The following is a 64,927-nucleotide window of genomic DNA, read 5'->3' as shown; positions in this document are numbered from 1 at the left end:
AAGTGGCAGACTTTCACAGACCAGGCTGATAGCCGTTAGATGATGTTAGATTATGTTAGACATTCGATGATGTTAGACGTTAGATGATATTAGATGATGTTAGAGGTTAGATGATGTTAGACGTTAGATGATGTTAGACATTAGATGTTAGACGTTAGATGATGTTAGACGTTAGATGATGTTAGACGTTAGATGATGTTAGACGTTAGATGATGATAGACGTTAGATGATGTTAGACGTTAAATGATGTTAGACGTTAGATGTTAGATGACCCAAACGATGCCCCAAATGTCTGACTGCATGATAATAGGGCAGTAGGCCTTTCCCCGACTAAGGGTTGTATAGTCGACTTTGATTGGCCAAAATTTGCCAGTCCGCATTAGCGGAGCTAATGATGCTAATGATGGAGCATCGCCGTCATTTGTGTGCTAGTAAAGGGCTAACCTTCTGTATTGTCACAGTGAAAGGGTTAATGTCTGATTTAAGTTAAGTTAAGTTAATTCAGACATTAAGCACCCCCCACAGCCCAAATGGAATGATTTCTTATTTATTTGTTTGCATTAGACTGAGAGATTGCCAGCCGACTACGGCTCCTTTCGATCGATTAGTCGACTATTCGACTAGTCGAGGTCAGCCCTACAGGGCAGAGTGTGATACGGTATCAAACTGAAACCACTTTTCGATTGATATCCTCAAACATTTCACAAAATATTCTTATGAGAAATCTGACTTTGCTTTTCAGCATCAATATAGACACAGCTGTGTGTCACGATTCATGACAATACAAATACAACAATACACATGTGATAAAACAGACAGTATACGGTAAATATAGATTATGTTGCCCAGCTCTACTATACATGCTTGGCTGCGCTAGTTAGGGGCATCTGACAAGCATAAAGATTTATTTTGAAAACATGTCTATAATTGGGTTTTAGTGGTGGATTTCCATGGCATAATAAAAACAGTAGAGTAGGAGGACTGCGCATTGGGAAACTGTTTGGCAGGAACCTGCCAGTAATACAAACCCATAAAAGTTTGCTTTCGCTGAATATCTTTTTTGCTTATTTCAGTCGTAAAAAAAATGTATAATAAAAAAAGGCCAGGGATATTGGGATATTTTATTTGGATGACTCTCTTTCCTTTGAATTGGTTTTATAAATGTATGATAACTTGGTGTATAGTGTTACATATACAGTAAGTATAGCATAGTAGAAACTAGTCAGTAGACAGTAGGTGCTCTCCGTTCCAACACTGGTTTAGACTTTCCTCCAATCACAGCTGTTGTTTTCAGCAACAGTTGTGATTGGAGGATCAAGAAAAGAGGGCGGGGGTTATGATAGGTAAAACATTTTAAAATAAATAATCTTCTCTGCTCAACAACAACAGTTTCCTGGGATTACCTGAGTCTCTCTCTCTTCCCACTCCCAGAGGCACTTTATATTTATTGTGCTTTAATTAATTTTTTATTGTCTGGATTTCCGCTCCAGTGATGTGTTCATTGCTGAGGAATGTTTTCTCACCAACTATCAACAACGATCAAGGATGTTTCCCTCCCTGTTTTTTATTTGCTTGGATCAGTGGATCAGTGCTGCACAGGCCACCAAAACCATCCACCACTTAGCTTTGTTCATCCACACACACACACACACACACACACACACACACACACACACACACACACACACACACACACACACACACACACACACACACACACACACACACACACACACACACACACACACACACACACACACACACACACACACACACACACACACACACACACACACACAACACACACACACACACACACACACACACACACACACACACCACAACAGAACACACGAGCCAGATGCACATTCTGGTGTGGTCTGCGTTAGACCCAGACAGGCTCATGTTGTTCCTGGCTGCTCCAGTACCTCAGACGTCTTCAGAGGAGCACTGTTTTCAAACTGTGTTATCTGAGGACGGTAAGTTGGAGTGCTGTGTTCATTCATAGTCAAAGACGATAGAGGTCTTGTGATGTGACCGCGGCGCATTCGTGCTCAAGCGACTTGAGTGATGTGATTGGAGGATGGAGGAAAGAGGGCGGGCTTGAGGACGTTATCGGGAGGACGTTCAGCACTGAGAGGCAACAACGTCATTTGTCGCCAAGTGGTGACGGGGAAGCCATTTTCAAACGTTTCCATGACGACACTGGACCCCTCCTCTTCTTATGATCCCAGGCTGCTCTCTGCCCTCTCTCTACTCCCTGGGTTGGTAAGTAATGGATTACACGCGGTTGGATTACAGTCATTCGGTCAGGACGCTCTTGTAAAAGAGATTTTTAATCTCAATGAGACTTTTTCCTGGTTAAATAAAGGTTAAATAAATAAATTCGATTTCCTTAACCCTTTCACTACCACACTGCAGGAGGTTAACCCTTTCACTACCACGCTATAGAAGGTTAACCTTCTGTAGTGTGGTAGTGAAAGGTTAACCTTCTGTAGTGTGGTAGTGAAAGGTTAACCGCATGTAGTGTGTAGTGAAGTTAACCGCATGTAGTGTGGTAGTGAAAGGTTAACCGCATGTAGTGTGGTAGTGAAAAGGTTAACCTTCTGTAGTGTGGTAGTGAAGGTTAACCTTATGTAGTGTGGTAGTGAAAAGTTAACCTTCTGTAGTGTGGTAGTGAAAGGTTAACCTTCTGTAGTGTGGTAGTGAAAGGTTAACCTTCTGTAGTGTTGTAGTGAAAGGTTAACCTTCTGTAGTGTGGTAGTGAAAGGTTAACCGCATGTAGTGTGGTAATGAAAGGGTTAAGGGGGACATTAATAACCCATTTAACATACCCTACCGCGTACATTATCATGTACCATGTTTGTGTATTCCAGGGGATTATGTAAGTAACTGATTAAAACCTTTGAGCAGGTAAACAGTATTCTGTAATGGATTACATTTCAAAAGTAACCATGGTAACGTCCTTGGTCCTGGCTCCAGGCAGTGTTTGGACCAGCAGCTCAACTCAGACAGACAAGATGACAAGGAGGTATGGAAGTCATCTTGCTTATTCAGTCTGAGGTCTGTTATTGGATCATAAACTTGAACACACATTTGCACACACACACACACACACACACGCACGCACGCACGCACGCACACACACACACACACACACACACACACACACACACACACACACACACACACACACACACACACACACACACACACACACACACACACACACACACACACACACACACACACACACACTTGTTTATGTGCAATCTGGGGACATTACATATACTTACATGTATTCTGTAACTAACCCTAACCTTAACCCCTAACCTTAACCCCTAACCCTAACCATAACCATAACCATAACCCCTAACTCTAACCTTAACACTACAATAGCTCCTGAAACTAAATCAGTCCTCATTTAGTAGCATGCCCAGAGTGTTTTAAAAAAAATGACATTCTTCACATAAACAAGGTACACACACACACACACACACACACACACACACACACACACTCATCCTCCCTATCTCTCTGTTTCTCTCCCCCCCCCCCCCCTCCTCTCTCTCTCTCTCTCTCTCTCTCTCTCTCTCTCTCTCTCTCTCTCTCTCTCTCTCACACACACACACACACACACACACACACACCACACAATCTCTTCTCTCACATACACACACACTCTCTCTCTCACTACACACACTCTCTTCCTCGCTCTCCTCTCTTTTTCTCTCTCTCACATACAGTACATTCTATCTCTCTCTTTATCTCACACATACACACTCTTTCTCACACACACTCTCTCTCACATATATTCTCTCTCTCTCTCTCTCTCTCTCTCTCTCTCTCTCTCTCTCTCTCTCTCTCTCTCTCTCTCTCTCTGTTCTCTCTCTCTCTCTCTGTGTTTCTCTCTCTCACATACACTATCTCCGTCTCTCTCTTTCTCTCTCTCTCCCTCTCTCCCTCTTTCTCTCTCTCTTTCTCTCTCTCTCACATACACTCTCTCTCTCTCTCTCTCTCTCTCTCTCTCTCTCTCTCTCTCTCTCTCTCTCTCTCTCTCTCTCTCTTCTCTCTTCTCTCTGTGTTTCTCTCTCTGTGTTTCTCTCACACACACATAATGATACACTATCTCCCGTCTCTCTCTCTCTCTCTCTCTCTCTCTCTCTCTCTCTCTCTCTCTCTCTCTCTCTCTCTCTCTCTCTCTCTCTCTCTCTCTCTCTCTCTCTCTCTCTCTCTCTCTCTCTCTCTCTCTCACACACACACACACACACACACACACACACACACACACACACACACACACACACACACACACACACACACACATGCATCCATATACACAAAATGCCCTTCATCCTGGACTCTGTGCTGTCAATTAAATGTTGTGGCTCTAAATTGTAACACTACGTGTGATGGGAGGTGCCTTTAAAGACAGCCCTTCCTGTGCACTGTTTACCAGCACCAATCATATCACTGCAATGTGGCAATAATTCATGCAATTTGCAACAAACAAGATTTATTGTTAATGATGTTTCCTGGTCGGCTTATTATTTGAAGCAAGAACATCGTATTGATACAGAATTTACATTGGATTTATAAATGCTGTGGTGATGAGGCTATTGTAGGTGTTTTACCGTCATTGATCAACAGAGATTTGCAGTATATTCCAAGTGGAGGTACTTCAACCAGAAGTTATTATTCAGATTCAAAAGTGTTTTATTGCCCATATTTATTGTAACATATAATATAACTAATAATAATATAACTAATATAACAGACCCTCATCTGCACCTTTGATTACACTGTTTACTTGCAATATGCAATATATTGTTATATTATATTGTTTACTGATTATATTTATCTTTACTATAAGTATATTGCCTATATGTATTCTACTATTACCCTGACCATACCCTGTACCCCCCCCCCCCCCATGCTGCTATGACACCTGGATTACCCCAAGGGGATCAATAAAGGAATATCTTATCTTATCTTATTTTAGAATGTAACAACGTTTGAATTTCAACATTGCCACCTCCATACTTTCATGGCTCTGACTGTAAAGACTACTGTGTCGCGCCTAACCAAGACGCAAAAACATGTCCTGCCTCAGTTCTTAGTTGTCTCTGTTCTCTGTTCCTACTCTGTTATCAGTAGGACTCTTTTATTCATAAACTGTTGACAATTATGTGTTTGGCCAACGTTACCATATCCATCAGGTTTATAAATTATGAATGAATAATTTAGGGGACACAATAATATGTAAGTACCTATAGGAACTAATGAGGAACTATAGGTTAACAAGTCATTTATCAACCAGTCAACTTAAAAGAACACGCCAACATTTTGGGAAATTAGCTTATCGTCCTGAATGCCCCCCAATCAGAGTTCCAATCAGAAATATACGGAATTTACCTTTTATACAACACTTGGTGATAAGAAGGACCACAGTCGGCCACTCTGTAGATGAGGAGTGGAGCAGCACTCGATACTACTACTACTTCTCTTATCAAGGAGAGAGAGAGCCTGGCCTTAGGGGTCACACTGACATCTGACTCCGTTTCTTTGGCAGCTCCTCTGACGCGATTAAGCGCTGCAATTTATTAACGTCATTAAAACACATACAGCGTACCGGCAGGTACTGAACGTAGCTGAATTCCAGTGGCATTGATGTGATTTCAGGCCTATTATAAGTTTTATTTTAGTTTTTTTGTACACAACTTGTGAACATTAAAGGAACACGCCAACATTTTGGGGAATTAGCTTACCGTCTTCTCCAGAGAGAGACAAGAGGATAGATACCAGTTTCCTCTCTGTGCGTTCAGTAGAAAGCTATCTGGCAGCACGTTAGCCTAGCTTAGCATAATGAATGGAAGCGGACATGACCGGTTTGCCTTCGGGAGAGGCGTTAGTTGGACAATGCCTAGGCTAACCGGTCATGTCCGCTTCCATTCATTGTGCTACGCTAGGCTAACGTGCAGCCAGATAGCTTTCTACTGAACGCACAGAGAGAAAACTGGTATCTATCTTCTTGTCTCTCTCTGGAGAAGACGGTAAGCTAATTTCCCAAAATGTTGGCGTGTTCCCTTTAAGTCTCAGTGTGGGGAAGTGCCTCCAGCATGGCTACCGGTACTTCACTTCCCAATGATGCTTTCAGTAAAGAACGATCAGTTTGACTCTCAAATCCACATTTCTTGCTGTACCTGCTCACCTCACATCCTAAAACCAGTTCAGTAATATAATAGTTCCTCGACACTTCATGCATATTCTTCTCCTTTTCCCTCTAAAGTGTTAAAGCAACGCAGGAACGACAAGGACTGTGACAAAGACGGCTTCTACGAATCCAAAGCGGTCCTCCGAGAGTCCGTCGATTTTTTAGCAATTTCCGCTACGGTTATTTATAGGGTCGGGTCCGGGGAAGGTTGATCCATAATCAATATTCAGGGTCAGCTTCATCCAGGAATCCCAGGAAATCTCTGCCTGTTGAGGCCCATGTCTGCCATTCTCTCAGGCTGGGCCCACATTCACCAGCCGGGTGTGACTTCATCACCAGACCCGTGAGCCTGTGGCACACGGGAGAGAGAGAGAGTGTGTGTGTGTGTATGTGTGTGTGTTTGTATGTATGTATGTATGTACAGTATGTGTGTGGGTGTGTGTGTGGGTGTGTGTGTGTGTGGGTGGGTGGATGTGTGCATGGGCATGATGAGTGCATGTATAATGTGCGTTTGCATGTATGTGCGCATGCATTTTTATACCACTATTTTGTGTGTGAGTGTGTGTATTTATGTGTGTGTTTGTGTGGTCCGTGTGCTTGTGTGTGTGTGTGTGTGCGTGCGTGCACGTGCATGTGCACGGGTGCCCAGAAGAAGGGGTCCGGACCCGCGGTGTCAGAGACGAGACAGACTTATTGTAAACCCATGGATGAACAGCCCACATTCCCAGGAGGAGTGGTGAGGAGTCGACACTATCAATCAGCAGATATAACGAGGCTTATGCAGACTACTCCAGTCAACAACACAGGTAAGGTGGATATCTCATTAGATGTATTACTGTACGTCAAATACTATTAGTACTGGAGTGCAATGATTAACGTCCACTATTCTATGGCTGGTATTAGTATTAGGTTAGGAGTATAAGCAGAACTGTATACCACCCAGTACTCCATTAATCACCTGTATATTGCTATTGCACTTTACTGTTACATTTGCACTCTGGTTGGATGCCAAACTTATTTTTGTTGTACTGTACTTGTGCTGTGTATAATGACAATACATTTTAATCGAATCTAATCTAATATATAAGTAGTATAAGTATTAGTGCTGGTATAAACTGTCCGGTATAATGTGGTATAAGCTGGCTGAATTCGGCAATGGGTCTTAGTTGAAAGAGTGCAGAGATGGCAGTCGACTGGCCTGGTGCCCAACATTCTTATGCTCCGCTTGTAAAGAAGTATGTACTATTTAATACCACTCTCCGAGGACACTGAATTCTTATTAATACAGAGTATATTTGTACAGTATCCCTCGTGAGAATGTGTTATCTAACCTGTTAGCATAGCCGGTTTCCTTCACGCCAAGGTTTAGGCAGTACTATGATTTGATATTGATACAGCTGGGAAATAATATCATATATATAAAACAAATATCTAGAAGATAAATTAAAACCCATGGAAATGTTTATCTCTGCCTATAATATGACAAAAGTATTTTCCAGAGATTGTAGATTAAAGTCGATAACTAGTTTTGTATATTGTGTGTACAATCTGCTTGCCAGAGTTGGGAGAGCTGACAGCAGCGCTGATGATCACATGATTAACGATTGGCATTCCAGCGGCAACTTCTCATTATAGCATGTCGCGTGTGTCTTCATTAATAACAGAGATTTATGTGGTGAGAGATCCTATTTACCGAGAACAAGTTCATTCTGGAATGAATTCTGGCTTTACAGCAGAGAGAAGAAGAGGACAATAGATGCACCTATTCCTCGGGGGAGGGGTTCCACATCTCACCCGCAGCAATGGCCTCTAAGGAGGTTTGTTCCACTGTTTCAATAGATGCTGTATCATAACTTAAAGGAACACGCCAACATTTTGGGAAATTGGCTTACCGTCTTCTCCAGAGAGAGAGACAATAAGATAGATAACTTACCAGTTTCCTCTCTGTGCGTTCAGTAAAAAGCTATCTGGCTGCATGTTAGCCTAGCTTAGCATAATGAATGGAAGTGGACATGTACGGGTAGCCTACGCATTGTCCAACTAACACCTCTCCCGAACGCTACCCATACATGTCCGCTTCATGTAAGCTAACATGCAGCCAGATAGCTTTCTACTGAACGCACAGAGAGGAAACTGATATCTATCTTCTTCTCTCTCTCTGGAGAAGACGATAAGCTAATTTCCCAAAATGTTGGCGTGTTCCTTTAAAGGGGCACTTGGCCCCAAAACAACAATGCTGATTTATTTTGCATATAATCTCACACACGTCCAAAACCCTCTAAACAGTTTTGCACACGTTCATTTAGTTTGACAGTTATCGAGAGTGAACACGTTTGAATATGGCCACCAGTGATGTCATGTCGGGGACAGTGAATCCTTGTGTTAATGAAATGATAAAGGCGGCAGACCCTATATAAGCGTTCACACCTATAGTTCTCTAGACCCGGTGTGATTCAGGGGTGAAGTTGCAACATTGTTGCACTTTTAATTTGGTTCAGTGAGCTTTCACAACGCACCAAACCTTCTAAGCAAAGCCCTGTGATCACGCACGTCAGCCTTTTTACTGGACATCGTTTTGAATCCAATACCTGCCAACATCATGCTGTGAAAAAGGGGCTTCAATCTTGCTCGTTTTCTCCTCGTTCCTTTTCATCGGAGGCCGACTCCGGGTTGACCCTGGGTCGCCAGGATGTGCAAGAATAATTAAACTAATCTGGCAACAAATATCCACCATACAAAGTCTGATTTCATTCATGGCACTATACAACTTAATTAAATGGTAAATAGCTGCATTTATATAGCGCTTTTGTCCAAAGGACTTTACAATTTTTGTTCCTCACATTTTACCCATTCACTCATTTTACACACCGACGGCGGAGGGAACTATGCAAGGTGCCGACCTGCTCATCGGGAGCAATTAGGGGTTAAGTGTCTCGCTCAAGGACACTTCGACGTGCTGCCCGGGAGGAGCGGGAATCGAACCGGAAACCTCTGGATAACCAGACGACTGCTCTACCGACCGAGCCGACTGGCGCATATATCGGTAAACGGGAGATTATAACCTGATGCGCCAGATCTCCTGATCTCCTGAATCCAGCTGCATCGCAATATGTTGACCAAAAAAAATCTCCACCTTGGCTTGTTGCACAAATGTTATGAAATACTACATGTTTTCCAATTCACTGTCTGTGATTAAATAATGTACCACTGTTTGTCTCTATAGGCTATACTACCCATCTGGAAATATATGGGAAAACGTCAACAAAAACTGCCCCATCGGCTTCATTAAATGCAAACATTTTCGGATCTTCTCCTGCTTTTGGTACGATTTTTGGTCAAACGAACCACAACCGCGGAGTTCACTTGCAAGTGAACCGAGACCCACCAACAACGCCCGAAGTGTGCTTGATTGGTCTGCGCCGCAGAGTTCGAATGCGCTTCCCCCCCCCCGCTGAAAACCAACTGGACTAATCCGAGTAAAGTGGACCAAAGAGCTCAAGTGTGAAAGCGACTAAATGAATGTGTGCAGAACCATGGACGAGTTTTTGGATATGTGTGAGATTACACAACATACCGACTCTCGGGACAAAACCTCATAACTCCAAAAACCCAACTTTTCAGCAGATGAAAAAAACGAACACAGATTTGAGGGTGAATAGAGTTAGGAGGTTTAGACAGATGATCGGTTTAATGCTTTCCCATTGTTTAAACTTTGTAAAACCCACACACACATATGGAGGATGATCTACGGAGTTGATTTATATAAAAAAAAATATATAAAAAAAATTGAGTTATGAGGTTTTGTCCCGACAGCAGCGATATGGTTCACGGCATGTCGTACATGTTGTGGTTGAGTGAGAGGATACAGTGACAGTGGTCATGAGGGTCGCTCACAAGATGAGGTCAGGGATCGCGTGGCATCTTGTTGTGCGCCTGATCCCAGAGTCGCCGTTGTGTGATTTGACCCCCCCCCCCCCCCCCTCTCCTCGTCTTCGTTGCAGAGCCAGATGACGGCCACGCTCCTGGGTTCCATCCTGGCAGCGGTGTTTGGCTCCCTGCAGATCGGCTACCACACCGGCAACATCAACGCTCCGGCCAAGGTGAGGGGCACAGAGAGGGAGGGGCCGGGGTGAGAGGGAGGGGCCGAGGTGAGGGGCACAGAGAGGGAGGGGCCGAGGTGAGAGGGAGGGGCCGAGGTGAGGGGCACAGAGAGGGAGGGGCCGAGGTGAGCGACACAGAGAGGGAGGGGCCGAGGTGAGCGACTCAGAGAGGGAGGGGCCGAGGTGAGCGACTCAGAGAGGGAGGGGCCGAGGTGAGCGACTCAGAGAGGGAGGGGCCGAGGTGAGCGACTCAGAGAGGGAGGGGCCGAGGTGAGCGACTCAGAGAGGGAGGGGCCGAGGTGAGCGACACAGAGAGGGAGGGGCCGAGGTGAGCGACACAGAGAGGGAGGGGCCGAGGTGAGCGGCACAGAGAGGGAGGGGCCGAGGTGAGAGGGAGGGGCCGAGGTGAGAGGGAGGGGCCGAGGTGAGAGGGAGGGGCCGAGGTGAGAGGGAGGGGCCGAGGTGAGCGACACAGAGAGGGAGGGGCCGAGGTGAGCGACACAGAGGGGGAGGGGCCGAGGTGAGCGACACAGAGGGGGAGGGGCCGAGGTGAGCGACACAGAGAGGGAGGGGCCGAGGTGAGCGACACAGAGGGGGAGGGGCCGAGGTGAGCGACACAGAGAGGGAGGGGCCGAGGTGAGCGACACAGAGAGGGAGGGGCCGAGGTGAGCGACACAGAGGGGGAGGGGCCGAGGTGAGCGACACAGAGAGGGAGGGGCCGAGGTGAGCGACTCAGAGAGGGAGGGGCCGAGGTGAGAGGGAGGGGCCGAGGTGAGCGACTCAGATTACAGACCATTTTAAAACTTTAATCAATAATAATGAAACACTAAAACTCAGCCATGTAATCTCACTTACTTTCTGGTTACTTTGTCTCCTAAATCTATATAGAACACCAGCATGCAATTGAACAATATATTCCAGTATACAGTCTGTAATTTGAGCGATGTTTAAAGTCAGAAGCCTATTTTTATCTGTGATCCATAATTTGATTACCGTGTTTTTTTTATTTGAATAGCTGTAAGGGATATTTTTTTCGCTGTAATCCTGTTACATGTACTGTAGTCCATTACTCCCCAAACCCTGGCTGCCACCATCTGCAAACAAACATTTCATACCTTCTATAAAACACTGAATAAACGTCACAGTAACATGCAAAACTTTCCAGCTCCAGACCAAGTCTGGTTCCCAGGCAGACAGGGGTTTTGTATTGTTCACGTTTTGCACACAAGTAGTTACCGTAATGGAAGCCAGTTGACTTATGTGTGTGCGTGTGTGTGCGTGTGTGTGTGTGTGTGTGCGTGTGTGTGTGTGTGTGTGTGTGTGTGTGTGTGTGTGTGTGTAGGTGTGTGTGTGTGTGTGTGTGTGTGTGTGTGTGTGTAGGTGTGTGCGTGTGTGTGTGTGTACGTGCCTACGTGCGTGTGTGTAGGTGTGTGCATGTGTGTGTGTGTACGTGCGTGTGTGTGTGTGTGGGCCTTTCCACGTTAGGCAGCTCTCTACATTTAGCCTTTAATGGTTTAATGAGGTTGGAGCCAGCTGTAAGTCATTTTAATCAGGATCTACTATACAACACTATCAAACACCCTGCTATATGTGTTACTGAACAGGTACTATACAACACTATCAAACACCCTGCTATATGTGTTACTGAACAGGTACTATACAACACTATCAAACACCCTGCTATGTGTTACTGAACAGGTACTATACAACACTATCAAACACCCTGCTATATGTGTTACTGAACAGGTACTATACAACACTATCAAACACCCTGCTATGTGTTACTGAACAGGTACTATACAACACTATCAAACACCCTGCTATGTGTTACTGAACAGGTACTATACAACACTATCAAACACCCTGCTATGTGTTACTGAACAGGTACTACACTATCAAACACCCTGCTATGTGTTACTGAACAGGTACTACACTATCAAACACCCTGCTATGTGTTACTGAACAGGTACTACACTATCAAACACCCTGCTATGTGTTACTGAACAGGTACTACACTATCAAACACCCTGCTATATGTGCAGCAGGGATTGGCAACGGGGCGGGCCAAGGTCCCCCTGAAGTGTGGCCCCCAGATCAGTTCTCCTATATTAGGTAGTTATTATTGTGTTTATTACACACTTAAAGGAACACGCCAACATTATGGGGGAATACGCTTTTTTTTTTTTATAAAAATGTTTTAACATTTATTTACCCATGGTAGCTTCGCTGAGCACAAATGCTCTTTTTCAGCTACGCCCTGCTTCACGTTCACACAGTTCCATTCACACCTGGGAGCTGCCCAGTACAACCACAGTCTGACACCGTTGGCCACCGAGCAACGCCACTGGGCACTTCAGCGGTTGGTGTTAAGGGTATGGGAGAGAGTTATTCATTCACTTCCCCAGCCCAGATTTTTCCTGCTTACCGTCTTCTACAGAGACAGACAAGAAGATAGATACCTATAACTGTAGAAAGCTATCCGGCTGCTTGCTAGCCTATAGCTTAGTACAAAAGATTCATGGAAGTGTATACAGACTACCAGGAGAGGTGTTTCTGGCCAGCAGCCAGGCTAGCTGGTCTGTGTCCACTTCCATTCATTTGTGCTACTGTAAGCTAGGCTGGCTTGCAGTCGGATAGCTTTCCACTGAGCGCACAGAGAGGAAATTGGTATCTATCCTCTTGTCTGTCTCTGTAGAAGACGGTAAGCAGGAAAAATCTTAGTCTTGAGTCTACACTGTCCTCACTTCAAATGATAAAAATAAATCACAGTGCTTTATTCATTTCATATCTGCATGTATGTTTCTTCTCCTTCGAGTTGTTTGTGCTCAGAGTCATATCCACCAGCCCTCTTAAGGTGACAACTGCGTCTTTCTGGGTCCAACCACCATCAAAGTTGCCCATCCCTGCAGAATATCCCCTGGGAGGTTCTTTCCGCATGTTGCCCCGAGAGAGTTGTACAGTACAGTACAACGCTGACAATGCGCTTTACCGGTCCCTTGTTTAGATCATTGAGCAGTTCTTCAATCATACCTGGAGGTCCAGACATAACCAGTCGATGCCAGACCACAGCCTGACCTTCCTGTGGTCTCTCTCGGTCAGCATCAAGGACTTCGGAGCTCTGCTGGGCTCCCTGGGCGTCAAGTACCTGGCAGACTCGCATGGCAGGTAGGAGCAGGATCACACTAGAAACCACAGCATGTGATTGGAGAGGAAAGGTCCTTTCCTACAGTACGTGGAGTATAACATGGTGATTTCCTTTGTACAACTAAGTTCTGTTCTGTTCTATTCTACTCTATTGTTCTATTCTATTCTATCCTGTTCTATTCTAATTTGTTCTGTTCTGCTCTATTCTGTTCTATTCTGTTCTGTTCTATTCTGTTCTGTTCTATTCTGTTCTATTCCGTTCTGTTCTATTATATTCTGTTCAATTCAATTCAATTCTGTTCTATTATGTTATATTCTGTTCTGTTCTGTTCTATTCTGTTCAGTTCTGTTCTATTCTATTATGTTATATTCTGTTCTGTTCTATTCTATTCTAATAATAATAATAATAATAATAATTAATTATTATTATTATTATTATTATTATTATTATTATTATTATTATTATTATTATTATTATTATTATTATTATTATTATTATTATTATTATTATTATTATTATTATTATTATTATTATATTCAGTTCAGTTCAGTTAAGTTCAGAGTTTTTATTTGCCACATGGAATCATACAATCAGAGTTTCTTCATTACACAATCATAAATATCATTCCATGGACAAAAGGAGCAGGATCAGGATTCTATTCTGTTCTGCACTGTTCTGTTCTGTTCTGTTCTGTTCTATTCTATTCTATTCTGTTCTAACGTGCTCCTACTTGCCCTGACAGGCGGAACTCCATCCTGATCGTCAACACTCTCTCTGTGGTGGGCGCCTGTCTAATGTTCATCTCCAAGGTCTGCGGCTCCTTTGAGATTCTGATCATGGGGCGCCTGGTGTTCGGCCTCTTCTGCGGCCTGGTCATGAGCCTCAACCCGCTCTACATCCAGGAGGTGTCTCCCACCAACCTGCGCGGGGCCTTCGCCACCCTCAACCAGGTCTCCTTCGCCACTGGCATCTTCGTGGGAATGGTGAGGACGCACAGTCCTTAGACATTCGATTGCGAAATCGAGAGCGCTCGTTTCCCTAGGCTTTTTCTTTTGTTGTTGTTGTTGTTGTTCTTAGCTCTATTCTATCTGAGTGGCGCAGTGGGCAAGGCGCTCGCCACTAACGCAGGAGATGCTGGTATCGAGCCCAGCTCTCGGCGTTGCTACCGGCTTGGCCGACCGTCATACTAACACAATTGGCAGTGTTAGAGGGTGGGAAAGCCGGTGGGTGGGGATCGGACGTTGTGGACAGCGACTCCTACAGGTCGGTTGGGTGATGCCTGTACAGCAGAAACAGGAAGTATCGGGGGCAGCGTGAGCCTCCCACGCGTTACTCCTCGCCACTGAGAGTTCGAGCTGCTGCGGTGAAAAGATGCGACAGGCTGCCTCCTCGTGTACCGGAGGGGACACGTGATGCAAGGATTCTATCCTCACTACAGCCGACCAGTGGGAGGCATAGTCTAGCAACGTTCAAGACAGGGGAGGGAAGAATTGGACATACAAAATTGGGATGGGAGAAAAAATAGAAAATGGGGAGAAAAAGTTAAAGAAAACAAAAAAAAAGAATATAACCCATAGTTTCTCTTTGATGTTTGAAAATAATAGAATCCGCACAACTTTTTAGAATGCTCCCATAACCATCGTTTAAGCCTTTGATCAAAGATGACCTCGGAATGTTGGTTTATCAAAACTATGATTATGGATGATTATGGAAGAGATCTAACTAGTTGTGTGGACTTCTTTTTTTAATGTGCACGATCTAAGAATAATTTTTTTGTTGTTGTCTATGATGTTTAAAGGATAGGCTGAATGCAGCTTTCTATGTCTTGCCTGCTGCAGGTGGCGGGCCTGGAGACTGTGCTGGGTACGGAACACTACTGGGCCATGATGATGTCGCTGTCTCTCATCCCAGCCCTGCTACAGTACCTGACCCTGCCCTTCTGCCCCGAGAGCCCCCGCTACCTGCTCATCAACAGGGGCAAAGAGGAAGAGGCCGAGGCAGGTGGGTGACTATGACATAATGCAATCCACAGTGGTGGGAAGTAACTAAGTATTTTTTACTTCATATTTACATATAAATATTGTACTTTTTACTCCACTACATTTATCTGAACCCATCAGTTACTAGTTACTTTGAAGATTTTGCATAGAAAACAAGGCAGACATGTATGAAGATTAAATACTTTCACATTTGAAGCCTGACAACTTCAAGATGACGTAATCAGAGCAGCATAACTGGAACACATACCACTTTAACATAACCTTTAATCAGAGCAGCATAACTGGACCACATACCACTTTAACATAACCTTTAATCGGAGCAGCATAACTGGAACACATACCACTTTAACATAACCTTTAATCAGAGCAGCATAACTGGACCACATACCACTTTAACATAACCTTTAATCAGAGCAACATAACTGGACCACAAACCACTTTAACATAACCTTTAATCAGAGCAGCATAACTGGACCACAAACCACTTTAACATAACCTTTAATCAGAGCAGCATAACTGGACCACAAACCACTTTAACTTAACCTTTAATCAGAGCAGCATAACTGGACCACATACCACTTTAACATAACCTTTAATCAGAGCAGCATAACTGGACCACACACCACTTTAACATAACCTTTAATCAGAGCAGCATAACTGGACCACACACCACTTTAACATAACCTTTAATCAGAGCAGCATAACTGGACCACATACCACTTTAACATATAACCTTTAATCAGAGCAGCATAACTGGACGACATACCACTTTAACATAACCTTTAATCAGAGCAGCATAACTGGACCACATACCACTTTAACATAACCTTTAATCAGAGCAGCATAACTGGACCACACACCACTTTAACATAACCTTTAATCAGAGCAGCATAACTGGACCACACACCACTTTAACATAACCTTTAATCAGAGCAGCATAACTGGACCACATACCACTTTAACATAACCTATAGAGGTTAATGGATTGACGATTGAACGCTCCCAAGCACTGGAACACACAAACGTCATTTAGAATGCATACGTTTACTTTAGATACTTAAGTACATTCAACAGCAAATACTTCTCAATAGATACAAATTCTCATTTATACCTACCTCCATTCGTGCCATCAATGGAGGAGGCAGGAGAGGGCGGCTTTGAGGTGGGTGGGTGGGGGGATGGTTGTGGTTGCTTGTTTGACTGTTGTCATGATCTGATCGTGCCGCCATGTACTGTACATGTCTGTCTGTGTTCTTCTTGTTATGTATGTTTGCTGTGTTTTTTTGGAGCTCCTATTTATCTGCTGTAACATGAATTGCCCCGTTTGGGACATACTAATAAACGTGACCTTGACTTTGACCGTGACCTTCTCTACTTTTACTTAAGTAGAATTTGAATGGGGGACTTTTACTTTGACCAAAGTACTCATTTATCTGGGTATTTCTACTTTTAGTTAAGTAAAGGAGCTGTGTACTTCTTCCACCACTGGCAATCCATAAAATCCATAAAAGTGCTCTAATATTAGGCTAATGGATGTATGACAGACTGCAGCATATCAAAAACATAAAGAAAAGAATACAAAATAAATAAAATCTTTGATGTACTCTTTGTGACCCTCAGCACTGCTGAGGCTGCGGGGCCCTTCTGAGAAGGTGTTCACGGAGCTGGAGGAGATGAAGGAGGAGGCGGCCCACAGCCAGAGCGGACTGACCGTCAACGAGTTCTTCAGGAAACGCAGCTATAGGAAGCCAATCATAATCGTCCTCATCATCAACCTGGGGAGCCAGATGTCGGGATTCAATGCGGTTAGTTGTTTGTGTTGTTTATCATTCTGTGAAGGCAGGACTCCAAGCCGTACTGTATGTACTGTATGTACGGCACATACATCCAGGGATCAAACGAAGGGTCCAAAATCAGATTCTTCAAAAGGAAATATGAAATACAAATACTTTACTTTTTTTTCTTTTTTTTTCTCCCATCCCAATTTCGTTGTTATGCCAATTCCCCCCTCCCCTTCCTGGTCGTTGCTTGCATGTGCCCCCCACTGGTCGGTCTAGGGAGTCCTGAAGTCTAACAGATGCTTCCTCCGTCACATAGGAGACAGCCAGCAACCTCTTTTCACCTGCCAGCGCGGACTCTCATTGGTGAAGTGTAACGCGTGGGAGGTCACACTACCTTCAACATATCCCTTCTTTGCTGTGCAGGCGCCCTGACTGACCTGTAGGAGTCGCTGTTTACAACCACCAGAATACCACCCCACCGGCTTCTCTCCCGCTGACTCTGCCAATTGAGCCAGTATGACGGCCGGCCAAGCCGGAGGCAACGCTGACAGCCGGATTCGATACCGGTGTCTCTTGCGTTGGTGACGAGCGCTTAGACCGCTGTGCCACCCAGCCGCCATATACTTGACTTGTTTTTGAATGTCGCCTAGCGCCCTGTCTGTCTCTACACACAATCTAGACACATCTACACTGGGATTGTAATGCCAGGCAGAGTCAACTATAAACCGAGCATTGTGCCTAGAGGTATATTTACACAGACCAGGAATGTATTCTCTGCATTAAACACATCCTATTTCTACCCTGGGTGTCCAACAACAACAAAAACAACAACAACAACAACAAAACAGTAAATGGATAATCAACAGATTTTCAAACGCTGTCTTTGGTTTGGATTTAAGAACCACTGGGCGGCAATAGACTCGAGTGTCAAATCAGTTCTCACTTAAGGTACAGTAAATGGTAAATAAATGGTAAATGGTGCATTTATATAGCAACTTTTATCCAAAGCGCTTCATAATTTTGTTCCTCACATTCACCCATTCACTCACACATTCACACACCGACGGTGGAGGCAACCATGCAAGATGCCACAACCTGCTCATTGTGAGCAATTAGGGGTTTAAGTGTCTTGCTCAAGGACACATTGACACGCTGCCTGGGAGGAGCGGGAATAGAACTGGGAACCTTCTGACTACCAGACGACCGCTCGACCTACTGACCCACAAACGCCCCAACAGGGTAACTCCGCCCCTGCCGTCAGGTATACACAGAGTCACCCCGCCCCTTCTGACAGGTATACACAGGGTAACTCCGCCCCTTCTGTCAGGTATACACAGGGTCACTCCGCCCCTTCTGACAGGTATACACAGGGTCACTCCGCCCCTTCTGACAGGTATACACAGGGTAACTCCGCCCCTTCTGTCAGGTATACACAGGGTCACTCCGCCCCTTCTGACAGGTATACACAGGGTCACTCCGCCCCTGCCGACAGGTATACACAGGGTCACTCCGCCCCTGCCGACAGGTATACACAGGGTCACTCCGCCCCCTGCCGACAGGTATACACAGGGTAACTCCGCCCCTTCTGACGGGTATACACAGGGTCACTCTGCCCGCTGCCGACAGGTATACACAGGGTCACTCCGCCCCTTCTGACAGGTATACGTATACAGGGTCACTCCGCCCCCAGCTGGCAGGTATACACAGAGTCACTCCGCCCCTGTCCGGTATACACAGGGTCACTCCGCCCCTTCTGACAGGTATACACAGGGTCACTCCGCCCCTGTCCGGTATACACAGGGTCACTCCGCCCCCTGCCGACAGGTATACACAGGGTAACTCCGCCCCTTCTGACAGGTATACACAGGGTAACTCCGCCCCTTCTGTCAGGTATACACAGGGTAACTCCACCCCTTCTGACAGGTATACACAGGGTCACTCCGCCCCCTGCCGACAGGTATACACAGGGTAACTCCGCCCCTTCTGACAGGTATACACAGGGTCACTCCGCCCCCTGCCGACAGGTATACACAGGACCCATGAAAATGTGTGGGGGAAAAAAACACAACAAACAACAAAAGGCTTGAGGTTCTGACTCGATATAAAAAGAAAACATGCAGCGTATTCCGTTCCTTTTTTGTGGAGATTTGTTTTCCAAAACGGGTCGGGTGAGTGGTAAGGTAATTCACTGTGACATATTTACAACCGTGATTCATATCCTCGTATCCTTCCTCACCCCACAGACTCTGTCTCTCTCTCTACTGATTTCCATTGCTTTTGTAAAAAAAATAAAAAACAAGACTCCCTCAAGGACATAAGAAATTCAGAAGTGGTCTGCGGTGCGTGCTGATGAATATTCGGCGGTGCTGTGGTATATTTATTCAATGAATTATTCAGACTCCGTGTTCCTGAAACCTCGGCTCTTCTCCAAGACTCGCCCTCCTCCTCCTCCTCCTCCTCCACCACCCCTGCAGGAGAGATATTCTGGGGCAGTGTGTCAGAATGGTGCCTGTGGTTCTTCTGAAAACAGAGCGGGACCGGTCCGGGGCTCGGTTAAACCCACCGGGCTTAAAATGAACCGATTTGCGTTTTTTCTTTCTTTCTTTCTTACAGATCATCAATTATTCCACTAGCATGTTCCAGGCCAGATTCGACGAGGCCAAATACCTGACGCTGGGTGTCGGGGCCGTCAACGTGACGTTCACTCTGGTGGCGGTGAGTAGGCCCTACTGCCGCTTCTACCGGCGACGGTGACCTCGTTCGCGCGATTGGCGTGTGATTTGAAAAAAAAATTTGATTCAAGATCGTGAGTTATTAAACAGACCGGAGCAGAACTGGGCATTTCTCTCGAATGTTTCATTTCTCTCGAGATCAAACTAAATCCAACTATTTTGGACATCAGAGACTCTCCCTCCCTCCCTCACTCTCCACCTTCAAATCCCCACTCAAAACCTACCTATTATCCCCAGCATTCAACCTTCCATACCCATAACCACCCTCCTCCAACCTACCACCCCCCTTTTCCCCTGCCCTACCTTCTCTCCTCTCCTGCCCCTCCCACCCCTCCCCCCCTCGGTTTCCCTTACTTACTTCCCGACTGTCTCCACTACTGGCTCCTGTATTTGTTGTCTGTTACTCGTGGGTTTATGTTTTTGTGTAATCATATTGTTCCCCTGTTTCCCTGTGGTTGTATGTTTCTCTGTTTTTTTTTTGTTTTTTTTGCCTATTGTCAACGACTTTGGGTCATTGAAAAGCGCTATACAAAATAAATGAATTATTATTATTATTATTATTATTATTATTATTATTATTATTATTATTATTATTATTATTATTATTATTATTATTATTATTATTATTATTATTATTAGTATTATTATTATTATCTAATGTTACTGTTAACAGTAAATATTCAGTCTGAGGCAGGTGAATAAGTAACAGGCCTCTCGGTAGAAATAGAATCTAAGGCGTTTACCTGCTGAAAGGGCGATTCGATGGTACAGACAGTATAGTGTAGTTTAAAAAACAGAACAGCACAGAATGCGATGTGTTATTATTATTCTTCCTCTCTCCAGTTCTTCCTGATGGAGAAGCTGGGGAGACGGAGGCTCCTGCTGACCGGCTTCATCTCCATCGCCGCGTGCAACCTACTGATGACCATCGTAGACTCTGTCCTGGTAAGATCGTTCACATGTTCACATAGCTGAATGATTGGTTCCCGTTATAAGAATAACACAGTTTGAGGTTTCAATACCCCCGGTGCCATAATCCCTCGAAAGCGTTTCTGCAGGCGGCGCCGGCGGAGTATGACGAAAAAACCCCTCTTTTAAAGGAACACGCCAACATTTTGGAACATTAGCTTACCGTCTTCTCCACAGAGAGACAAGAGGATAGATACCGGTTTCCTCTCTGTGCGTTCAGTAGAAAGCTATCTGGCTGCACGTTAGCCTAGCTTGGCACAATGAATGGAAGCGGACAGTGACGGGTAGCCTAGGCATTGTCCAACTAACACCTCTCCCGAAGGCTACCCCGTCACTGTCCGCTTCCATTCATTGTGCTAAGCTAGGCTAACGTGCAGCCAGATAGCTTTCTACTGAGAGGAAACCGGTATCTATCCTCTTGTCTCTCTCTGGAGAAGACGGTGAGCTAATGTTCCCAAAATGTTGGCGTTTTCCCTTTAAACCGACTTGATATATGGAGAACGTGTCCCGCTTGTGTCCTCTCTCCACCCCCGCAGCACCTGGTGCCAGAGCTGCGCGGCCTGCAGGTCTTTGTGGTGTTCGGGCTGATCTCCGCGTACGAGCTGGGCCCCGGTCCCATCTCCTGGTTCATCGCCGCTGAGCTGTTCGACCAGCCTGGCAGGCCCATCGCCATGGCCTTCACTAGCATGCTCAATTGGGGAGGGAAGTTTATCCTGGCACTGCTCTTCCCTCCATTACTGGTAGGTTCCCGCTGCTGCTGTGCTGCTGTGCTGCTGTGCTAGGCCCGCGGAATAGAACACATAATGTTATACGAGCGAGAACCGGAGCCACAATTAGGGGGGGGAACGTTAGGAGTGAATCTTGTTATTATTTATTCTCCGATTCCTCCCGCGCCTCGGAGACGCGGCCCGTTAAATACACATAAATCTTTTAGGTCCGTTATAAAAAGGATATGTCTATTATGACATGTATACTGTGTATATATAAATCTGTTCAATGTTAAGTATATATAAACGTGTTGCCAAATCTATAAAAAAAAAAAAATCCGACTGACTTAACCCTTTCACTACCACACTGCAGAAGGTTAACCTTTCACTACTAGTATAGTGTGGTAGTGAAAGGGTTAACCTTCTGTATTGTCGCAGTGAAAGGGTTAGCCCTTCGGTAGTGTGGTAGTGAAAGGGTTAATGGAAATTAAACCCACGTGGCTGCCTCTGCCGTCTCTCTCCCCCCCCCCCCATCCCCCCGGTGCAGAAAGTGTGCGGTGCCTACGTCTACCTCCTCTTCATGGCGGTCGCCCTGGTCGCCTTCACCCTCACCTGGAAACGGCTCCCGGAGACCAAGGGCCGCACCTTCGACGAGATCGCGGCAGAGTTCCGGGGGGCCGAGGGCATCCCCCTGCACAACAAGACCGGCTTCAACACTTTCACCTGAGACCACCACCCCCCCTCCTTCCGACCGCGAGGGGGCGCCTGGCCCTGGACCCTTTGTGTACTACAGGACCAGGGGACAGGACCAGGGGGGACAGGAAGGCCCTTCCGCGGGACGAAGTTCAGACAGTATGCGACTGTGTCTTGAAGGGGCCGCGAAGAGGCCCCCGTCTCAGTGATGATAACAAGAACTTTATTATGAATGAATGAACGAATGAACGAATGAATGAATGAATGAAGTTTATTTCGAGCCATTTAGCATGTATAAAAAAACAACAACACACAAATCAAATTACAAGTTGGCCCAAAAGGTTAGGGCTGAAGCGACAAGCTTGTAAATGCCCTAACCCAGTGCATCATCTTTTTATTTATCGTTGATCTTCGTTATCAACCAAAAAAGAAAACTAAAAATTATAATAATTAACAACAATCAGCAATCAAAGATTTGAATAATTGATCTAATCAATTTGATTCGAAACACATGGTTAACCATCCACGGCATACTTCTCAAAAATAATTATTCTTAATTATAAGAATTATTAGATAAGAACTGGTGTTATTCCTGAGGGGGAATTTGCACAATTGCGTGATGTTCTCATCAGCAGGATTGCTTGACGCTGCACCATAGGCGAGGAGGCTCTGTGACCCTTTTTGTTTTTATTAGAGACCGAAGCTCCCATATTTGATGAGTGTCAGTTGGATATCTTACCCCCCCCCCCATTTCCTGGTCCTCTGCCATCTGCAGACAAGTCGAAACTACATCTTTCCAAATGCTTATTGGTCTGTGAAATCTGACATATCTCTGACCTGTGTACATTCATGAGATGCATGTGAAAACCACGGACAGCCATGTGAATAAATACTTCATCCGAAATGTTCTGACAGGAATCGGGAGCATGGGAGGCGGGTCAGAATGAAGTTCACGAGGTGAAGTCATAGTTTTAAACCATAGATATATATAACTAGATGGTGCAAAGCGGAGTCTCCAGTGTAGTTCACCGGCGGCCATCTTGTCACAGGCAGCATGCGTAGCTATGATTCAGGATGCTTGGACATGTTGAAATAATTTTCATATGAAAGTCCATTATAAGTATGCAGTATGATAACTACATCTCTGACGTTTATAACAAACCAAACCGTTTGAAAATCGGTTGAAAATTTAGCAAGCTATGGTTATTTTAATAGTACATGCACCACAGACATTCATGTTATGAGTGGGCGGCTGCCTGTGGCAAGATGGCCGCCATGTGGCAACGTCGGTCTCCATTGGCCAGCAGCGCAGTGAGTCATCTTTATATATGTCTATGGTTTTAAACCACCGGGGGGCGTACGTCAAAGTCTGGGTGACCTTGTAGGAGGAACTCTGTGCTTCCAGAAACCGAACTGCATGCATGCTTCTCGCGGGGAGGCGTGATTACCAAAGGTAGCCGCATTTCTGGCAGACATTTCTGGTCATGTGACATGCGCGCTAGGGATGGGTACCGAATTCGGTACTTTTGAGGTACCGAACCGAAACACGTCGGTACTACCGAGTATCGAATCAAGTGAGAAACCGAAAAAAAAATAAAATAAAAATATTTTATTAATTTTTTTTGTACTTTTTTCTTTTCATGTCAACGTTCACACGCACAATATATGCTTACCTAGGATTTGACTTGATTCAACAACAAAGCAGTCGGAGCAATGACAAGCCGAAAACTGTCGAAATTGTAGTTATTTGAAGTTTGGATATTTTTTTTTACGACTGAGGTAGGTAAATTAAATTTCTTGAGACTAAAGTACCGAAAATAAGTACCGTTGGGTACCGGTATCGATTCACAGGTACCGGTACCGGTATCGGTTCAAATGTCAAAGGTATCCATCCCTAATGCGCGCCCAATAGCGTGACGAGCTGTGTCTTTGCCCATTTCCACGTCAAACAGCCTGCAAACTACCTGGTGTTATATCGCCATGCTCTAAGACAAACTCTAACCTTAACCAACTTCGAAAGAGTGCCTAAGCTTAACCGTCGAAAGAACTTGCCGTCACGCTCTAAGACAAACTCTAACCTTAACCAACTTCGAAAGAGTGCCTAAGCTTAACCGTCGAAAGAACTTGCCGTCACGCTCTAAGACAAACTCCAACCTTAACCAACTTCGAAGAGTGCCTAAGCTTAACCAGTGTAGAAACTGACGTCGGCCAATCAGAGAGCATCTGCCAGAAATGCGGCTACCTTTGGTAATCACGCCGCGGGGAGAGACTCCGGGGACGGAGAGGTCGTCGGACGTCACGCGGTTTCATCCAGACTGTTCCTGGAGCTGTGCCCTGGAGTCTGTCCCTGTACTGTTTGGTTTCGGGGGTTTTGCCTACGAACATCGTCATTGTTTAGGAACAGTAACCGGGTCAGGAGAGATCCACAGAGGCTCTGGGGGAATCTTCTCTGTGGCTGTAGCCGCTGGTGAAAATCAAGATCATCCACAACAATTTAACCGTGCAACACAGAAACCCACGTTTCTCCAGACCATAGAGCTGTTTTATAGATTTAATATGAAATTAACATAGTGACGTATTCTATAATTTAGTTTTAATTTGTTTTACAATCTCAGAGCCCCATGTGTTTCTGTGTCGACTGCTTAAGCCAGAGGCTGTGGCTATTTTATATTATATATAAGAGAATCAGAGAGTTAAAGTCACATTTATAGCCCAATATCATACCAATACATGTCTTAGTGGGCTAGTGGAACATTACCCCCTAACCTTAACCCTTGTGGTAGTGAAAGGGTGTGGTAGTGAAAGGTTAACCTTCTGTAGTGTGGTAGTGAAAGGTTAACCTTGAACCTTCAGTAGTGTGGTAGTGAAAGGTTAACCTTCTGTAGTGTGGTAGTGAAAGGTTAACCTTGAACCTTCAGTAGTGTGGTAGTGAAAGGTTAACCTTCTGTAGTGTGGTAGTGAAAGGTTAACCTTCTGTAGTGTAGTAGTGAAAGGGTTAACCCGTTGCAGTGTGGTAGTGAAAGGGTTAACCATTTGCAGTGTGGTAGTGAACGGGTTAACCTTTTGTAGCATGGTAGTGAAAGGGTTAACCATTTGCAGTGTGGTAGCGAAATGTTAACCTTCTGTAGTGTTATAGTGAAAGGGTTAACCCTTCTGTAGTGTGGTAGTGAAAGGGTTAACCCTTCTGTAATAATAATAATAATAATGCAGGACCTCTTTAGAGGTCTTTATTCGGCATGCAACGACATGGGACATGCAATGGGCGGCACACACACACAGGAATACACACATGCATTGTCTTTTTTGTTCAGTCGCCGATGCGATTGAGCTCTGCGCTTAACCCATCCCGTCGTCCTTCCCCCGGGAGCAGACAGGGCGTTGGCGAGGTACCGCGCCCGGGGACCAATCCAAGTGCTCCTGCCCGTCTTCGTCAAGGACGCGACAGTGTCAGCAATCTGTTGTGCATGTTTTTCCATTGGGTTTATCTTATCGGGGGGGGGGGGGAAACCCTTGCGAGCACGGGGAGAACATGCAAACTCTACAAAGAAAGGCCTGGGAGATACCCCACCTGGGTACCTGGCAACACGGAAAAACCTAGTGCCCAAGCGGGAATCGAACCCTGGACCTTCTTGCTGTGAGGCGACAGTGTTAACCACTACACCACCGTGCTGTAGCGTGGTAGTGAAAGGGTTAACCCTCGATGACGGGTGCAACAGGTAAGTAGCGAGGCATCAGCGACGTCCATAGAGATAGCATCAGCAGCCTCCATGTTCCCACCCAGGAAGATCATAAGGCACCGTGACGATGAACGCACAGCTCCGTGAGATGGCGCAGGACGGAGAGACGGGTCGGGACTACACTCATCAGAGACTGCCGGGACCAGAGGCAGGACACCACCTTCACCTCCAGGAGAACTGGCAGCCATACATACAGGCTCCACTATTACACACACACAGTAGCAGACATGCACCTTACCCTGGGCCACCATGGGACCCTATTTCGGAAAGAATTTCAACGGCGAGCGACAACTTTTGTCTTTTAAATCCTGTTTGAATTGTGCCACAAATTACATGGCCGAAGAACAAAACGTCCTATCTGCATAAATAAAAGTGTGGAAAAACCTCCTACCCGTGCTTTGCGAGGCACTAATACCTGGTTAGTTAGTATTGCACATAATATAGTAATATAGTCCAACATTTTATTGGGTATCCATCCAGGCCAGAGCCCTATTTTCTGAAAAAAGTTAATGGAAGATTGCTCCACTTCTACAAGGTATTGTTCTTGGTATCTAGGGACATCTATGGATCTCATGGAATGTATTCCCAGCGTCAGAAATATTGTGTCTATTACTAGGCTTGCTTAAATTGTGATGAGACAAAGGAGAATATTAATTATGATTTTTCTTTGCATCTTTGACAGTGAATAACACCATGCTAAAAATGTCCAGACATGACTGCCACTGAGCTCGTTCAGTACCTTCTTGAGATCACGTGTACAAAATATCTAAGGAAATGAATAAAGGGAAGATGATTAAACAGAAGGTTTTGTAGATACAGTACTGAATTCTGCCATCCGGACCCATGCAATTTGAAATATTATTATAGAATATAGAATATGAGGCTTATAAATTACCTTATACTAGTACATCTATGGATCGGGCCAAATCTCCTCTTTCAAATGGCAGAGTTCAATTTGGATTTAGTATCACCAGGCGTGCATAGAGAATGAAGAATGAAATCTACTGTATGTGTAACGGTTTTGAGATTGTCACCTTAAACTTAGATCCCCCGAGGGAGTTTCGAACCCGTGGTCTCCCACACGGCGGGCAACAGCACAGACCACTATACCAAGAGGTGAATTCACTACTTTGTAACGTGTCTATGTGTCTTTTGAGGTTGAGAGTGAGTTTAACCCACAGTACCGCAACTCACCCCAGTCACTTCACAACATCTGAAGTCCATCGTGACTGCGCTTCACGGTACCATCCGTTACACTCACCCTCCACCCAAGGCATCCGGGTCACGGCACCAATGTAACGGTTGTGACATCGTCACCTTAAACTTCGATGCCCAGAGGGAGTTTCGAACCAGTGGTCTCCCACATCGCGGGCAACAGCACAGACCGCTATACCAAGAAGTGAACTCACTTCTTTGTAATGTGTCATGTGTCTTTTGAGGATGAGAGTGAGTTTAACCCATAGTACCGCTACTCAGTCACCCCAGTCACTTCACAACATCTGAAGTCCATCGTGACTGCGCTTCGCGGTACAATCCGTTACATATGTACACTACAGTTCGATTCTTAGAATGGATATGGCTCTGCCATTTTGGATCGGATTTCTACAAAGATGGTTGCTAAATGTTCACAGAAGCTAGACACACTAACTGCACTCCAATCTATGCCAATAATGTTCAGTTTTGTGATAGAGTATCCCGAGAAATAAGAGAAATTAAAATAATTCATACACAAGTAATTTGCTTGCAGGAAGCTAGAATTCGCTGGGTACTGTAGTTTTTAGAAATTTCAACACTCATTGAGAGCTCTGGATGCCCTGTGCTCATATGACTACAAATAATAATCATTCGGCGACGGCCACTAATTCAAAATGGCGGGTCTCCAGAAAATATTATCACATTTCAAAAACTAAAATCTCACTAATAACACTTTAACCTATTGGTAAACAAACGTATTGCTGAAAATATACACTATGACTGCTGTTGTGACATGGTTAGGATGTTTACTCTAGGATACATTTGGGGGAAAAAAACAACATTATGTCATACAGTCTAGAGTACAGATTGATTTATGACGTGATATCATTTTAGAACCGGTATCCGACCCCGTCGGGCTTAACACATTGGTCGCCAAAGTTGCTTTTCAGCGTTTTTGAGATCAATATTTCATTTGCCATGGCATTCATAAATCATCCACCCAACCCCTGATGCCCTAGCGGGACCCTAGATGGGACTGCAACGGCTCAATACCGCCACCTGGTGGATGGTCGGGCGAGTTACACTCTCGCAAAAACCGGAAGTGTCATCGGTGCATCAAGGAAATTCCTCCGGCAGTCACATCTCGCTACGGGACTCCTGACAGACACTATAGTACATATGGATCGCTTTCTAAACTTAATAATCGATATGATTTCGGCGTTTATTGCGCCATACAAACCGGAAATGGACCTAGGCGATCGCCGTCGAATAATTGGGATCTTTCACCGCCAGTCTCATCTGCCCACGGTAAGAGAACAGTAACGTTATTTTCAGCCCGATTGTTTATTCATTTCACTGCAAACCATCTGATCAATATATCACCCATACTACATAAAGCCGTTACTGATGATCAAGGAATTATAAACGACCCCCCCCCCCCCCCCCCTTTCCTCCACGCATGATGAAGCATAATGTATACCGATCATATACATTTGAATTTTTTAATATAGCGTGTATGGGAAAGAAACGCCAATCGATAATCTATCATATGCGTTTGGGCCTATAACTGGCGTTTTTGGAATTACAGCAGAAAAGATTAAAAACATACTTATATTCTCGAAGGTATTAACACAACAATGTATGAATGAAAAAGTATAACGTTCCCACATCCTGAACGATAGATAATCGATGTTGAATGGGCCATATAGTAATGTCAATATAGCAATACAATTTTAAAAGTTATAGCCCTGCAAAGAAGGTAAACATCTCCATAGGCTTTTAACGGTGGCAGAGAGGGGTATAAGATGGGCACAACCCCCGGCGGTCAATGTGTTAAGAGGTTAATCCCTGCATTCTGCAAGAAAACAACACGAAAACAACAATTTCTCAAAAATGAGATTTTTTTAGATAGGAGTTTGTTTGGTTGCCTTGGGTTAAATTAATGATATACCATAGATTGCCAGCGCTATTTGTCTATGGAGAAAGTCCCCTTCTTTGCAGGGCTATAACTTTTTAAATTCTATTGCTACATTGCCATTATTAGGGCCCATTCAAAGTCCTATATGTATTGTTCATTGTGTAGCAACGTTAAACTTTTTCATTCACATATTCATAGTAAAGTATGGTCTAATGTATAAGTATGTTTTCATCTCTTTCTGCAACTTTCTCCAGAACGTGATATATAGCCCCAAATGCATTATATTGATGATGAAATACAGTTTGATGGCAATCAGCGCGATATAAAAAATTCCAACTAGACGTACTTCTAGAAGTTACTACACGTCATCTGATGTTGACCGGATGGGCGAGGGGGCGTTTATAATTCCGTGGGCAGCGTTATACCAATCATCTAATGTGGGTCAAATGTTGATAAAAGCAGTTAGTATCGAAGATGGTAACGTTACACGCTGAAACTCACCCCAGTCTCCGCGCGCCGTTGGGCGATCATCGTCGAGTAGAAATTTTATCATTATGGGATATATTATTACCCGGTCCATCTCCAGCTTGTATAATGGTATATACGTCCAAATCATGTTGTTTATCGAGTTATTGGCAATCGATCGCTATGTAGAGTGACGAGCTAGAGTGCCGGAACCTATCCCGAGTGGCCGGAAGCAATAGGGCCGACCAGCAAAACCTCTACTGCGCTTCCTGTTAAGCAGTTGCGCCGATCGGCCACCAGATGGCGCTCCTGAACCGCCAGAGAGCTCAGTGGGTCCTGCTGGTGAATCTCAGGCCAGCGGAGGGGGAATATGAATCCGATTCCAGATTTTTGAAATATTGATATAAGGACGCTGTACAGCGTCCCCCGGCAACTTTAGCATGGCCAGCAATGACGCTGTAAAGCGTTTTTAGGCAGTCAAAGTGTTAATTTAAAAAGTGTAACTGTGAGCTAGCTACGTTATAGCATCAAAAGCTATCGATAATGTTAGCTAACATTAACAATATATTTAGGATTATTGTTCTCTCGTCGTTGACTACAGTACATATTATTTTTCCAAAATAGGGTCCCATCGCTAGCGGAAGCGGAGGGACTTCATTATGACATCATCAGATTTTCAAAAGACCTTTCTAACACGTTCGCTCGCCCACAACGTGAGCCGCTGTGTAGTGATTGTACTTTGAAACTGAAACTCTCCTGTCGCCTTGGAAACGGCCCCGCCACACACACACACAAACACAGTAAACTTGCACCCCTATTTTGGTTTCAACATTTCACAGCAAAGAAAAAAGTGAGGAATTCTTATAAAACAAAGGATCGTGTTAGTTGAAGGAACGCTTTTAGAGTTTATTGGGGTCACAGTGAACTCAGCGGCAATAGGTGGATCATACGTGTCTCTAACGGCACAACTAATTAGTGACTTACGAGAAAAGGGGGAATTTCTCATTAGTGGTGGAATCTATGAGGGAAAAAAAATAAAAAGATAGAACAAAAACAAAAAGAACGCACAACAGACAGACCGACTGGGAAGAAAACACAAACGGAGCAAAACAAGACTTTGGTGGATTTCTTTTTTACTGCTCAATTAACTAGACCTGTAAAAAATACAAAAAACAGGTTTCCTTTAAACCCCTTTTTAAGTCTGATAATGAAAACCGTTTGTACCTACAGTATACTAGAAGGCTTTTTTCGTGCGGAGATTCCTCGCCGGCTGATGACGAATGCGTGCGGATCGGACCCTTGTCACGCTCTCTGGGAAAGTAAACAGGGTCAGGGAGGTTTACTTTCAAAATGTAACCCATTAAAGGCCCGATCGGTGATCCAAACGTAAGCAAATGGTTGGCAACCGACCCCGTCCAAAATAAGAAATAGACTATATAAATGTATTGTCATTATACAGCCCAAATACAGTACAATGAAAAGAAGTTTGGCATCCAACCAGAGTGCAAATGTAACAGTAAAGTGCAATAGTAATATGAATGTACAGGTGATTAAACTGGGTATAAAATATATAAATTAGTACTACTGAGTATAGTGCTAGTCAGATGTATGTACAGAGTTGTAGTATTAATATGTACAGTGATACAGGTATAAATACAGTATGGTTGTAGTCATACTCTATAGTTGAATAGCGGCACTTTTGATGCAAGGACTAACACGTAAATACAGTTTTTAATAAGTGTATTTGCTGTATTTGTGGATGTAAACAATTTGTTGGTCCTGATAATGTTTGTAAACATTGGAGTACAAATATAACTATATTCTGCTTAGGTAGAGAAAGTTCTACTGAAAGGTTCTACTGAAAGGTCTACTGATCAAACACTTCAAGAATATAATGTGCACATATGCACCCTACATTTATATTGTCAAATAATCACAGATTGGGGCTTTAGATCATAAATGACCTGCTTCGAAATGTAATCAGTTACATAAATCCATTGGAATACTCAAACTGCATAATGTAATCTGATTACTTATAGTTACTTTGCCAATCCAATTATGTTGTAGTTACACTAACACATTTTTCCGGCTGACAGATTGATTTGAAAAGTGTTATTGTTCAAAATATGCTCAATTATATTTTATTCCCATAATCTCACTATCAAATAACATTTTCCCCTTTTAGAATATCTCAGATTCAACAAGTAATCAACTAGGTTTTGAAAAGTATTTGTAATTGTTTTACTGTGTGGTGGTGGTGGTGGTGGTATTTTTGAGTAACTGTAAGGGATTACAGTTACCATTTTTTGTAGTAATCACATTACTGTAACCCATTTACATGCACTTTTACATTTACATTTCTCCCCAAGCTTGATAATAAAGACATGTACAGTAGGACCCAACAGTTCTCAGATCTGTAGTCACCCTGAACAACAAGCTTGATAATAAAGAGATGTAGGAGCCAACAGCTCTCGGATCTGTAGTCACCCTGAAAAACAGGAATCCAGACCAGAGGTGCCAAGAAAGAGCCCAAATGGAACACGGATGGTGGGCCGAGGGCCAAATAATGGATTTTTTTTTGAAGGGCCAAAAATAATGTTGTGGAGGGATGGAATTTATTCACCATAAACAGAACAATTAGAGTGCACACACACACACACACACACACACACACACACACACACACACACACACACACACACATACACAGCCAAAGTCATGAAACAGTGCCCTCTACTGTATTATACTGTATCCATAAGCTCATGAATTACTCTGGATGTTGTTGTTTATAAACACTTATTCAAGAACTGAATTCAACCATTCTAATCAGGGTTGTAAAATGCTAGAATAGAATAGAACAGAACAGAACAGAATAGAACAGAATAGAACAGAATAGAACAGAACAGAATAGAACAAAATAGAGTGATTGAAAATAGTTTCTAAAACTTGGAAAAGGCCTTAACCCTTTTTTATACAATGGCATGCAAATTTCTTGATTCTGATTGGCTGAAACAGTGAAGTTGCCGGTTGTTATTTAGTATAACACACTCCACGTGACCCCAGAACCCGCCCACAACCGAATTACTTTTTTTTCCCGAATGAATCCGCCGTTCGTCTTTTCCGAATGAAACCAAGATGGCGGACAATAATCTTTATGAATGGATGTATTGATTGCGTCATAACGACTCATTCAAAAAAGATACACTCACCTGGAATATGTTAGTTGTTTACACAATGTTGGATTATGTAATTGGTTTGTCATGATCCATTGTAAAACAAAATATAAATCGCGGGGGGGGGGGGGGGGGGGGGTTCTGAGGCTGAGCGCTCTCTGTGTCGGTGTCCGTCGCGCAAAAGCTGGCTGGCAGTCTCATTGAATAAGATAAGTGTGGAAACTTATACAACAGGAGAAGCCGGAGAAGGGGGAAAAAAAAGACATGCTGACATTGACGAAAACGAACTTATCATTGTACATTTTGATCTATGTACATGTATGATGTTACCCCGAATATGTAAAGCCGCGGGCACCGACACGATTTACACCAATCATTGTTTAAGAAGCACAGTGAAGTTACCGGTTGTTATTTGATTGATTGATTGAAAACTTTATTAACAGATTGCAGAATGGGTACAATACGGTACAGCTCAATACACACAATTGTTAACACTATGATCGCCGGGAACGAGTTTTCACGTCATTCAGAGCCATGCTCATTCTGCCGAAGACGCCGTAACTCGTCTTTGATGTCAATATTTAAAAAATCTGTCATCGAAATCATATTTCCTTTCCGGCGCCCTGAGACACAGTGCTGATCTCCTCTCAACTCTCTAGCGGTTCAAGAGTGCCATCTGGTGGCCGATCGGCAGATCGCCAACGGGATATTAACCTTTGAACCGGTAGTACTCATCCAAATGTGGTCCGGCCACTCTCTATAGCTCCCGCGACTCCATCTTGAAACACTGGATAATAGATCGCTCGCCCTAACTCAATAAACAACGTTATTTGGACGTATATACTATTATACAACCTGGAAATGGATCGGGCATTTCTACATCCCATAATAGAAAAAAATCTGTTCCACGCTCATCTGCCAGCGGCGCGAGGAAGCCACGGTAAGATTCAGCGTTATATTCTAACGTATTCTATACTAACTGATCTGATGAACATATGACCCACTCTGGATGAATCATCTAACGCTGCCCACGGAATTATAAACGATCCCCCGCCCATCCGGTCATCATCAGATGATGCGTAGAAACGTCTAGAACCACGTCCAGTTGAAACTTTCTATCTCGCACAGATTCCTACCAAACTGTATTTCATCATCAATATAATGCATTTGGAGCTATAAATCAAGTTCTGGAGAAAGCTGCAGAAAACGATAAAAACATACTTATACTTTAGACCATATTTTAGTATGAATATGTGAATGAAAAAGTTTAACGTTGCTACACCCTGAACAATACATATAGGACATTGAATGGGCCATAATAATGGCAATGTAGCAATAGAATTTAAAAAGTTATAGCCCTGCAAAGAAGGGGAACTTCTCCATAGACAAATAGAGCTGGCGAGGGATGGTAAATTATGAATTTAACCCATGGTGATCAAAGTGTTAAGGGGTTGCAGACCAGAGAAAGACTTTCGTCTTGTTTACATCAGGGTCCCCCATTTTCAATGCATCATAACATATATGACATACATGACATACAGGTAAACAGTACTGCTACATCTATACATTTATGACATACCAGATTTACAAATACAGTACTGTTTGTGATACAAGAAGAGTCTAAAAAAGAGAGTATATACATTTGACGAAGAAACTGTACATTGGAGGAGGTTATAGGTAGGAGATTGGTAGGTGGGGTGGGGTATTTCGTATAACACACTCCACGTGACCCCAGAACCTCAATGTAAATAAACCATAATCACCCTACAAAAACAGTACTGTATTTGTAAATCTGGTATGTCATAAATGTATAGATGTAGCAGTACTGTCTACCTGTATGTCATGTATGTCTGTAAACTTGTGCATAACGGAGTGTGGCTCTATAGCAGTCATTTTATATGAAGTTTGTAGTTAGATGGCATGCTTTGTAGCAACCTGCCTCTGCAAAAGGACACTGTCGCACGAAGCGATTTAACTGGATGTCCCGGACACAATGGAAGTATGGATATATTCGTAACGAATAATTAAAAAAAGATACAGTTAACTGGAATATGTTAGTTGTTTACACAATGTTGGATTATGTAATTGGTTTGTCATGACCCATTGTCAAAACAATAATACATTGCAGGATTTATATTAAGTTTGTTGTTAGATGGCATGCTTTGAAGCACCGCACCTCCCTCTGCTTCTAGACACGGAGGCAACTTATTTTCTTTTTTCTTTTGCCTACTTTTTCTGCGGATGGTTGTGAATAAATCTCCATTATGCTTCAATTACTGTGTGTTTATTCTATAGCAATAAGGTTGGGTGAATTCGGCCATTGTATAAAATACATTACATCACTTGTAGTCGTGTGTTATAAGAATTAGATCATGCCTAGGGGGGTCTAACAACCCTCCGCTGCGTGTCGGGCCTAACAACCACCCCTAGGCATGATCTAATTCCTATAACACACTCCTGCGCGTGATGTAATGCTTTAACACTACCACACTACAGAAGGTTAACCCTTTCACTACCACACTACAGAAGGTTAACCCTTTCACTACCACACTACAGAAGGTTAACCCTTTCACTACCACACTACAGTAACCTTTTCACTACCACACTACAGAAGGTTAACACTTTCACTACCACACTACAGAAGGCTTTCACTACCACACTACAGAAGGTTAACCCTTTCACTACCACAACAAACTGGTCAGACTACTGCTTGACCTTACTCCTAGAACCCACCTCACCCCTGCCCATTTTGACAACCTAGGATGGCTAAGAGTAGACGACAGTCGTACAGCAACTTGCAATGGGCCTGGTCTACAAGATACACTACACCACTAAGGTACCCATGTACATGTCGAAATACTTCCCAAAGGTCAGTGAATATCACGACCACAACACCCAAGGGAGTTCCACAAATCATGTCCAACCCAGATTCGGCTCAAACAAGGGACTAAACACGTTCCGAAAATATTCCATCAATGTGGAACGCCCTACCCACAGCCGTAAAAAAAATGTGAATCACTACCCACCTTCAAAACCACTCTCAAAGAGCACCTACGGGAGGCTGCAAATCGAAACTGGCCCCCGTAAATGTCTGAACCCCCCTCCCACCCACCCCCTCCTAATGTGTTCCCTCCCCCTCGTATGTATATATGTATATTTACTGTTAGGATCTGTTTAACAGTCCTGTATATTTGCATATCTTGTATGTCACAAATGTAACAGTACTGTATATCTGTATGTCATAAATGTCATGATTAGATTAGATGATTAGATTAGATTATTATATCTGTATATCTGTATGTTGTGTATGTCATAAATGTCATGATGAATTGAAAATGGGGGACCCTGATGTAAACAAGACGAAAGTCTTTCTCTGGTCTGCATCCCCTTAACAATTGTCTGTATTGAGCTGTACTGTACTGTACCCATTCTGCAATCTGTTCATTAAAGTTTTCAATCAATCAATCACAGAAGGTTAGCCTTTCACCACCACAATACAGACGGGTTAACCCTTTCACTACCACACTACAGAAGGTTCACTATTATTTGTATATTTGGTCTCACACCCGTGTAAGGAAATATTATTCTGATGGTGTCTCATAAGCCTGTGTGGGCTAGACATCCCTTCATGTAGGACACTGACATTGAAATAAAAATGTTTTGATTGATTGATTAAAAACCTCCAACCTGAGAGCGTCATGTTCTACATGCTGATCATCACTCTGTTCCACTCAGTTATATTAAATCTTAAATCTTAATTCGGCTTGAAGGATTTTTCTCTAAATATAAAAAAAAAAAAAAAAAAAAAAAAAAAAAAGAGAACATCTTCATTTTGAATGCAACAGTCAACGTTTCTTCATTTAAATATTTGAAGCCTTGTGCACATTGTCCACTTGGTAGGACTGGCTCTGAAGCAACCTGCTGAGGTCACGAGCCTTCACTGTGACCAGGAGAGACCAGTGAAAATATTAGTTAGTTAGTTAGTTAGTTAGCTAGTCTGTTTTGGGATGAAATCCGTATGTCAATGTCCCTCGTCGTGGGTCTTCCAGATGCTGCTAGGGGACAATAGCAGGAGTGGACGTAGAGACGTAGAGGTCCCAAGTTTCAAGGGCAACAGGAAAGGCTGCTCTCATGTGTCCGAACATCAACCAGCCCCAGTTCTCACACAGTGCTCTTTACTACTGTGCCATAAAGTCACTCATACACAGTGATCTCGCTCCACACCTGTGGCCCAGACTCCTCCTGGCAGATACACAGCGCTCAGGAAGGCGGGAGAGAGAGAGAGGGGGGGGGGGGGGAGGCTTCCCCATGTGGCGGTGTGTGTGAGCGGGTTCCAGACAGGAAGACTGTTGAATGAACCCTGTACAGTAGGGGCTTGCAGAGACCAAGGTATCAGCTCAGACACACTACTGCGTTTCTCTGGTATGCCTCTTAGAACATGAAGAACGTGTCTTCTGCTCCTGATTCTACCACTACATGACAATAAATGGTAAATGGTGCATTTATGTTGCTCTTTTATCCAAAGCGCTTTACAATTTTTTTCCCTCACATTCACCCATTCACTCACACATTCATTCACACACCGATGGCAGAGGCAACCATGCAAGGTGCCAACCTGCTCATCGGGCGCAGTTAGGGGTTAAGTGTCTTGCTCGACTAGGACACTTCGACACGAAAGCCCGGGAGGAGTGGGAATTTAACCGGGAACCTTCCAACTACTCTACCTCCTGAGCTACTGTCGCCCCCAATGGGGTGCGATATACTGCAGTTTACAGTGCAGTGCATTTTATGGCCTTATAATAATAATAATAATAATAATAATAATAATAATAATAATAATAATAATAATAATAATAATAATAATAATAATAATAATAATAATAATAATAATAATAATAATAATAATAATAATAATAATAATAATAATAATAATAATAATAATAATAATAATAATAATAATAATAATAATAATAATAATAATAATAATAATAATAATAATAATAATAATAATAATAATAATAATAATTATTATTAATAATAATAATAATAATAATAATAATAATAATAACTTTATTCATATAGCACCTGTCATACATGGATTGCAGCTCAAAGTGCTTCACAGCAAATAGCATAAAATGAACATAGGCATACAGTTGACAGAATAAAAGCAATGTATAAAGTGCAGACATAAGAATAGGCATAAAATAAGTACAATAAGTACCGTGTTGCCCGAAGGCATGTGAACCCCACACCCCTGATAAAGCATGTCATGACTGAAGGAAAGGGTCAATGACACACATTAGATCATCTCATTTTCTATTCTGTTTTGCTTCTTACGCAGTGAGGAAAGTCCCCAGACGACCTGATTGCAGCCGGGTTTTTTTTAACGTGACATTGACTTGTTCTCAAATCGACACCACAGGTTTAACAGCACGTCCCGGTACATACAGTACAGAGGTCCTGGGGGGGGGGGGTCTGGTGTCTGGAGCTTGTGGTGACTGGATACGTAACCTCAGCACCCGCGGAGGACGGCTTTGAAGTCCGACACTCGGCCGAACACTCTGTACTCTCTGTGCACCAAACTATAGAATCAATTTCATATCAATAAGTAAGGTGCTTCTTCTTTCCCTAGGATAGAAATGGTTGTCGTTGAGGAGGAAACTTAAAGGGGAACGCCACTCAAAATAATGTAAATAAAATAAATGTATACTGCACCCGTGTTGTATACTGTATACTTTACTTATCACTTACTCAAAATTTAGATTCTAAGTGACCATATGTATTGTAACGTCAAATATAACTGATCCTCATCTGCACCTTTGATCACACTGCCTACTTGTTCATATGCTTATATTCAGAGTTAATTATATTGTTTACACTGCTTGTTTTTATCTGTACTATAATTTCATTGCCTATATATGCCTTCTACTATTACCCTACCTGTACCCCCCCCCCTCCCCATGCTGCTATGATGTCTGCTTATCTTATAAACATTCTAATATGTTATTCCATGGCTTAAAACAGTTTAATCAATATTAGTGAACATGAGCTACTCTCTCTCCAACAAATACATACCAACTTACAATAAAAGCCAGAAACCAGAGAAGTAAGAATCAAACTTGTGACGTCATCAGGTATAAAGTCTGGAGCTGCTCCATTGACAATGAATGAGAGACTGATTTTGTGGACCCACAGAATGTTTGATTTTTTATTTATTTTTTTTATCCTAATGAGCTTCATTCTATAGTAGTGGTCTCAGTTCTGAAACAGGAACTGTACCTATGAACTCAGAACATTCCTCTCTCAGTGTCATCTATATATACAAATCTTTCCCAATGCATTGTCTATGGAGATGCTTCAGACTACTTGATGATGACATGATCACAAGTTTGAGTTTTAGCTACTCTAGTTTTTTTTATTTGGGAGAGAGTTGCTCATTTCCACTAATATTTTAGTCCTATCTTAGACCGGAGGAATAACATGTATGAATTCTGAAATTGGCCGTAGTTCCCCTTTAGTCCCCTGTAGCTAGAGCAGAGCATACACTTCCACTGCCAACCAGTAGGGGGAAACAAAATCATGCAAATGAAAGGCTGAGCAACACTTCCATGGTGCCAAAGCACCACCTGCTGATTGATACTGTAGCCAACTGCACTTGTCAACATAGGCTACACCAGTGTTTCTCAAAGTGGGGGCCTTGAGATTTATAATCTTTTTTTTTTTTTTTTTTGGATTACAGAAAATTATCACTAAAGTGCTATCTGTTGCAGCTGCACTGTTCTCCATGAAAATACCATTTCACAAAATCTGAAAATCATTATTTAATAAAACACAGAAAAGGATCACCAAGTTACTCTGGATAAAAAAAACCTTTACAGACAACATTGAGACAAAGCTTCCTGACACATCTCCATCCAAACTCTTGGAAGAACTCTTTGAAATCTCATCTGATACCACCTAGAGAGCTAGTTTCAGAGTGTGGTGCTGAGTACCAAGTATCTCATCTCATGGCCCACCAAGTATCTCATGATGCAGCAGTTAAGGTGTTGATACCGTTCAGCACCACATACAGTATCTGTGTGAAGCTGGCTTTTCATCCATGACAGCTCTGAAAACAAAATATAGGGCCAATTTGAAAGGTCACGATATTGGTGTTATTTCAATACATTTAAACATGGCCCATTTCATGACTATTTTGTTGGGGCGAGGGGGGGGGGGGGGGGGGACAAAATATTTTGGTCCGCCAAAGGGGGGCCTGACAGAAAAAGTTTGAGAAGCACTGGGCTACACTATACCGTAGGTAGGGGGCAATTGGAACAGGAATTTCAAGGCTGTTTGATCCTATAGGTTAGACATGATATTTATTGTCTTCGTGATTTCAAGATTCAAGATTCAAGATTGTTTATTGTCATGTGCACAGTTAAACAGACAGTTTGCCCTACAATGAAAATCTTACTTTGCTTGTCCACCCTTCACACAAAATCACACACTACTTCGCTCCCTGCATCTTCCATGGATCAACGGTGAGCAAAACAACAGCATCTAAACAGGAATGAAGACGTGTGATTGGTCTGCTGGTAGGGTTTTAGAGTTAACCGTGTGCTCTCTGCTTCTTTCCTCAGGGTCTCCTCACAGTTCTAAGGTTCTCCAAACCCCGTCCTTTATCGTCAAGAACATTGGTGAATCTGTCGAAGGAGAGTTCCACTGCTCACACAGCATACCAACTTACGATCTCATTCTCAAGTACAAACGAGATGGTTTGTGAGCTGTCTTTTTTCTGCTGTGAAGCACTTTGAGCTACAATTCTTGTATGAAAGGTGCTATACAAATAAAGTTATTATTATTATTATTAACAGGTTACTGACAGGTGATCTCCCAAGTTGAACTGTAGACGCTGCAGCAACCTCACTGTGAGCCAGTAGGAGGACAAAAGTCAAGCAAATGAAAGAGAGCGATAAGTCATATTCCATTCACTACAGCAGTCGCAGTGGTTCTAAACATTTCTGATGCGTGACCCAGAAAAACTGAACAACGCCTTTTCAAAAGACCCACATGGCCAAGCGAGGAGTGAATTCAGACACCAAAGAATTATCATTATTTTCTCTTCTCAGGCTATTTCAGTTGATTAATAATTATTTAGAAGAAGGCTTCAAATTGCCCGTTTGAACGGCCCATCTAAGGTTTCTCTCCTCCACATCGCCTGTGGTGCTTTTTTCCTATTGCTAGGTTTTTAGTGAGTTTTTCCTTACCTTCATTGGGGAATGTCTGGGAGTGTCGCATATTTGGATTTTATGGTCGATTTTTGTTCTTGATTTATTGTGATGTTATACCTTGTGATTTCGGGCTTTACAAATACATTTGATTTGATTTGAAATATTCATTATTTCATGTGAAAAAAGCCTCTGTACCAAATATTATGAACGTAATGATGTATTTGTGTATCTTTTTGCGGCTCCCCCAAAAAGTTTATTTTGTGGCCCTCTGGGGTGTCCCGCCCCTTAGTTTGAGAACCACTACACTACACTACAGCACCAACGTACTAAACCTGCTGATGAGGTAGGAACGGTGACGTAAATCTCCCCTGTTGGTTGTAGCAGTGAACTTCTCTTGTGGACTTGAGGAATACAGGATGGTCTAGTCTAGATCTCAAGCTGCCTGACGTTAGTCTAACGTTACATGTTCACCATGATCTCCATGGTCCTCATGATTTGCTCCCTGCATCTGCCGTGGATCAACGGTGAGCAAAACAACAGCATCTAAACAGGAATAAAGACGTGTGATTGGTCCGCTGGTGGGGTTTTAGAGTTAACCGTGTGCTCTCTGCTTCTTTCCTCAGGGTCTCCTCACAGTTCTAAGGTTCTCCAAACCCCGTCCTTTATCGTCAAGAACATTGGTGACTCTGTCGACGGAGAGTTCCACTGCTCACACAGCATACCAACTTGCAATATCATTCTCTGGTACAAACAAGATGGACACAGAGCTCTCGAGTTCCTTGGATATCTTTATATCAAAAACTATTATCCTGAGGGGGACATGGACGAAAAATTCATCCTTAATGGAGATGGACGTAAATATTCCAAGCTCACCGTTTCTAACGTGGCGTTAAATGACAGCGCTGTGTATTTCTGTGCTGCAGGATCGACACAGTGCTGCAGACTCCATCCCCACCCTACAAAAACCCTCCTCTGTCTCAGTCCTAGCAATTTATTCAGTGAGCTCTGCACACCTGCTATGTAATGTCTGTGGTGCACAATAATGAAGAGATAGTGGTTTTATATCAGAGCTTTTACTGAATGTTTGCAGCTGCCTACTGCCTACTGTGTGCACACCCGTGCATGTGCATGCGCGTGCTTCTGCTCACAGAGCCGGTTGCTCAGCGTGCAACCCCCGTCCCATGAGCAACGCACCCCTGGTGTTGAACGGCAGAATAGCTGCTTGGCTTCCCATGAGGATGAAGTTTATCCCTCTCTTCTTGCATCCAGCACCGCGTTAACGCTAGTTAGCTTTGGTTAGCTTAGCGTAGCACTTAGCACGCACATCGGACGGGCAAACTTTGTGGTTTTTTCTTCTTTCTTCCAGAAAGTTCGACAAGTCCTTCACATAGCGTATAGCCTATCCAGTTATATCCTCGTCGTCGCCACTGTACTTTACTGATCGTTGTTGAAGGTCACATTACACAACATATAACTGTCTTACGTTATCCTAACGTAGGCTACTGCCTGTGACGTCATGATGTCACTGCATAGTACAGTAGATTGGATCACTACATTTCCTGGCCTGAATGATTTCCCCAATCCGGCCCTGCAGGTTAAAAGCCTCCAATGCTTATCAGTGCGTGTGTGTTTGATTCAACCATACATTTACATTTATTTATAAAAAGATAATAACAATAATAATTAATAAAAATAATGTATACCTCCTATAATAGTGGGGGTCACGGCTCTCTGACACCGTTATTTCGGGGATCGCGGCCTGAAAACATTGGGAACCCCATAGGGGACCACAAGATCTACCATGTCATACGTCTGCTCCTCATAATGAACTCTCTCTCTATTCATTTTTAACACTTTAAGTGCCGAAAACGTGTTTAGGCGTCCTTCCCCGCCATGCTCAAGTTGCCGAGGACGCCGTAACTCGTCTTTAATATCAATATTTCAAAAATCTGTGATCGGAATCATATTTTCCATCCGCAGCCTTCACACACAGTTCTGAGCTCCTCTCAATCCTCTAGCGGTTCAAGAGCGCCATCTGGTGGCCGATCGGCAGAAGCGCCAAACAGGAAGTTATGTGGATGAAGTGCTGATCACCCATATTACTTCCGGGCACTCGCTATAGGTCCCGGGACTCCATCTTGATACACTGGACATCGATCGGTTGCAAATAACTCGATAAACAACATGATTTGGACGTATATAGTATTATACAACCTGGAAATGGACCGGGTATTGCGACATCCCATAATGGAAAACTGTCTACCCCACGCTGATCGCCCAACGGCCCGCGGAGACTGGGGTGAGTTTTAGCGTGTAATATTACCGTGTTCGACACTAACTGCTATGATGAACATTTGACCCACATTAGATGAATGGTATAACGCTGCCCACGGAATTATAAACGCCCCCTCGCCCATCCGGTCAACATCAGATGACGTGTAGTAACTTCCAGAAGTCCGTCCAGTTGGATTTTTTTTTATATCGCGCCGATTGCTATCAAACTGTATTTGATCATCAATATAATGCATTTGGGGCTATAAATCACGTTCTGGAGAAAGCTGCAGAAAGAGATGAAAACATACTTATACTTTAGATCATATTTTAATATGAATATGTGAATGAAAAAGTTTAACGTTCATACACCCTGAACAATACATATAGGACATTGAATGGGCCCTAATAATGGCAATTTAGCAATAGAATTTAAAAAGTTATAGCCCTGCAAAGAAGGGGAACTTCTCCATAGACAAATAGAGCTGGCAAGGGATGGTATATCATGAATTTAGCCTTAGGCAATCAAAGTGTTAATGATCGTGGACACCTGTGCACCACAGGTAAGGCGGCTTGCTCCAATGATGTTGCCATGTATATTCATTGATTTGTTCCACCTCCCCTGATTTTTAAAGAGTTATACACCTATACGGATTCGGAATAGGGAGGTGTAGTGGTGTTCCGTGTTCCGTGTTCCACCCTCTGTCCAGCGTGATTTTTTTTCGTAGCCGCAGTTTGCAAAGACGCTCTCTGATTGGCTAGCCCGCGTATAGCAAAGGCCCTCTCTGATTCCGAATCAGGGCTGGTGGTCCATCGCCCTGCTCTAAAGATAAACTCTAAGCATAACCCACTTCGAAAGAGGGCCAAAGCATAACCACTTCGAAGCAGAGAATATATATGTACAAGGCGGAAGAGCCCTTCGGAGCTAAACCAATCAGAGAGGGTCTTCGCTGTACGCAGGCTAGCCAATCAGAGAGCGTCTTCGCAAACGGAAAAAAATCATGCCTCTGTCCAACGCAATGTATTTCCCATTGCCCATTTCTAAATCGTCTGGTTTAAGACAAATAAAGCATTAACATTTGCATGGTGTACCTTTCTGTACTTATTCATCCACAATCTATAGCTCAACATGAAAATATTCACAATTAATCATTAAAAAAAATCGCCAAATTTTATTTCAACCAAAAATGCTTAAACAATAATGTTAGTGATAGAAGGGAACTCATTTCATGCAAAAATGGAAAGCTTTTCAATTTCCATGCGGCAGAATTGTTACAATAGCCGATAATCCATTTTCCCAATGATAAATCCCTATGAATGAATGAATGAATGAAAACTTTATTTAACAGATTGCAGAATGGGTACAATACAGTACGGCTCAATACATACAATTGTTAAGGGGATGCAGACCTGAGAAAGACGTTTGTCTTGTTTCCATCAGGGTCCCCCATTTTCAATTCATATAGACATTTATGACATACACAACATACATGACATTTATGGCATAGGGACATATAGGTATTTAGTACTGATACATTTGTGACATAAACGGTATTCAAATATACAGTACTGTTACCCCTAGATCCTGACAGAGTATATACATATGATGGGGAGGGGACTGTACATTAGGAGGGGGTGGGTGGGTGGGAGAGAAATATACATACGGCGGGGAGGGAATATATACATGCGGTGGGGAGGAGACTGTCTATTAGGAGGTGGTGGGGGTTTTGGGCATTTACGGTGGCCAGTTTCGAATTGCAGCCTCCCGTAGGTGCTCTTTAAGAGCGGTTTTGAATGTGGGTAGTGATTCACATTCCTTTACAGCTTTGGGTAGGGCGTTCCACATTGTTGTGGCATAATTGCGAAACGTGTTTAGTCCCTTGTTTGAGCCGAATCTGGGTTTTACATGATTTGTTGAGCTTCCTCTGGTGTAGTGGTTGTGGTATTCACTGACCTTTGGGAAGTATTTTGACATGTACAATCATCATAGATCTAGCCTCTTTATTTTGCTCTCAAAGTGCACCAGATTGATGCATTTAACTTTAAAATGTAAAAAAAAAGTTACGGGGGGCATGCCCCCGGACCCCCCTAGAGGCACAGCACCGCTGCTGAATTTTACGGGTGGAACAACCAGTGACGTCAGACTACACCTCCCTATAGAAACTCTTGACTGCAAAAATCGTGGAAGTCTAACTACAACTCTAACTGTAGTATCTATTCAGAGCTGTAGGGGGCGCTGTTGATCTACCATGTCATACTAAGTATGTTCCTCACCAACAGTCTTCTCATACCGACACATTAACAGAACGATGTGACACTTGTCCACTGCTGTCTAGAGTTTCCCAGTGTGACTGTCATCTGTATATTATTCAGCATATCTATTCAGCTCAACATGCTCTCAGCTCTCATCGCCGTCACCGTTTCTCTGCTCTGGACCACAGGTAGAGTGGATTTTTTTTTTTTTTTTTTACAACTAATGTTTCCAAACATCAAGAAATAACTTTAAGACTGTACTGGTATGTATACATTCTAGAAAAACTCAGGTTTGTTTCCTCTTGCTATGTTAGCTAATGCAACTGACAGGACATTTGGGTCCAAACTGTTCCCTATAGCAACAGAATTCCAGTGAAACGGTCTAATATACAGCGACCGGTATCAAGGGGAGGGTATCAAACTAATACTCTCCACTCTGCCCTCTATAGAAAGCCGGGTTTTGAAGAATTCAGTGAAGACTATAATTAGTTTACGTTTCTTCTGGTGAAACCATGTTGCATGCTTGCCTTATAGTTCCATCTATACTGACAGCAAAGTGTGCGTTGGATATTAATGATGTGGTTGCAAACGTCTAACCGCCTACTCCTGTATATATCCTCCCTAGAAGGTTAACCTCAACCTGATCTATCTTTTCCTTCTGTCGAGAGAGAGAGAGAGAGAGAGAGAGAGAGAGAGAGAGAGAGAGAGAGAGAGAGAGAGAGAGAGAGAGAGAGAGAGAGAGAGAGAGAGAGAGAGAGAGAGAGAGAGAGAGAGAGAGAGAGAGAGGGGGGGGGGGATCACCATGGTCAGAATATTAATCTCATCCACACTCCTCCGTACATACCTGCATATAATCCTTTTTACATATCCGTAGATACTAAATCTATATCTGTACGTACATACCTCTTACCTACTCTTGTTATTTATGGTATGAATACTACCATAGTGTCTTCATACCTGTATCACTGTACATATTAATACTACAACTCTGTACATGCATCTGATTAGCACTATTTCTCTATTTTATACCTAGTTTAATCACCTGTACATTGTATATTACTATTGCACTTTACTGTTACATTCGCACTCTGGTTGGATGCCAAACCTCTTTTCGTTGTACGCTACTTGTGCTGTATAATGGACAACAATACATTTGAATCTAATCTAACCGAATCTAATCTAAAATGCAAATATATTACGACAAACCTTTCGTGATTATGTTCTTCTCTTTCTGCCTTTTTTTTTGTACACAGGGCATTCTCTGAGCGGAAAAGTGGTGCAGGTTTCCTATAAACACTTTGGAACTCCCGGTGGTTTAATCACGGTCAGCTGCAGCCACAGCCTCGTTGGATACAACGTGATATCGTGGTACCAGCAGCTGGCGGGACACACCAACCTGGACCTCATCGGACACACTCTGTATAAAACCTCAAGACCCAACGCTCAGTACGTGTTGCGCTTCAATATGACCGGAGACGGCTCCGAGGCGGCTGACCTCCATATACAACTGAGGAAGCTAGAAAACAGAGCTGCGTATTACTGTTCAGTGAGTAAGTTAACACACAGAGACTCAAACACCTCGGTTCCTCTACAAAAACCCTGCGTTGGTGATCAACCCGTTGACTTTTCGTCGCTGAAGACGGAGGAACACCTGCACTTAACCATCACTACCGTTAGTGGTAGACCTCACAGTCTACAGGGGGGGGGGTCATTTATACAGGGATTATGATCAGTCTACTCATATATTTGGCAGTTCTAGCACTCTGTGTGACAGGTAGCATTAACACTAACTCATTAGAAATATACTAGGAAATCCTACATGTCTCTATAGTAATGGTTTCCTCTCTTGTTCTTTCAAGCTGTATAATTCACAACTGTTTCTGTGAAGATGTCACAGAGTAATGGAGTCAACCAGATCTCACTGAACTGATCAAAAGTGGCAAAAAGGTTAACAATAATTGATAATAAATAATAATTCCAAAGTGATTCAACGGCACAAACACTATACAGGGACACTAGCATGACATACACTGCATTGATATGCAGGATACCCTTCTATATCCAGTGGAGGTCTGTTCAGAGGGAAAATATAAATATATTTTGAGTGGAGGGGGGGGGGGGTCTGTCATCTCTTCATATTATAGAACTGAGACAAAACGACAACAGTGGGGTATATTTCTGTGTCGTTATGGAAGCACTGCACACTTCTCTTCGACAAAAACCTCACACGAGTCGCTCAGTCACCTGCTTGTATGAAGAGCAGAGAAGCAATAAAACGTCAGATATACATACAGCTGGTGCTCTATACAAACAGAGTTGTTTCTGATGCAATGAATTGTTTGTTATAGTGAAGTGTTTATTTTGCTTCACACATTCATAGCAGATGTATAGCTGTTTATAGACCTACTGTACCTTGGGATCTATTGATAATAAGAGTCTTCTTATTTAAAAATGTTTTATTCTATTTATTTTTGGGCTTTCTGTATTTTTCACCCATGCCAATTCCCTTCCTGGTCGTTGCCCGCATTGCCCCACTGTCGGCCTGGGGAGGGTGTAGAACTACCACATGCCTCCTCCGATACACGTGGAGTCGCCAGCCACTTCTTTTCACCTGACAGCGAGGAGTTTCACTGGGCGAACGTAACGCATGCGGAGGTTCATACTATTTCCCCCAGATCCCCTCCCTGCTGGAACAGGCACCCCGACCGACCAGTCGGAGTCGCAGCTTACAACGACCAGGACACATACCCCGCCGGCTTCCCACCCGCTAACACTGCCAATTGTGTTAGTAGGGATGACTGACCAAGCCGGAGGTACCGCTGACAGCTGGATTCGATCCCAGAGTCTCTGCGGTGGTAGGCGAGTGCTTAGTCTACTGCGCTACCAGCCTTGCCAATAAGAGTCTTCTTGATCACTTGTTGTACAGAACAGCGTATGGATTTATGTCTATCATGTCCATAGGATTGTGGGTAAATAATGGTATGTCTGAAATCATTTATTGATTAATTGAAAAATAATGCGAATATCTTGTCTTTTTTCCTAGCAGAATGCCAGAGACAGTAGCATATTTGTAACATGTCAATTTACAACTAATTTACAACAGTGTTTCTTAAACTATGGGTCGTGACCCAAAAGGTGTCCCTCACTTGTGTTTCTTTCGAGCCCCACGTGAAAAGTCACAGTGTGTTTATAAGCCTGGGTCCTATGGGACAGAAGTAATTCACGAGATTGAGTTTCTTGTTATTAACTGATGGTGGACGGATGATGATTAGATTAGATTAGATACAAATGTATTGTCATCATTATACAGCACAAGTACAGTACAACGAAAATAAATTCGGCATCCAACCAGAGTGCAAATGTAACAGTAAAGTGCAATAGTAATATACAATGTACAGGTGATTAACTCATTGAGCACCACGCTGTTTTCCCATCTTTACTCAATGGCGCCAGCGTTATTGACCATTTTCGCGATGTTTGCGGACCCATCGTGTGTTCTGTATTATAGCTATGGAGACAATAGTATGGCTCATTTGACAGGCATTGTTTATAGTCCAACACTGACAAACCAGTTCATTTCTACATACTTTAGTCTGTGCGCTATTCCACGCTAAACATCGCCCCTAATCCAGTCTTTTTTTCTAGATTGCGAGATATTGCATATGCCCAAATCATTCGGGGCGTTTTACCTCAAAGCTGCGATCGTTACCAAAAGCATGTTTTAGGTTCGGTAAAATACGACACTGTGATCAATACAAAAGCATGTTTTAGGTTCGGTCAAATAGAAGGTACTCCAAAATGAATAATCCCAGTCACTCCATCGCGATCGCAATTACTCGTGTCCATTGGGCATGGCTATCATACGGGAAACAATAGGTTTAAGGCAATCAAATCTCCGACAGATTGCTGTGTTCTGATTCACTAAGAGGGGGAGGGGTTCCTGCAGCCAGATGCACAGAGAGAGAGAGAGACCCAGAGATTAGAGACCCAGTTCAAAGGGTAGGCGATACTGCCACCTGGCGGGATTCGATCGTCATTGCAATTTTAACGTAGGCAGCAGTGCCAGGGAGACACAGGCAGGTCCACGCGAGTGGATGGGGAAATCGGAAAAAAATATCAAAGGATCTAAAAACGAGAAAACTCGTTTTTGGCGCTGAACGGTTGGATTTGAAACACGAGAATACTAGTTTTTGGCGCAGAAAGAGTTAAACTTGGTGTAAAATATATAAATTAGTACTACTGACTATAGTGCTAATCAGAGAGTGGTGCACTCAGCAGAGCATACTATGGGTACTGCACTACCACCCCTGCAGGACTTATAACAGGAGGTGCAAATCCAGAGCCTGCAGAATAATGAAAGACCCCCACCACCACAACAACAGCCTGTTCAAGCTGCTGCGGTCAGGCAAACGCCTGCGCACACACGAAGCAAGAACAGAGAGACTAAGGCTCAGCTTCTTCCCCCAGGCCATCAGAACATTGAACACTTAATTCTCCACACATAAGTACACATGAGCACACACACACAACATACTGTACATGCTGCATTCGCTCACAGACAAACGGTCACTTTAAACAAAATGGAAAGGACACTTTAAAGGAACAAGGAAAATAAAGGTCACTTTAAGGAAATAACTGATGTGGTTCTTGTATAGTATAGTTTAGAAATAGCAAGTATATCATAAGGGCTTGTGTCCATAGGGGACGTTTTATGAGTTGTCAGCTCCTTTCTGTCATTCATTTCTATGCTGGAGAATCGACAGGCGCGCTCCTCTTCCCAGCGACGCGCCTCGGGTTTTATGAGCTCTGGGCGGCAGCGTTTTTGGCGGAGCGCTCCCAGCTCATAAAGTTGAAACTAGTTCAACTTTTGGAAAAGGAGCGCGCTCATCAATGTAACTCATCGAGGAAGGGGTGGAGCCGCGGCTGGCGCCAGCCTCAGAAAAAACGCTCTGAGCTTTTTTTTTTCTTTTTTCAAAGCGGTCCGCCTTGAAAAAAAGGCTTTGAGTGGACACATAGCCTTAGGATATAAAAAAAACGGTATATTGTATAGTAGTGTACATAGGACCCAGTGCCTTAATTCGTAGCTAAACATTGTATTGCATTATCATGCCTATTTTATGTCTATTTTATTACCTGTTTATTATGTCTATTTTATTATTTAGTATTATTGCACAATCAAAGCGGGCATGGCCACCCGCATTTCACTGTATGCCCTGGTATGTATGTGACAAATAAACCTCTTGAATCTTGAATTTTCTCATTCCGTATGCTGAGAGGGCTGCTCTCTCTTAGTCAATGAGTCCGTTAATCAGCCATTCGCTTCATTAGGTATGTTACCCTTTTTGCTAGAAAAGCAGTATAGTGATCACTGGACATTTCAGGCACATTTCACAAAGATGACATTTTCAGCAGATAAGCACTCGGTTTAACCCTTTCACAGGTTAACCGTCTGTAGTGTGGTAGAAGAAGAAGAAAGAAATATGCACTGAGTCGCTGATTAAATGTTCTCTGCACTTCCCATCCCGACGTCCTTCCCCCCAAGGGCAGCCGGGAGCAGACAAGGGCTGCGGCAAGCGCCGCGCCCGGGGACCAATCCAAGTGCTCCTGTCCGTCTTCGCCAGGGACCTGTTGTGCATGTTTTGCAGCTAATAATAATAATAATAATAAATCAAATTTATATAGCGCCTTTCATAGAACCCAAGGTCGCTTTACAATCAGGACAAAAAATAGGGCAAGGAAAGTAGGGGGGGAGGGGGAAGAGGGGATGAGGGAAAGTAGGGGATAATGGACCTAATTTAATCTAAAACTAACTGATGGGGAAAGCCTTGGTGAAGAGGTGTGTTTTTAGAGCGGATTTGAAGGTGTCCAGGGTTGGGGCGTTGCGGATTTCGGGGGGGAGAGAGTTCCAGAGGGTAGGGGACGCCACGCTGAAGGCTCTGTCCCCAAAAGTCCGTAACCTGGTGCGAGGGATGGAGAGGAGACCTAGATCAGAGGATCGTAGGTTCCGGGATGGAGTGTACTGGTGGAGGAGATCAGACAGGTACCGGGGGGCGAGGGCATGGAGGGATTTGTAGGTGAGGAGCAGGAGTTTGAAGGTGATGCGGAGCCAGTGGAGATGGATGAGGGTGGGGGTGATGTGCTGCCAGGGCTTGGTGTGAGTGAGAACCCTGGCAGCTGAGTTCTGGACATACTGGAGCCTGTCCAGGGCTTTGCTGGGTACCCCGAACAGGACTCCATTACAATAGTCCAACCGGGAGGTGACAAATGAGTGAGTGAGGGTCGGAGACGGGAGATGTTCCTGAGGTGGTAGAAGGCAGACTTGGTGACAGATTTGATGTGGGAGTGAAATGAAAGTGTGGAGTCAAGGGTGACGCCCAGGTTACGGACTTCGAGAGACGGGGAGATGGAAGGAATACCTGACACTGAGAGACCGCAGTACGTCAGACTAAAGGACAATCAGTCTGACGTACTGGTGAGCAACACCGGCGCCCCCCAAGGAACTGTGCTGGCCTGTCACCCTTCCTCTTCACCCTCTATACCTCAGACTTCTGCCACAACTCAAGCGGGTGCCACCTACAGAAGTTCTCTGACGACTCCTCCATCGTAAGCTACATCACCAACGATGATGAGGAGTATAGAGCCCTGGTGGAGAGCTTTGTGGGGTGGAGCGACAGTAACCACCTCCAACTCAACACCAGTAAGACCAAGGAGCTGGTGGTGGACTTCCGGAGGGGCAAGAAGAGCCCCCCCCCCCCCCCCCCCGAGCGTCCTCTTCTATGCTGCGGCATGCTGGGGGGGCTCCACCAACTCGAGGGACACCAACAAGCTAAACAAGCTGGTGAGGAAGGCTAGCTCCGTGGTGGGAGTCAAGCTGGTCAGACTAGAGGTGATGGCAGAGAGGGGGATGAGAAGGAAGTTGGCTACCATCCTGGAGAATCCCTCCCACCCCCTCTACGACGAGCTAGTCAAGATGAGAAGCACGTTCAGCCACAGACTCATACCCACCCGACACTCAACTAACCGCTTCGGACAGTCCTTCATACCAGCGGCCATCAGGCTCCACAACAGTGGGCAGGGACCACCCACCCAACCCCCTCCAATGTACAATTTCTTCCCCCTTGAATGTAATGTAGTAGCCTGACCAGTTTATTTTGTCATGTTTGTAATCTTGTTTTTAGGGCCTTTGAGGTGCTTTGGTACCATGAGGTGCAAGCATAGTTGTAGTATCCTTGAATGAGTGCTCCTGCCAGAGTCTTCAAGGTATTCTTGTTTACCAGAGAGGAGATCCGGTACAATGTCTTGTTCGATGGTTGACTTTTTTTATTACACTGGTTGCCATTTTGTTTGGTAGGTCATTTCATCTTTCCTTGTGACAATTGTCACCCATTGTAACAGAGAAGCCATTGGCCTTGCTGAGTTCGTTATTTGATCCAAAGAGAATGGACTCTGTTTTACCCAGGTGTAATGATAGTTTGTTATCAGCGAGCCAGGTGCAGATTCTGCCTAGTTCAGAGCTGAGGGCTTTTCCAACCTGTAACCTACAGTTCAGTCAGATGACCACAATTCTACATTTCAGAACACAGTACTGGTGGTGTAGTGGTTAACACTGTCGCCTCACAATAAGAAGGTACAGGGTTCGATTCCCGCTTGGGGACCAGGTTTCCGTGTTGCCAGGTACCCAGGTGGGGTATCTCCCAGGCCTTTCTGTGTGGAGTTTGCATGTTCTCCCCGTGCTCACAAGGGTTTCCCCCCCGATAAGAGAAACCCAATGGAAAAACATGCACAACAGATCGCTAACGCTGTCGCGTCCCTGACAAAGACGGGCAGGAGCACTTGGATTGGTCCCCCGCAGACGCCCCTATCTGCTCCCGGCTGCCCTTGGGGGGAAGGATGACGGGATGGGTCAAGTGCAGAGATTCAATCGCATCGGCGACCCTACAATTGCATGTGTGTGTTCCTGTGTGTGTGCCGCCCATCGCATGTGTGTCCTGCATGCCAAATAAAGACATCTCCAAAGTCCTGCATTATTATTATTATTATTATTATTATTATTATTATTATTATTATTATTATTATTATTATTATTATTATTATTATTATTATTATTATTATTATATATGACGTATGTTGTCAGGGAAGGATAAGGTGTGATCAAGAGAGATGTCACTTTAACTTTATTTCTGCGAAGGAAACGACAACAAAACATTTACCTTCCTCTCCTCCTCATCCTCCTCACTTCTTTTCTTAGCACTCACAGAAATAGCAGAAGTCCGTTTGGAACCAATTCAAACTCCCGCGGCTCCAATGCCTGTTGCACCTGCTCTGAGACAGATAATGAGAGATGGGGGGGGGGGGGGGGGGGGGGATACAGAGAGGTAAGTGTGGGGAGGAGGAGGAGGGGGAGGGGAGGAGCGAAGAGAGAGTTTTTGTACGAAGCTGCAACACTGTGTTAATAGGCAACTCTGAAGCGTACTTCGGATCAGGCACAAAGTTGACTGTTCTGGGTAAGATATACAATTTTCTTACGTGAATCTATACCTACAGTATACGAGTGGTGAGGTGCTCGTGATATCGGTTGTTTATTTGGTGCGAGAAAGTACTTTGTCTTGCTTCAAACTAGTGCAAACGGACTGTATAGGTGGATGTTGGTCTCGGGGTCTGGATGAATGTAATCAATGACCATTTGATCACATCCACAGAATGAGAAAGAAAGGTATGAGTAGCATCTTGGGCTAAATTTGAGCACTGATCGAGTGCACTGCCTCTGGATACGAGGCTTACTTCAGTGAAGGAACCAAGTTAACTGTCTTAGGTGAGACATGACAACATGAGATATATGAATATAACGTTCTCTAGTAACATAGTAGTAAAAAGTCATTATGTCTTTGTCTTATTGATTACTGCAAATCTGCTCCAGTGCTTAGCTGACACCTTGACTATGATATAATGATGATGAATCTTGTGATTCCTTAGAATAAGTGTTCAATTTCAACATCTACAAATGTTTTATCTAAGCCTTAGATAAAACATTTGTAGATGTTGAAATTGAACACTTGAGTAGGGGGTAAGCCTTGATGGACAGAGTGGTCTACATTGAAATGTGTGTACTCCTCAAAGTGCAACAAGTTTTTTTTAAAACAAAAAAAACAAGTTAGGCAGTTTTTGTTAGACTCAGAATTCTGTTCTCCTATTTAGAAGCGTTCTTTGTAGCTGGAACTAAACTCACTGTTTTAAGTAAGAAAACGTTGAGCAAATATTGTCATCAACTGTCTGATATGAACTTATTAAAGCTATTTAGGCGAGTGAAGGAAGGGACACATAAACATTTTAATCATGTAAAAAATCATTGTTTATCGTGCTTTTCATTCTACAGTAATTGCTGAATGTAATATTTTGTGATACCTCGTGACAATACAAGGCTTATAAGAAGCGTTGTCTATGTTATCCAACCATATATTGCGGTAAAACAGAAAAGAACGGTCTCTATGCCCAGATCATTGATCTCAGAGAGTCTGACTTTGGAAAGTGAACAAAACTCACTGTCTTATGTAAGATATAAACCCTAACTAGATGTAATGTAACACTATACAATACTAAATACAATATAATGCTGATAATTACCAAGTAAAAACAAGTGTCTGTACCTTTATGAATCTTCCTAAATTAGTGGAATAGGTCAACAACTGACTTAAGTTTACACTGAATCTGTATTTTCTGCACAGTACTTGTGCACAGAAATTCTGTTTTATAACTTTTAACTTTTATTTATAAAGCCATAATTAGAGATTGTCCAAATTATATTAGTTCTTTATTTGAATGGACCACTGGACCCTGTCGTACACGATCCAGTTTTTGGCTTACACTTAGAGTGCCTATAGAGTTTGTACTGAACTTGGTAGATCTGCTTTTGGCTTTTTTGCCCCTACATCATGGAATACCCTGCAGGAAACACTGAAATCTATGGGTCGGTTTAGAACCTTAATGACCAATCAGGTCACCACAATATGTAATTGTTTTTAAATGATTACCTCTGTTTTAATTTTTAGCTATTTTATTCTTTTAAAAAGATTTTTTTTAATGTATTTTAAAATGTGCTCTTAATTATTCTGATTGTCTGATGTCCTTATATTTATGAACACACTGTGACACACTTGTGTATGTAACATCTCGACGGCACTGTAAATGAGTTGAATTACTCAGTGTATTATCGAGTATAAATAAAGATTGAATAACTTAGATTGTATATAAAGACTATAAAAGGCTTCAGATGTAAAGGTTGAGGAGGGGGTTTTATATGTTACCGTACATCAAATATTTTAAATGTTTACAGGGGTAAGGACTATAGCGTTGTGTACGTCCTGAAGATGCAGCTTGGTATAATTGGTTGTTTTGATGTCATTCGTGTCCACAGAACCGGGCCATCCAGTCACACCACCCACAGTGAAAGTCCTCCGACCTTCACGAAATGAGTGTAGAGATAAGAAGGACAGGAGGCACAAGAAGACCCTGGTGTGTGTGGCCAGCGGCTTCTACCCGGACCACGTCCATGTGACCTGGCAGATCAACGGGGTCGACGTCACCGACGGAGTGGCGACCGACAACGCGGCCGTCCGGGATGGCAAGTCTTACAGCATCACCAGTAGAATCAGGGTTCTTGCCGACGAGTGGCACACTCCTGGCAAGACCTTTAACTGCACTGTGAGCTTCTTATGGACAAACGAAACCCTCACGTATCACTCGGACTCAGTTGAAGGAATTGAAGGTACACGCTCATAAAGTTGACCTCGCTATACTCTTGTGAGAAAAGTATCATGCTATTTCCATAATTTTCTGGTTATTACCATGATGGTAGTGACGAAAGAAAATTATGAACTAAATACCATGCTATTACCATTGGTATCATGGATAGGATTATACCATGGTATTATTTAAGTGCAATGGTTGTACCATGGTGATATGTGACTTTTGCCATGGCAATAGCATGGTCAATTATGTATACAATGGCCAGTAAAACTGAAATGAACATCAAACTGCCATGATAAACTGTGTCTTTTTTGTTATGGGTGACTAGACGTGCATCCATCTAATCCATTGTGTGTTTCCATCAGGTCAAGTGCACGGTATGACTAAAGGTAAATATGGTGTTCTGTGTTTCACTCCAACGTTTTCTCCTGGGATTACTATTTGTAATCATATCACTCATTATATATAAATAATATATATAATTATTGTTATTTTTATTTTTTATTTCTACAGAGTACTATAAGAATAGCGCACAGACTGTCAAACTAACCTACCTCATCTTCATCGCCAAGAGCAGCTTCTATGGATTCTTCGTTGTGGTTTTGATGGCATGGAAGCTTCGGGTAGGTTCAACATTCTATTTCAGCATATTATGTAACGTTAGGCCATGTATATCTGTACCTGGGAGAACTGGATGAGAACTAATGTCAAGACAGAAAATACCTCTCACAGGGGACGTATTTCTGGCTGCTCCGTCTCCATTTTTTGCTGTTACGGTTTGGTATAGGTGTGTTGGACCCAGGTGCAGTGCAGAACAGATAAGACGATAGGCAGGTGTTGGTATTCAAACAATGAGCTACTCTTTTATTTGAGTAGAGAAATGAACACGCATACGATGGCGGATAAACAAAAGGGGAGAAATCTCAGTCTCCAAAACATGTTAAATAATCTTCACAGTACATAAAGTAATCTACACAATAAATCGGGGAAAATAAAAGGGGAGAAAGCAAGGTCTCCAAAACACGTTAAATGGTAAACACGTCGGTAATATGAACTTTCAATAACGAATTAATTCGGCAATCAAAGTGACATGACAACTATAAGACACATATAGCGAACGTACTTCCTCCGTGGCAAGGAGCGATATGGCTTACACATGTAGGTATTACTCAGTTTGGTGATCGACTGACAGGGTTTGTGTGACACAGGGGAGAATATGAAGGGATATTAACGAGCCACACCAGGTACCAATGAGTGTAATTAAGACAGGTATAGACATGGCAATTACCCACCAGGTAACGCTAGAGGCTTGCTCACTGAACAGAGCGAACCCCAAACGTTACACTTTGCTGCATCTATGACAATGAATGGACTATTAATAGATCATTCTTTGCTTCGTCTGTGTTCATGTATAGGCTGCAGTCCCTTGAACAAAACCATATATATTATTTATCTCTCCGGGGATATTTTTTAATTTTATCCACTTTTTCTCCTATTTTTCCATTTTTCTCCCATCCCAATTTCACTGTGCCAATTCTCCCCTCCCCTGTCTTGAACGTTGCTCGCATATGCCCCCCACTGGCCGGTTGTAGGGAGGATAGAAGCCTTGCATCACGTGTCCCCTCCAATACACGAGGAGGCAGCCTGTCACATCTTTTCACCTGCCAGCACGGACTCTCATTGGCGAGGTGTAACGTGTGGAAGGCTCACACTACCCCCGCCATTTCCTGTCTCTGCTGTGCAGGCATCCCCCAACCGACCTGTAGGAGTCGCTGTCCACAACGTCCAGATTACCACCCATCGACTTCCACCCGCTAACTCTGCCAATTGAGTTAGTATGACGGCCGGCCCAAGCCGGAGGCAACGCCGACAGCCGGATTCGAACCCGGTGTCTCTTGCGTTGGTGACGAGCGCAATGTCCGCTGCGCCACCCAGCCGCCCTCTCCGGGGAATTATTTTATTAGAATTCGCTAGCCAAAACTAGCTTAACATTGCAGATCAAGTCATCCGACTTCACCAACGCCAGTGCATTCTCTGCGACATCCGGTCATTTAGGGTTAGCAATTTAGCTTCTAGAAATTAGAACGTTAAGAAAACACAAAATCCTTTGGTGAAACACAATTTCCCCATGTACCCCACATGCAGCATCAAGGACAGAATTACTATAGCAAACGGGAAAGGAAAACAGTTAAAAAAAGGCACCGGCAGGGCTTGTCAAAACGACGAGAACGAGTGTGAGGTCTAGGAATTGTGGGTATTTCTACGTGTTGTAACGTACATCTTATTTCTGAAATGTCACTAAAATCATATTCTGTTATTTCTGAATGTCTTGCCTTTTTGTTTTCATTTCTCAATCTCGTCATTTATGTCATACTGTTGTGATAAATAAAACGTTTAAAAAAAGATATTCTGTCTGTTTCACAGGGTTCATCTGAAGCAATGCAACAAGGGCTAAAATAAGGCCTTGGCAGCTGATCATTCAAATCCACTTGGTCATTCATATTTGAAAGTATGCGTATATATCCTCTCTTGCAAAGTATTTACATTCAATAATATCTACTGTATCTTATTTGAAAGACACATGAGTCAATACAGCAGCCGTAACATAATTTACATTCGGCGGCTACGTGGCGTAGTGGGCAAGGCGCTCGCCACGAATGCGGAGACGCTGGGATCGCCTGTTCGATCCCAGCGCTCCACATTGCTTTCAGTTTAGCTGGTCGTTCATACTAATACACATTGACCGTATTAGGGGGTGGGAAACTGATGGGTGGGGATCGGGCGTTGTGGACAGCGACTCCTACAGGTCGGTTGGTACGCCTGCGCAGTAGAATCAGGAAGTGTCGGGGGCAGCGTGAGCCTCCCACGCGTTACTCCTCGCCACTGAGAGATCGAGCTGCGCAGGTGAAAAGATGCGACTGCTGTTACCTGAAGTACCGGAGGGGACTTGTGCTATGTATGACTTAGTCCACATTGCAGCCGGCTTGTGGGAGGCAAGAAACAGTGTTCGTGACAGGGGAGGGTTGAATTGGATGATACAAAAAATTGGGATGGGAGAAAATATAGAAAATGGGAGAAAAAGTGGATAAAAAAAAAAAACATAATTTACATTCAATAATATCTACTGTATCTTATTTGAAAGACACATGAATCAATACTGCTGCAGGCATAACACAAAAGCTACTTTATTTCTTCATCACAGTGATAGCATTTATGACCGGCTTCTCATATTATGTGTTAATAAAATTTTGTTGAATTTTGCATTTTATATACTTTTGCTATCATGTCCATGATCATCATGTTTCATGTAGTTGCAAACTTCTTTATCCTCGCTTAAAATGTGTATTCAATAATAAAAGTTTTCACGAGACTGGTGTTTAAAACTATTTTGTGTTTGAGCTGCAATTGTATCTGTCGGGGGTGAACATGAGTAACATGTGTAGCATTTCTCACTCAAAATCATCCACAATATTTGGTTGAATAAAGGCAACAATTGGTATAAAATCTTGCCAATCCTTTCAACAAGGGGGTGTGGGGAGCTGCACTTATGCTATCAAAGACCCCCCATCCTACCTCTTAACATGCGGGCAGAAAAGTGGCCATTTTTGTTTTCGTTTTTGAGGACTGCATATACCAAATCACTATACTTTATACTTATAGCACATAGCCATGGTCTCTTTTGAAAGATAACATCCTGAAGTTTCTGATACAATAAAGAAAGATCATCTTTAGTGCTAATGAAATAGAGTAACATAGGTCTGAACTTGAGTTGTAGAAAAACTTGTTACTCACGTTTTTCTGTAGTAGTTGCAATATCCAGAAATAGTAGGCCTATATCCAAAAGATTTTACACAGATTTGACACAATTCTGTAAATTGACATTGATAACTTTTAACTACCCATTTCTTTGGTAAATGAAAACAATCATTTTTAGAATTCCTTTGAAATGTGTTGCTTGTGTTGACTGGATAATGAATAGCGGTGAATGAATCATAGTAAAGGGAATGTTTATTAAGTTCATTTACCGTCTTGTGTATGTATGTGACGAATAAACCTCTTGAATCTTGAAAAGTAAGACTTTCCTTTAGGGCACAAAATAATTATTTAAATACCTACACAATAATGAGCATAATGGTTTCGCAGGTAGAAAATGGGGATTTGATAATAAAATGGATGGTTCTTTACTACACGTGTCACTAGGAAGCAAAGTAGAAGCCATTCTGGAAGGATTTCCCTGGATTGGTGGTGGTAAAGATGAGCCCGGCGCTAGAAGCTCTGTGTGGGTGTAGAGAACAGCAGCAGAGGACAGGATGTGGTCACAGAGCGCGCTGTAGATCAGGCTCTGTGTCCTGAAATGACGGATGTGCAACATCACCGCAACCTACACACAGTCTGCAACCTCCCGTCTTCATCAGGTCTCCGCGCAAACAAGCTGTTGAGATGAGGTTTTCACATGGGAGAAAGTTTCCATTTCTATGTCAACTGTAGCTACAATGTGGCCCATGTGTGTACAGTATAGCAGCGGCTCTTATCTTAAAAGACTCCAAGGCAAAAGTCATCATCAGGCCTGCTGGCCACGTCACACCACCCACACTAGAGGTACATTTCAGATTTAAACCACCTGAGGTTCCAGTGATACCAGAACAGATCAGGGTCGCTGGTTCCTGAGGGAAAGCCGTCGATTCTCGTGGCTGAACCAGGGTGAAGAACCGGGCTTAAAGGGTTCTGGTGGACCTGGATATTATTACCCTCCGTTTCTGTTGCATGGAAGACGTATGAATTTGAATATTCATTTACATGTAAAGTGATTCAAATGTTTTGTGAAAAAAAGGGAATTCTTAGTGATCATTTCCCACTGCAGAAAACTACCAAATAACTAATTTCTAAATAATACATGTTCAATAGTAGGAGACTTACGACTCCATTTTAAGCAACAACATAGTGTGACCTCGTGGTTTGTTCGAGGCAATGGAACTGAGGATCAGGAATGTCAACATGCAAATTGTGTGATGTTCAGAAAATCATTTAAACACATATCCTCAGACACCAGAGGACTTTGCAAATCGAGTGATAATTAAATTAGTTAAGTTTGAAATATGTGACAGAGTTGAGGTTGAATGACTCAAATGTGCAACATTTCTCACAAATAACCTTGTTCGCCTGACAAGGCAATTATTTACTGCACTTCATCCTAAAAGGATGCAATATATATATATTATAACAATTGATTAGTTATTTTTGTTATTGATTAAATGTATCAATAGTTTGGTATATTCTCATTTTATTCCAATAAACTCCGAATTTGGTATTTACACCATTTGTATATCTTAGTGCGTGGTATATTCTCCTATCAACAAATATCATGTTTTTAGATGTCAGTTTCACATAAAATATATAATCAAAATAATTCCTGCATTAATGTTTGGTTGAACCAGTGGGCAGTTGAACATGAGTGGTGATTAGATTTGATTAAAATGTATTGTCATCATACAGCACAAGTACAGTACAAAAAAAAGAGGTCAAACCAGAGTGCAAATGTAACAGTAAAGTGCAATAGTTTAATCCTCAAGACACCACTCCTTCTGTACCAGGGAAAAGGCACAAATTGCGACCTCCTGTGGTGCGTGGTGGAAAGACACGTTGTGCAAAAGTTAAAGGAGCACTTCAAAAAAATAAAAGGCTGTTTTATTTTGGATGTGTGCGAGATTATGTGCAAAATAAATCACAATTTTTTTGTGACGAGTCATGACATCTTGACTGGTACAATATTGACTGGCTGCTTCACCCAGAAGTAGTTTAATCAGTGAATTCACAGAAAACTTGCACAAAAAGAAAGTCCATTTGAAGGGGTATGGAATAGTTAGTCTTGATTGACATTATGTAAATTATTTGAATAACTTTGATGAGTTACCAATAATTTGATGGGTCACCAGGGTTTGAGAGTGATCCCTATTTAAATCACACCAAAAGAAATCAATCATGGGAGGTAAACTCCAGAATGGATTTTCTACAGCAGTGCTATCCACTCTTCCATGATGCAGCACTGAACGTCACAGGAAGTCCTCCTCCATACCAACAGCTATCAGACTGTACAACGCCTCACTGAGCAGAGTAACAGTATAAATCCCTGTATATCTTCCTGTACATTCTGCATTTTACTGTACATTTTTACTGTATATTTTTGAGACTGTATATTTTAGAATGTATATACATATTTAGAATGTATATCTCTGACTGTGTATTTAATCTTATTCGTATTTTTATTTGTGACTAACTGAATGTTCATTGTGAGCGATCTGTGGTGCTGAATTTCCCTCGGGATCAATAAAGTACTTCCAAAGTACTATTCTATTCTACTCCATGGAAGCTCAAAGGGAAACACCTCAGTCCAAGGACACCCAAGTGCTTTTGACCTAGAATTTTTAATCCGAGCAGATTGTTATTGTTAGACAGACACGGTTTAATGTTATTCATTACAGTAAATACCTTGTAGGAAAATTCAAAACATTACAAAACATTATGCTTCTGATGAAAATGATCTCATCACATTCTCTCTTAATAAGGGCCCGGCTACAGTGATCCGTATATAGACCTGTTTTTAATCATCTTTCAATGAGCATCATCCGTTTATTGGACAGGGCTGATGATAATAACCCCATCCCCGCCAGATTTGTGTATATTTTGAACGTTTGGAGGATTAACGTTAACTTTCCAAACTGACGGAAACGCCATTGTCCCGTTAGCAAAACTATTGTTTCTACGACCAAACTAAATGCACAATTACGTCAGGTTCTAATAAAAAAAAAAAAAAACATGGACATCACTACCATCGGTCTGTTTTCTCTCCGTTTTGTGACGGATCAACGTAGCCGCTCCCTAAGCCTCCCCATTCAGCCGTGAGAGGCACCACAGGGGGGGGGGGGGGGGGGCGGACCATCCAGACGAGCCCAGAAGCACGGGACACAAGGCGGGCCACGGAGTTGAGAAACCAGAGAGAGGCTCGTTTACTGAACGAGATCCATTGACAAAACGCTCAAATTCCTTTTGGGTCGCAGTGTTATTATAGCCAAAACAATGTATAGCCTAAGTGGGTGATTTTATAAATTTTTATCATCATTCAGCCCTAACTATATTCTAGACACTCTCTCTCTCACTCACGACACACATCATACCTGATGTTCATCATTTCACACAAACACACACCAATACAACACACTCATCCCTCTTCAACCCCAATGTGCCTCAGTAAACTAAACCACACATCCCACTCTCCCACCCGTAATGACCACACACAAACCCCCCTCAGACCCCCCCCCCCCCCCCCCCCCAGTGTCTCATTTGGTGATGGCGTTCCCGTGGGTGGGCTGCTGCTGCTGCTGGGCGGGCTGCTGCTCGGCCAGCGCCTGCTGCAGGCGGGTCCTCTTCCTGGAGTAGTGCTGCCAGTGGAGCAGCTGCTGCTCGTCGATGAACTTGGCGCACTGGGCGTTCACCAGCTCCTTGCGGAAGTGCTCGTACTGCAGCAGCTCCAGCATGTGGAGGCAGTGGGGGTACCTGAGGGGGGGGGGCAAGGAAGAGAGACACAAAATAAGTGACCGAATGAGGGGTACGCAGAGGGGGGGGGGCAAGGAAGAGAGGCACAAAATAAGTGACCGAATGAGGGGTACGCAGGGGGGGGGGGGGGGCAAGGAAGAGAGGCACAAAATAAGTGACCGAATGAGGGGTACGCATGGGGGGGGCAAGGAAGAGAGGCACAAAATAAGTGACCAAATGAGGGGTACGCAGGGGGGGAGGGCAAGGAAGAGAGGCACAAAATAAGTGACCGAATGAGGGGTCCGCAGGGGGGGGGGGGCAAGGAAGAGACACAAAATAAGTGACCGAATGGACATGGGGGATGTTAAAATATATATTTACTGCATTATATATATATATCCATATCTGACCATTTCCCAATAAAGGAATATCTTATCTTATCTGTCCTACACTGTAATCATAATAATCTTAACTACCAACCTCATATTATAGTCTACCCATATACTCTGTAAGATAGCATGTACAATAGTGCTGTATATACTGTGTATATATATACACATTCATATATTTATATTTACCGCATATGTATATATAGATATATGAGGCTGTCAATCGATTAAAATATTTAATCTGATTAATCGCATGATTGTCCATAGTTAACTCGTGATTAATCGCAAATGAATCACATATTTTGCATATCTGTTCTAAATCTAGCTTAAACAGATCTTTTTCAAGTTTTAATACTCTTATCAACATGAGTCAACAAATGCTTGCTTTATTGCAGCCATTTAACACAAAAGGATGACCCTCATGCATTGCAAATTTGCATCAAATTAAAAACAGAGTGATGCACAAAATAACAAAAGAAAATAACAATTTAAAACAATGAATAAAGTGTGCATGAAATAGGGGAAAGAAAACATTAGGAACTAGTTACATTCGCACCCCCCCCCCCTCTCTCTCTCACACACACACACACGCACTCTCCCAGCTCTCTTTCTCTCTTGCCCCTTCCTCATTTCTCTCACCGCCCCAACTTTGACAGCCTTAATATACATATAGATATCTGCCCTGCACTGTAATCATGGT

The 64,927-nt window shown here is 43.2% G+C and overlaps 3 protein-coding genes across 3 annotated transcripts in view; 2 read left to right on the top strand and 1 right to left on the bottom strand.

Moving 5' to 3' along the window:
- Window positions 1–6,899: 6,899 nt before the first annotated feature.
- On the top strand, window positions 6,900–22,375 carry slc2a1c (solute carrier family 2 member 1c; the record flags this gene model as incomplete). The annotated part of the gene is made up of 11 exons (XM_084310081.1): window positions 6,900–7,020; window positions 7,948–8,031; window positions 10,216–10,314; window positions 13,319–13,479; window positions 14,202–14,442; window positions 15,298–15,460; window positions 17,080–17,264; window positions 19,854–19,955; window positions 20,816–20,917; window positions 21,478–21,681; window positions 22,196–22,375. Exons 2-11 carry the CDS (start codon window positions 8,017–8,019, stop codon window positions 22,373–22,375), a joined length of 1,452 nt encoding a protein of 483 aa, XP_084166207.1. The 5' UTR covers window positions 6,900–7,020; window positions 7,948–8,016.
- A 31,843-nt stretch (window positions 22,376–54,218) lies between these two features.
- LOC311224849 (T-cell receptor beta-1 chain C region) lies at window positions 54,219–58,920 on the top strand. Its single transcript, XM_084309979.1, has 5 exons — window positions 54,219–54,278; window positions 55,977–56,327; window positions 56,674–56,697; window positions 56,822–56,931; window positions 58,733–58,920. Exons 1-5 carry the CDS (start codon window positions 54,266–54,268, stop codon window positions 58,766–58,768), a joined length of 534 nt encoding a protein of 177 aa, XP_084166105.1. The 5' UTR covers window positions 54,219–54,265; the 3' UTR covers window positions 58,769–58,920.
- A 3,791-nt stretch (window positions 58,921–62,711) lies between these two features.
- The window catches only part of med31 (mediator complex subunit 31), an 8,223-nt gene continuing 6,007 nt past the window's right edge, over window positions 62,712–64,927 (bottom strand). Inside the window, exon 4 of the mRNA XM_084311030.1 lies at window positions 62,712–63,859. Coding sequence (XP_084167156.1) covers window positions 63,643–63,859 — 217 coding nt within the window. The 3' untranslated portion in view covers window positions 62,712–63,642. The remainder of the gene's footprint in view (window positions 63,860–64,927) is intronic.

This window comes from Notolepis coatsorum (genome assembly GCF_963971535.1).
Source record: "Notolepis coatsorum genome assembly, chromosome: 3".
Taxonomy (NCBI): Eukaryota; Metazoa; Chordata; class Actinopteri; order Aulopiformes; family Paralepididae; genus Notolepis; species Notolepis coatsorum.
This window is presented reverse-complemented; position numbering and strand designations above follow the sequence as displayed.

Coding starts and splice junctions, on each gene's coding strand:
- LOC311224849 (XM_084309979.1), top strand. Junction 56,328..56,673: donor CTCAGTTGAAGGAATTGAAG/GTACACGCTCAT, acceptor TGTTTCCATCAG/GTCAAGTGCACGGTATGACT. Junction 56,698..56,821: donor AGTGCACGGTATGACTAAAG/GTAAATATGGTG, acceptor TTATTTCTACAG/AGTACTATAAGAATAGCGCA.